Source organism: Aplidium turbinatum, chromosome 6 (genome assembly GCF_918807975.1).
Source record: "Aplidium turbinatum chromosome 6, kaAplTurb1.1, whole genome shotgun sequence".
Lineage (NCBI taxonomy): Eukaryota > Metazoa > Chordata > Ascidiacea > Aplousobranchia > Polyclinidae > Aplidium > Aplidium turbinatum.
Window position 1 is genome coordinate 30,275,741 of NC_137477.1, and position 72,089 is coordinate 30,347,829.

The 72,089-nt window shown below is 38.0% G+C and overlaps 1 protein-coding gene, 1 non-coding gene and 1 pseudogene across 2 annotated transcripts; all 3 read left to right on the forward strand.

Annotated features, from left to right (window-relative positions):
* Window positions 1–8,537: 8,537 nt before the first annotated feature.
* Window positions 8,538–18,633, forward strand: LOC145772138 (ectonucleotide pyrophosphatase/phosphodiesterase family member 5-like). The gene is made up of 6 exons (XM_082583978.1): window positions 8,538–9,196; window positions 10,825–11,010; window positions 12,340–12,519; window positions 13,011–13,150; window positions 14,333–14,429; window positions 17,395–18,633. Exons 1-6 carry the CDS (start codon window positions 8,545–8,547, stop codon window positions 17,526–17,528), a joined length of 1,389 nt encoding a protein of 462 aa, XP_082440104.1. The 5' UTR covers window positions 8,538–8,544; the 3' UTR covers window positions 17,529–18,633.
* Window positions 15,551–15,662, forward strand: LOC145773069 (U6 spliceosomal RNA). Its single transcript, XR_014289484.1, has one exon. It is a non-coding gene; the product is annotated as a U6 spliceosomal RNA (small nuclear RNA).
* Window positions 18,634–66,199: 47,566 nt separating the features above from the next.
* Window positions 66,200–67,529, forward strand: LOC145772130 (WD repeat domain phosphoinositide-interacting protein 2 pseudogene; annotated as a pseudogene).
* Window positions 67,530–72,089: the final 4,560 nt, after the last annotated feature.

Here is a 72,089-nt window from a genome sequence, read left to right on the forward strand (position 1 = left end):
TCAAAAAAATGCATTATTTAATGTGCATGAGTGGCTCATTACTGGACTTAAAACTTAAATTAACTTTTTGCCCTGCAAGATATTCCTTGTGTTTCCATTTTGTGGTTTTTATCTCTTAGATTTGAAGCAATAGTTCATATATATATACTTAATTTTTTTCTTGTTAGAGTGAAATATGACATTAAGGTTTCTAGAGCATAATTCTTAGTTGTTCAAATTAATAAATTGCTAGCCTACTTTATAAAGAACTAATTTAAAAAGCACCCTTGATCAACGTTATTTTTCATAAATGGTTGTTTTCTGTTCATACAGATAAGATTATGTTCTGTGATTTTCTGTAGGTTGTGGTTTTCATTCAAGTGGTGCCAGATAAGGAATTCTGCCCTAATTTGAGAAACGTTCAAAGACAAAAACTTGAGATTTGGAAAAATTTGAAGTTCTGGGAAGAGAAAAATTGTTTAACGTTAACCCCAACGTTAGTCCTACGGTAACTCTGGCAATACCTGATATGAAACAATGCTTTTTGATTGAAAACATGGCAACTAGCATGGAAAAATAGTCACTATGTTTTTTGCATTATTTTTTTGCAAAGATGCATATAATTTTTTATCCTGTTTTTGGGCATTAAAGCTGGTTACTTTGCATGTGAGGTTTCCATATATGACGTCAAGTTAAGAATCTCATATGTACATAAATTGCTGGTCAGAAAAACAGAACAAGCAATATCTACCAGAGCATTTGGATGCATAAGGCTATTTATCAGTGTGAACATTTTATAAAACAATAAAAAATGTTTAAGTTCATGCTAATGGCTACGTGCAGTTTACAACCATGAGGAGCCAATAATATTCGAAAAGGTAAATAAATCTTTCTCTCTAACCATCTGTAAGGCAAAGTCAGATGATATAGAACCCCGATGTGGAACGTCTGATAACTGACTTTCCAAAGATAAAACGAAACTGTTAAATGTGTGAGGTCGAAAATGGCCAATAGACTGTAACATATTGCATAATCAATCTAAGCTTCAATTTGCGTGTTTTGAATAAAGATCAATTACAAACGAAATTGGTGAATCATATCACCTAGTTGTCAGACATTTTGATATGATTTTCCGATTGACACGCTTAACCAATTTAAAAAAATTTTTATTGTAAATGAGTGGTATTGCTGGGAATGTGCTTGTTCTAATTATAGGCTGCAATGTACATTACAATTGATGGAATCCTACCAACTGTTTACAATTCTGGTTAAACTTAAAAGAGTTTATTAGTTCTGTGTTACACAACACAATATTGTCAACCATTATCCCTGAGCATGTACAATCAAAGCATTTTTTTGCAAAAGGTCACAATTGGACTTCTTTTATTTTACCAATCTCTGTGACGCCACAACACAAACTTTGACTGCTGTGTGCTGGCGTTTTTGTTTCTAGCATGCTATTTTTAGCTCTTCAGCTGCTGCATAGTTATACATATGAAACTCCTTCGGACTGGCCTACGAAAATACAAGTGTGGAGGAAAAAGGCATGTTTGTTTTGAGATAGCAAAGGTGTTCTTTTTCAAGTCTTTTGAACTGTCTCGTAAAATATTTAGTTTGCAATGTTTTTCAACTGAACAAAACTGCATAAATGAAATCACACACTGCGTTTCACAACAGTAGTTTTATTCAATAATTCAAAACAATTGTCTTCTCATAAGTCATTTGTAAGGGAAATGAATAACTATAGTTGGGCAGCAGCAATGAAGCGAATTGACCTTCCAAGTGACTCTAGCTGTCTGCAGTCTTAATATTATCACTGAGCAGCTCAACTTGATATTATTTTGACCACTAAAGCAATAACTAGTTTGTCTATAGCAGGGTTCTTTAAATAGTGGGTTGTGACCCAATTTTGGGTCACAAGACCATCCACTCTGGGTGACAAAACAGTTTTAACTTACCGTATTACAAACCTAAGTTGTTTGGCAAAAATAAATACCGGTACAATTATTATTATACTCTTTGATGTGATACGTTTCATACAATTTTGTGCAAGAAAATTTATACTTTCAGTGGTAGTGCAGTAGTCCCTGCTTATTAAGTCCATTTTGGTCCATTCCGAAATTCCTTTATGGAATAAAAGATAATGCCTTTATGGGCTGTAAATGTTGTTGAATTCAATGATTTAATAGCTATGATAGTACCGGTAGTGTTTTTAACAATAGCTGTCATCCTGTTTAATGCATTTAAGTAATACTGCAATGTTCATTGTTCAATATGTATTTGTGAAGTTAAGTCTTTAATCTTACTTTAATTGCCTCGAAACCTTTTTAAGAGTACCTATACAATTTGTTTGTTTGTTATGGCACTGGTACAGTCATCTAACCATGCATGTGAAATGGGAGAGTCGCCTCTCTCAACCCTTCCTTGTTACAAACGGTGTAAGACAGGGAGGGAGAGTTTTGAGTCCTTACCTTTTTGCTTTTTGTTGATGATTTGTCACAAAAATTGAGCACTTCAAAACCTGGTAGCTACGTAGATAATGCATTTTTGAATCACATTGTGTTTGCTGATGACCTGGGTTGCTTTTCTCAAGTCTTGTTTGTTTATGTGAATTTGTTGAAATCTGTAAGGAATTTGATGAAAAACATGACATCACTGTTAATTGTAGAAAGCCATATTATAGAATGTTGTTCAAATCTAAAAGTTTCGACCTATCTGCCACGCCTAAAATCTGCACTGGCCAGAAATCAATCCTCTTTGTTGAAAACATAAGTATTTGATCCCATCTTCAGTTACTAAATGTCCAAGATGGGAAAAAGATTTTACTTTTTGTATATTTTTACTGCCCAATGTCCATATCAACTTTTCTTTATCATAAGTTTCTGGGCAGCCGATTGTAGCATCGAATAGACAGCGATAGACACGTGTTTCGCTCATGAGGCTGGGCTCATCAGTATCGCACCGTATTCTTGCCACTTGGGTAATCGATCGCCTCTTTACCAGTCAGTTTAACTCTTATCTTTGTGGAAAGAACACCCCTTCTTCATATTTTCTTTATCAGATAACAATGACATACTAAGACAAGGTAAATCTCTAAATTGCACAGCAAACAAAGAAATACAGACGTAATAAATGTTTACAAAGAGTAAAAAATGTGTTGTTTCAATCTTATTGCACGTCATTTTAAGTATGTCAACTACAGCACAATTTCCATCGATCTTCGTTCAACAGGATTAGAATTGCCTATAATGACTCGTTTCAAATTTTACACAATATGCCTCATTATGTTGGTGCGCGTGAGTGTCAAGTTATAGGATATGTTACAACTTTTGAAGCTCTCAAGATTGCGAAAATATCTTTATGCCTTTGTTCAACGTTGTTATAAAACTTGGCAATTTTCTACTTGCTTTCTGCTTTTCTATTTCCTATAGCTCAATCCAAGTCGACCAGATGTTAAAGTTGTAGGCGACATAATATCCATTTTCTTTCTCTTCTTTTCAGGAGTTTTCCAGTTGTCACTGTCACTTTCTGTTTCTTCATCTGTACTTAAGTCCAACTTTACTGTTTTCAGATTGTCAGCAACATCCTCTTTCTGTTTCCTTTCGCAAGCTGCGCTGTGTCGTTTTTCTTTAGCTGTCCCGTCTCTTCTACAGAGCATCTCTTCCCAATGCGCAACCTACTTGATCTCGCTGGAGCTGATTTTTCAGATGTTCCAGATCTGTCTCCCAGTCAATGATACCAGAATGCATGAGAATTGACCAAGTAGTCTTACAAATATCCAGATGTTCCTTGAGATTTTCTTCCATATCATGCAACGTTTTTTAAATGAATCACTATTATTCCTCTCACGCCTGGAATCAAGTTCTAGTTGATACCAAGTTTCATACAAATTCTTCAGATGCCGGTCTTTCTCCGCATTTTTAACAATAACCTTACACGATTCCTTCTCTGTTCAGATTGTTTCTCGTTTTGCTTACCAAATCCACGCTAAAATGATGTTTCCATGCCTGGCGAATTTCCTCCCTTGCTATCACGATGGATTGGTTGGTCGTTCTGTGACTTTCGTCTCTGAGGAACAACAGCCTAGCAAGAACGTCGGAGCTTTTAGAAAGCTTAGAAACACCTAGTCTTTTGCTAGTGTTCCCAATGAGGAAGTACTTTCTTTTTGGTCTTTGTGCCAATGATCGGTGTGCTTCACCGGCTGTCTCATTCAGTGGCATAACGGATCTGAATCTTGTAACTTGCGTAGGCTACGATCACTAGCTATACTCTTCGAGTCAATGTAGCTAATGATGATCTTCGTCGTGTAGAAGTACAGCATTTACCCAGTTGGGAGAGTTCACTTCGGGTTTTTCGAACCTTTTGGTCTGCCGTGGGGTACTCTTCTGCCGTCCATTAGTTAGTAAGTAGGTAGGTTAGTAACTAAGTAGGCTAGGCTACAGGCTACTGTGGACTAGTTAGTAGGTTTTCGTCGGATGTGAAGTACATGCTAATTTTCCCCTCATGCTGATTGATATAACCACACCGACTAGAAAAGTTTATGCATACATGCATTTCAAGGTTAAAATGACAATAAGATGTTCTTTTTATGTAAATCTGCAGTCCAAAACAGTGTGGTCACATCTATATGTCAAAACTTACTTTACAAAATTGTTGCCGTAGAGCATTTTTGACTCCAAATTCGTGTTCTGTGACCCCAGAAACCCCATAATCGACATATTATATGATCACATTACGCTAGTTTTAGGCTTTAGATTTTCATAATATCTTATATAGCCGCCATTTTGAAAAAATGGCGGCAGAACCACAGTTTTGGCGGGAAAATTCTGATACTCTACCAAAGTACTTTTTAACAGAAGTGGAAAGCCGTAATACATAGCCGCCAGGGGCGCAACTAGGGGGGCTGTCTAGTCGGCATGACAGCCCCCTTTAAGATTTGCAACTTCAAGAAGAGGGACGACTAACTAGACTGAGACTTACGTACTACTTAACGTGTGTCTGTTCAAGCTACGTCCTATGCATACCAAACTTGTTTCACGCTCAAGTCGCATAAACCGCAATACAAAATATTAAAAGACCGTCATTTATTCACGCAATATGGTGTCATAAAAACAAAATGGCCTGGGAAACCGGCTCAGCTTTACGCTTACAACAGCATGAAAAAGAAGCTTTGCAAAGCCATCATTTTAACAAGTTCTCATTCTCAATCGTTTTCTTCTTCTTGCCTTTGTTCTCTCAAAACAACACACGCGCGCACACACGCGTAAGGGACCTCTGTTAATCACATGCAGAAACGGATTGGCATGCACGACGCACGTGACTTGCAGGCGTTTTGCGGTCGGCGGAGCATTTCTTCAATTTTTTTTTTTTAATTTTTTTCCTTTCTCCGTATTACAGACGAAATCGGTTAATCGTATCACCTATTTGCCAGACGTTTTGATACGATTATACGATTGATTCGTTTAACCAATTTGCTAAAAAAAAAGGTTCGTGGTGAATGGCGTAATTGTTGAGAAGACGTCTATGCTGACTAGGCTGCAACGCACATTACAAACTGATACTTGCTACAACTGTTTACAATTCTGGTTAAACTTTAAAGAGTTTACTAGTTATCTGTTACATAACACTATGCGGTATGTTCCAGCCAGCAAAACTGGTTCTTTTTACATTGATTTATTGTCTGCAGACAATGAATCAATGTAAAAAAGACCAGCTTTGCTGACTGGGAAGAGCTTGTGCGATCAAAGCATTTTTCTGCAAACTGCAGCAATCGGACTTGTTTTCATCTCACCGATCTCTGTGACGTCACAACGCAAACTTTGGCCGTTGAAGTTTTTGATTCAAGCGTGCTATTTTTAGCCTACCAGCTGTGTAGTTTTGAGAACGGAATGTGGCCTACAAAAATAGGGGTATTGTAGAAAAACACAGCTCACACTTATTGTTTGTTTTGAAATCACAAAGATTTTTTTTCAAGTTTTTTGCGCTGTCTGGTAAAATAATTAATCTGCAGTGTTCTTCAACTGAACGAAACTGCACAAATGAAATTACGCACTGCATTTCACAACAGTAGGCTACTTTTATTCAGCAATTTTAAAAAAATTCTCCAAAGTTTTCTGGTTTAAACTTTTGGACATGTTTCCCTCTCAAGCCGAAATAATTCGTCGGCGTCCATTCCTAGGAATGCCAGTCGCCGACGGATGACATCAAAAGCATTTAAACTTCTTTATTAGGAAGTGTGATTATTCCTTTTGTCTGCTCTTCTGTTTTAATGAAACCCAGCTGTGCGAAAATTGGTTGTTTGCAGTGCGATGTCTAGCACATAAGATTATGGCCTGGGATTACAGACACTTGTCTTTGTTTTGATCGCTTGCGTCTGTCACACCTTTGCTTCATTTCGCCTTTGAAAATTACATACAAAAAGAGACATTCTCTTTTTGCTTACGGGTACAATTATACGATTAAATGAATGAAGTATGCAAACGTGAAGCAAATCCTGATGCTTTTATCCGACTTATTCTTTTAAGCGGTATACGCTTAACCGATATTTTTACTTAACATTAGATTGGATTTGGTTTGGGATTTCAGGTTTTGATTCAAATAAACGATTGATACGTTTAAGCAGTATACTATTAACCGATTTCGTCTGTATTTCCGAATCCAATTACCCGATAAAAAGCGGTTTTTAGATTCGATTCTGGATGGATTCGAATCTTAAGGATTTGAAATTCTACTTTGGGCATCCCTACTTAGGATGCAACCTTATTAACCCACAAAACGAAACTGCAGCTGGCTTTAGGCTAGTCTGATTTGTAATTCGTATAGTCGCAACTTCACACATTCTTAAACCAATTTTATAATTTTGGTATCAAAAAGACGGCAATTAAACTTTCTTTACAATCTTGACGTGTATCCAGGCCCTAAGCTTGCGTGGACTACTTTTTAAAATGTGGGCTTGGAGAGCAAACAATTTGCTGTCTACTTTCGAAAGCGCGGGAAACTTTTTTGAGAGAGTAGCAAGCGCGGACAGAGCGAAAACGGTCGCTTCGCACGTCACAGAATTGGATCATTGCGCTGTCAAATTACACTAGGCTAATATTCTAACAATCTAACTGTGATATATCCACTTCTACAAATAATTGTTAGTTTTTTCTCTCGTTGCCGACCCCCTTTGATTTTTTCTAGTTGCGCCGCTGATAGCCGCACAAATTTCTAAAAACTTTTTGCAAAATGGTACACTCTACTGGTACAGTCATCTAACCATGCATGTGAAATGGGAGAGTCGCCTCTCTCAACCCTTCCTTGTTACAAACGGTGTAAGACAGGGAGGGAGAGTTTTGAGTCCTTACCTTTTTGCTTTTTGTTGATGATTTGTCACAAAAATTGAGCACTTCAAAACCTGGTAGCTACGTGGATAATGCATTTTTGAATCACATTGTGTTTGCTGATGACCTGGGTTGCTTTTCTCAAGTCTTGTTTGTTTATGTGAATTTGTTGAAATCTGTAAGGAATTTGATGAAAAACATGACATCACTGTTAATTGTAGAAAGCCATATTATAGAATGTTGTTCAAACCTAAAAGTTTCGACCTATCTGCCACGCCTAAAATCTGCACTGGCCAGAAATCAATCCTCTTTGTTGAAAACATAAGTATTTGATCCCAGCTTCAGTTACTAAATGTCCAAGATGGGAAAAAGATTTTACTTTTTGTATATTTTTACTGCCCAATGTCCATATCAACTTTTCTTTATCAGATAACGATGACATACTAAGACAAGGTAAATCTCTAAATTGCACAGCAAACAAAGAAATACAGACGTAATAAATGTTTACAAAGAGTAAAAAATGTGTTGTTTCAATCTTATTGCACATCATTTTAAGTATGTCAACTACAACACAATTCCCATCGATCTTCGTTCAACAGGATTAGAATTGCCTATAATGACTCGTTTCGAATTTTACACAATATGCCTCATTATGTTGGTGCGCGTGAGTGTCAAGTTATAGGATATGTTACAATTTTTGAAGCTCTCAAGATTGCGAAAATATCTTTATGCCTTTGTTCAACGTTGCTATAAAACTTGGCAACTTTCTACTTGCTTTAATGTCCTCTGACACTTTGTAAAATTGAAAAAGTTTAAACACTACAATGACATGCTCCACGTGCCATCTTTTTGATTTTTTGTTTGTGATTTACTCTAATTGCTTTCCGTATCTGTCAAGTTTTACTGAGCTGACCATAGTCCATTGTATCTTCCAGTGTTTGTGCTGAATTGTCTTCACTCTACTTTTGCGCCGTTGCTGTTTGTGTTAAACTACATGCCATTTATTTTTTGTGTACGGTATCTTTTTTTACTTTGTTAAATCAAATATTACAAATAAATGATAACAATAATATATGTAGGTAATTAATGTATAAATGCCTCATTAGCCTATCTCTCTTTCACAATTGATCTAATCAAAAATAAGCATTTTATGGACCTTTCAAACAAAGTAGTGAGCAAACAGCTGTTCGTATGTGTTCTGCATAAATTAAACTTACCTTAAATTTCAGACAAAAAATTAGAAATGAATTTTTCACTTTTGTGTTTATTGTGTGTTCTCTTCACTGGTTGCTTTGCAGCGGAGCGCCCTCTTGTTCTTTTGATTTCATTTGATGGGTTCAGGTGGAATTACTTGTCAAGAACTCCAACACCCAATTTTGATAGACTAATCAATACCGGTGTAAAGGCTAAATGGTTGCAAGACATATTTGTTACCCAAACCTTTCCAAATCACTACACATTGGCAACTGGCTTATATGAAGAAAGTCATGGAATTGTGTCAAATGTATTTTATGATCCTGTCTTGAAGCAAGAGTTCAACTACCATTCAAGTGCCAGTGTAGGAGATGCGAGATTTTGGGGAGGAGAACCAATTTGGGTCACGAATCAACTGCAAGGTGGTCACACAGGAGTATTTTTTTGGGTTGGAAGTGAGGCACCGATTAAAGGAATAAGACCTACTCAATGGATGCCCTATTCTACGGATTATCCGTGGACGAAACGAGTTGATGCTGTGGTGGATTGGCTAGCTAACAAACCCACTGGAAAAGAACATGAAGCGCTAAACATCACTCTTGCACTTTTGTATTTTCCTCAACCTGACCATTATGGCCACATCTATGGACCAGAGTCCCCCGAAGTCACATCAATGATAGCACAATGTGATAATATTACAGGTAGGTTGTTTTAAGAAACTTTGAAAGAAATTTTGGGAAGATTATGGCAAACCTTGCTGTCAATTTTATTTTACACTTTCAGTAGCTGCTTCGCATCAAATATAATAAAGGTTTTGGCTAAACTAATTAAAATTCTTATTTATGTCAAAAAGTAGTATATTCTTTTCAGACACCGCAGTTAGCACTCACCTCAGTGGACTATTAATTATAGACTTGTTAAAAAAGATTCTTCTTAGGCCGACATATCAGTGTAAAAGTAGATGCTTAATTTTAAGTTTTAGTTGTAGCACTGCCTTGGTAAACTTCGTGTGATAGGCGTCATGTCATGATGTTGGTTTGTTTATGAAATGCTTTGCCTTGCTAGCAAGCTTACTTCCTTCTTGCCACTAATCATGTTAACGGTCAGTGTGTTGGTTTGCTAGGTGTGAAGCTAGAATACAGCTTTCTGTAAAACTTTATCCCAGTGTACATTTTAATGTACAGTATTATGGTTCAGCCACTTTTGTTTGTACGAAATCCATGTGGGTAGGCCTGTTTCTTCTGTATCAGCATATTTCCATCACAAATAAAACACTAAATTTTTTAATAACAATTTCTATTTCCTTAAAAGTATGTTTCATCAAATAATAAGTTAAACTGTATAGGCTATTTTTTGTTTTTATTACGTTCTCATTTTGATAAGACGCTGTAGAAGTAGGTTTTATAAATGTTAAAATCGCCATTCCAAACAACATCTCATAGTTTAGATAAATCTCAAATATTTGTTCTCAAGCATGATTGATGTAACAAAAAAATATTAGTACCGGTAATAAAAAGAATCGCTTACTGAGTAGTATCAAACTATCATCAAATACGAATTCAAACTTACTTCAGCATGCAAACAGCACCAGTTTAACTAGCCTATTGCTAGGCCAACGTTTGCACAACTTGCATTTCTACTACAACCTGCAATCATTTTTTGCCAACAAAATAAAACTAAAAATCTTAGAAATCAAACTTTACCACCACAAAGGTATTTTGGCTGGAAGTGTCGCTCGCCATCAAAATACGTACGCCACGGACATGTTGTATATACATGTGCATTTATGCTAAAATAAATATAACAGGCCAAAATCGTTATGTCTAAAATTAGCTTTTGTGTAACAATGCTATATTCCCTTGCAGTTTACAAAATATGCGTTTTTAACTCGAAGTTTGTGTTTGAAACGAAGCAGTAGAACAACACTAATTGTGTTTCTGTGTTGACTGTACAGCCCACCGAATTTCAAGTTCACTACAAGACTAGGTATTTTTTTGTCAGAAGTGGCTTTGTCTTGTGATTATTTGAGTCTCGAGCGTCATATTCCATCAACATCATGTTTGTTGTGAACTTTGATGCTTGCAAGGCACATTGTTGTTCACGGTCATGGGCATATCTTATAGGATTTTTATCATTTAATTTAGTCTATTTTGCAACGTGAGTTGTCCAAATCAGTCTTGGTTCTGCCTTCGTTTCTTTTGTTGACCAAGATGTATTGTGGTAATCATATAATTGTAAGTTTTTTACGCCAGGTTTGTAAGAGGTGTGTTTACACTTACTAGAAATTTCTGCATGCCGATGATTTGTTACAACATTTGTTTTCTTTCAGGTTACCTTCTTGATAAACTTGCTGACAACAATTTATACGACAAAGTTGACATCATAATCACAAGCGATCACGGGATGGCAACTTTAAGTCAATCACGAACTATTCCTATTTTTCCTCACTTAAACCTAAACCATGTTGACTATCTTTTCAACTATGGCACTGGTGCAGGTGTTTGGCCGAAAGAAGGTAGGATTTTCGTTTGTTATTGATAAAATGTTTTCCCAGTTTATTAGAGGGAGAAGGGGTAGTTTATTGGCCCACTTAGAGGAATCTGGCACTTTCAGGCTTCTTTAAGCTGGTAGGTTTTTAAACGAAGAGACACATTTCACCATTCCCATGCGCAAAAATTGGGTCTGCTACTATTCGGTGAGTCCGATTCGGTGAGAGCCCTACTCGGTGATTTTTTTGAATTTTTTTTTGAAAATTATTGGGTACCGTAGCCTAATTATCATTGCCGCTTTTACATCGTTTTAACGTTGCTAAACGTTGAAATAAGACCCTAACCCTTAACCCCAAACCCTGAACCCCCAAACCCTGAACCCCCAAACCCTTAACCCCCAAACCCTTAAACCCCAAACCCTTAACCCCTAAACCCTTAACCCCCAACCCTTAACCCCCAAACCCTTAACCCCCAACCCTTAACCCCTTAACCCCCAACCCTTAACCCCTAACCCTTAACCCCCAACCCTTAACCCCAAACCTTTAACCCAAAACCCTTAACCCCCAAACCCTTCACCCCCAAACCCTTCACCCCAAACCCTTAACCCCCAAAACCCTTAACCCCCAAACCCTTAACCCCCAAACCCTTAACCCCCAAACCCTTAACCCCCAAACCCTTAACCCCCAAACCATTAACCCCCAACCCTTAACCCCCAAACCCTTCACCCCCAACCCTTAACCCCAAATCCCAACCCTTAACCCCAAACCCTTAACCCCTATCCCTATAACGGCAATGATAATTAGGCTACGGTACCCAATAACTAAAAAAAAAATCACCGAATAGGGCTCTCACCGAAAAAGGCTCTCACCGAATAGGGAACTCACCGAATCGGGCCATTCCGGCAAAAATTACATTATGGCTAAACGTTTAGGCTACACTACTCGCCAAGTTGTACAACTTTCGACTTGTTGGTTATTGTGCTTGACGTTGCGGTATAAACTTGCAAAGATATCTTTCAACTTCGCTGTTTACAGTTTTGATGAATTTTCAAAAATGATAAGAAAAACTTCACATTTTTTTGAACGTACAGCTGAAATCAATTAAAATGTTACCGAAGTTAAAGCAGCGGAAAAGTTCAAAATTAAACAAGTGTTGCTTGTAGCAGTGTAGCACACTTTCTTTACCAGTACCAAGTGTCGTTAAATGGTATCTGTTTTTGAAGTATATATACTTCTCAGGCTCACTGGGTGTTAGACTCAAGAAACAACCTGTTTGTTGTGCTCTTATAGTACCGTAGCTGCTTTCCGTTTCCATGTTACGAAATACATTTAGCTTTTCGTGATTTTTTTTCTAAGGTTTTGTTGATTCTGTCTATGAAAGTCTTTCAAACATTGGACCTCGTGCACAAGTTTGGAAAAGAGAAGATGTTCCAAAAAATTTCCATTACAACGACAACGCTCGCGTTCCTCCTATTGTGATAATGGCCCAGGATGACTGGTTCCTGATCAACGGAACTAAGGACCACATTCATATGAGTAAGCTGCTGAAGTCATCTCATGTGAAGTGGCACCAACTTGTACAGTTTGTGATATGAATACTTTTGTAGTTGAAGTTAACTCTTTCATGAAAAGAAGATTACGGCCCCAGTGATGTAGTTTTATGCAGTACCGCTTTGGTATACCATATACATAGTTCATTGAAAATAATAGAATACTAAAGCCTGTTGGAATCACAAGAGTATTACTAAATTTAATCAGTCCGGAAAGTTCGAAATATAGTTACTTGAGACCTAATTAACTTTCGTTTAATTCAACAACAACAAACAATGGTGATTAGCCTCCAATTAAACTAATTATCAAAGTATTTCTTCAACTCGTGGTTAACTGATTCTCCGCTAGCTATAAATTGTCCTTGGCTAAAACACGCAATCGAAGAAGCAGCAAGACACTTTTAAGTTGGTTATTCTCATGCAAATGTTTTCTGTACGCAAGGTTTTTGCTTCTTTTCTTACATCATTTTGATGCAGATGGAAGTCATGGATACAACAATTCTTTGATGGACATGCATCCATTTTTTATCGCACATGGGCCAAGTTTTCGAGAAAATTACGTCTCGGAACCTTTTAGCAGCGTCAACGTTTACGCTCTAGTGTGCCACCTCATGGGGGTGAGTAAGCCGAAAAAACAAATGTTGTTATTGACATCGCTGCCCCATATGGTGATTTGTGATGCTATTGAATATATGTTTTCTTTACGTGACAGTAAAGATTGCACATCGTTTCGTTGTATGCTAAGTTTCCATGCGAAACTTTAGACAATTCACTAATCCGATGTGTTGGAGTTTGCAATTGAACATTCATAAGTTAAATGAAAGCAGCAAAGTTAAAGTAACAAAATTCTTAAACATTTTACTATAATTAAGTTTTTGCCACCATAGGGCTTAATTAAAGTTATTAAACAGCATTTGAAATGTTAAGTAAAATCTTGCATTCCATATGAGGGAAGGTTTATTCGTATCGTAATCAAATATTTAAGTTACAGAAATTGGCTGCTTCAATTTAAGCGAATTTGTGCATAAAGTTTCAATATTTATCATTACATACCATAGGTTATTAGTCTTGTTAAAATGTTGAGGATGTTTTTGACCAAAATGAAAACAGATAAAGCGCCCTGGCTAAGTGGTATGCCAATTAATGCGATTTGATGATGGAATATTGTCATTGAAGCCACTCTGGGAATGTCTATAACTCTGTGAGTTGAAGGGAAATTGTGTTGGCACCACTGTGCAAGGTTAAAAGTTTGAAAATGCTTTGAACACGCTATCAAAGTTATCAAAAAAGTATATGAAGCACTGAACCGCCAGAAATTTATAATTTGCGATATGCTTATGGGTTTCATGTGAGTGTGGAAACAAACTTATGTTAGATGAAAGAACGCATTAAAAAGTAAAGTGAACATTAACAAAACCAAGGCAATGAATACCGAAACAAAGCCTTTGAAAGAAGGCATCTGTAACCCGTATGGAATATGCGTAAAGTAGTTATGATAAATTTCATTCAGTGTACGAAGTGCAAGTATTGGTGTTTAAAGTTAAAAAGTGTTGAAAGTGTTTGGGTGCCACTGGGATGCCGAAGAGCGGAATGAATTACGGATGTCGAGATGTGATTGTTTGACGGGGGTTTTGGGTGGAAATTTCAATGCTAAAGTTAAAGTTGGATTTGAAAAAAAAGCCGATTAACTCCCCCCTCCCGTATTTATGGTTTGATTATGTGATACGGTAGTAGCCTATCAAGACATGTACAGTATTGCAAAATACGTGTGTAATCATAACCATGCATTACATTACCAGCTTCAACCTGCGCCTAATAATGGCTCCCTGGATGCGGTTCGTCATTTGTTGAGATCCAAAGCTGGCTGGTGTTCAGATTACTTCTGCAGCGTAACTTGTAAGTCAGCCCAGTATTTGTGGTGTTATCAATATGTTATAAACTTTTAAGTGACTAATTTTCATCTCTGACATAAAATTATTCAAGTTTTTTTTTTGCCCTTTAAAAGTACTTTTCATATCGACCACAGATGCTCAGCATGGTTATTGGTTAAGCATAAGCCGTAGAGCAGGGGTCACCAACCTTTTTTGGATGCGGGCCACTTTGGCACTAAGGAGAGCTGTGGCGGGCCGCACTAATAAAATTTTAGGTAGGTTGACTCTTATGTTAGAAAAGAACGCATTTCGTACCCAGTACCCAGCGTTACATGTTGTTCATATGTATGTTTGAATACCGCAGCAACAAAATTAATCGAACAACGCTACTGCCAGGCCAAGCTCCTTTTACAACACTTTTGACTTTTTTAACAATGCCTAATAAACGAGGCCACTTGTTTTGCGCACGTATAGCGAGGCGAGTGGTTTCATCAGAATATTCATCGCCAAGCAAGAGTGGTGTTGTCACTTCGTTTCACAAAAGATATCTTGCAATTAACAATTTCAGTAAACAAGGAAATGTTTGACACATCGCAATACAGGCAACAATAGTGACCTGCAAACATATCAGCGAAAAATAGGCTCCAATAACAGGGAGTTATCCACAAAAATAACTCCAATAACACAGCCCTGGGTTCGATTCCAGGTCGGGTCATACCAAAGACTTTAAAAAGCGTACCGATTGTGTTCTTTCTTGCATAACGCAGTGAGGATAAATCGGGTAATAATCTGGTGATATATCACCCTCTTCCAATCTGCCTTGAGCCAGCATGGAAGCAGTACGGCTCATAAAATCACATGGAACCCTGTCAAGTAACCCATGTTGATGCGCTGCAAGCGGAGATAGCGAATGATTATTAACCGGGAGAAAGAAACCAGGCACCATGAAACAAACGCTTGTGGAAATCACCGAAAAATCGTAATTCTATCGTAATTCATGAACAGTCTTCCTTCTAAAAAAGCAATGAGTTGGGTTTTCATCCTTTTTGTGAGAGTCTATAAAACCGTCTTTCTTTTATTATAGACAACTGTCACTTGCGGTGCTTATCAGCGTGGCAAGAATTTGTTGATTAACAACATTTTGCAGTACTTGCTTCGGCAGTACATGTACTAAAATTGGAACGATACAGAGAAGATTAGCATGGTCCTTGCGCAAGAATGACACGCAAAATCGTGAAGCGTTCCATTCCATATTTCTTTAAAAAAAAAACATTTTGCAGTACTAAGCTGAATATTTTCATAATACAATCAGAAAAAGTCTTTCAATTTATATATAATATTTTGCCAATTTATTATAAATTGAGTTGGCGCACAGACCTTTTTTGCAAACAAAAACTTGCATAAAGAGAACACTGCTCGTGAAACACAATAACGGTGAAACGCACACTAGTGTTTACATGACATTTACAAACTTAAAATAAGCAACCCTATGCTCACAAAAAATCGAAAATAAGAAAATTGAAAAAAAAGAAAATCGAAAAAAAGATCGAACTTAAAATAAGCAACCCTATGCTCACAGACGTTTTAATCAACCACTGGGACAGTGTGGCTGGACATCGCATTGGAATAACTTTAAGCAACCCCCACCTAAAACTATAATCTGATTGGTCGGTCGGTGGAATCGTATGCAAAGCGAAAATATGCTTCTCGGAAAGTATTTTTTGCCTTCATCTTTTTGCCTTCGTGCTCTTTAACTCCTCAAGAAAAGTATTTTTGGTTATACTTGTACGCTGATACCTTCCGCGGACCGCAGCGATACAGCGTGGCGGGCCGCATGCGGCCCGCCAGTTGGTGACCCCTGCCGTAGAGCAATTATCTTAACTTGTCTTGTCTCTTGCTAAGTCATTGGAATGGATAATAGTTTTGTTTTTTCGTAAAATAATTTTTTTTGCAAGTTATTGAAAGTAGTTTCAACTGCTTATCTTTTTCGCTTTCCCTCTAGTTTTAAATTTCTATCATTTTATTCTTTTCATTCACAACTGATCTAGATTCGCATATAACAATTTTCAAGTGGGAGAATTGCAGGTTCTCGCTTTTGCGTCATATTGTTTACGCGTCATATTGTTTACGTCATATTGTTTACTAACGATTTCATTGGCAATTCTAAATTCCAATTTGTTATCTGCAAACCTTGACTTTTATTAAGTAATCTTTCTGGTTGGTTAGCCGCAATTTTGGTTGGTTTTAAATCTTTATCCTCGGACTGACAAAGAGTTGATAGGTTATTCCTAGTAGTTTCGCATACTTGTAGAATGTAGAGGCTTTTGACGCAGGGCCGGTTACCGAGATTGACAGAGTGTAGTTTTCCGATTGTTGAAGTGTTGTTGCCAGGGAATTATTCCATTCATTAGATGCCGGTAAATGGAGAGCAGTCCTTAGAATGCGTTGCTCAATCGCATGCCCCGAGAGTCGAACCAGCGCCGCTTGATCTTGAAGCTTCTTCGTTTACTAAGTCACGCGCTAATCAACTGAGCTATCGGAGCGGAATATTTAAATATTGGCGGCACCAAGGAAGCCAATCTTCGTGTCCACCTTCAGGCATATCTTTAAGTGTCCTGCCAAAGACACAGCCTCATGCTCTTGAGCGGTGTCGAACCGGCGCCCTTTCAATTGCCTTTTCTGGGCCCTCACCACTCGGCTATGCAGCCGACTATTTGATTTGATGATGAAGCATGTTTTAAAAAAGACTGAAGGTTGCAACACAAGGAAGTAATTTGGTTGTGCAGCTGCCAACTTGTCCAGCAAGCACAATTTATCACGCTATATCTGCTTACACGTCAAGTCAAGAATGTGCTGACTGCAAGGATGTAAACATGTGCTAACCTTTTGAAACCACTTCTTTTGAATTGTTTGAACCTATGTAAATCTTAAATCAATGTAAAATTGTGAGATTTTTATGCTGAATATGAGAAAGCTAATTGTTTTTCCAGGGTTGGTTTTGGGAGTTGCTTTATTTTTTCTTCTCGTCCTCATTCTAATAGCGTTGTCGCAACGTACCCCGAGACGTGGAACGGAAAAAATACAAGAAAAGCATCAACCATTGCTTGGTGATTACGAAATCTGAAACTCCAACCGAGCACATTGTTGAAGCTATCACATGATTGCAACATATACAGTATTTCCTGCATCTTATTCACATTTTTGGAAACACCTCAGAGGGATAGCCATGTCGACAACATTATATTCTGCGATGGCCAGTTTCTACAGAATAGGTAGATATAGGTACCTTTGCTATATTTTTTCTTGTGGCTGTATATTAGTGATTAAACAACATGTTCATTCAAAAGATATGCATCTTCCCACTTGGTGTTGATATCGTTGTTATATTTTTAATGCTTTGCTTGTGTAATGCTATTTTGTCCCATCAAACCATCCACCACGCTACGTTATCATTAATAGCTGCATGATTGTTCCATGAGCTATTCATATGATTTTTACCGAGCAATCTTAATATTTTTATATTCTTGTTCGTCTTGTTTTAACACCTGCTTAGCCAAAGTTCCTGTTTTTACATCGTTTCAACATCCGATAATGTTAAAAGGTTGGTTAGCTGTGTGGTCACGGCTAAGCGGTTTGCATTTTTTAAATTGGAGTGGATTGTTTCTTCAGATTTTTTACTTTGTTTATGTGAATTACATTTGATCGAATAAGCTAATAGCAAAAGTGACTTCTTTGATTTTTTTTCAGTGAGACGTTTTAGTTTTATAACATAAATTGGCCTATTTTTATACTACTTAAGGCTTAAAGAAATTGATCGAATCTTTATCCTCGGACTGGGAAAGCTTCTTTCAGAGCTTAATCCTGGCAGTTTCGCATACTTGTAAAGGCTTTGAATCACTGACACAGGCCCGGTCAACGAGATTGACAGCGTGAACTTTCCGATTGTTGAAGTCTTGATGCCGTGGAATTTTTCCATCCATTACATGCCGCTGAATGGAGAGCAGTCCTTAACGTGCGTTGTTCAAGCGCACACCCGAGAGTCGAACCAGCGCCTCTTGATCTTGAAGCTTCTTCGTTCCAGAAGTCACGTGTTAACCAACTGAGCTAGCGAAATTACTGTACGGTATTGTTCATTTGTGTTTATCTTAGCTTTGGACTAAAGTGCAACCAATGCATAAATTATGTTGAGTTATTGCGACCGTGCCAAACTGATTATAATCGTGATAAGCATCGTGTTTTAGTCTCTAGCGCGTTTTATCGCTTCTACCTTTTTCCCATCTCCGTTATGTTTGTTTCTCGGCAGTCGAGTGTAGCAAGAATTGACAGCGATAGACGCGTATTTCGCCCATGAGGCTGAGGCGATACTGATCCCAGCCTCATAGGCGAAACACGTGTTTATCGCTGTCAATTCTTGCTACTGTCGACTGCCGAGAAACACATGTTTTTGGAAAAGTCTTGATGGCTATTGTGGAGGCTACAACGGTATGGTTAGCGAAACACAATGCTCGCTGTTCTATAGTGAGTAGTCAGGTAGTGCTGACGCCAGGAAGAACGATACTCAGACCCTCAACAATTGGTTAATTTACTGCAAAAAAAAAAACGCTTTAAATAATTAATCAAAGTTGGTTATAGATTCTAGTTTTTTTAGCACCACCATTCTAAACTTTTTAAACATCTAAAATTGGGTCAAAGAAAGCAAACATTTTTTTAGAATTTAAGAAACAAAAATTGTGAACACAGTTAAATCATATTTTTTTCATACATCAACATATAGTTCAGGTCCTTAGGGGAATCTTTAGGCTAAACGTGTTACACGTTGTTTTTTTGCATATTTTTGCAGTTGATCAACCCAACTTTGATTTTAGTGGGTGCCGCAACTTTTTGGGTCACGTGATCACCCCCAAATCGGGGATTTCCCCAGAAATCACGTTTCAGCTCTTTTACGTCATTTTTGTGCAATTACATATTCGATTTTTGTATATTTTAACTTAAAAAGCACATACTAATAAGTGAGACAAAATAAACACAAAATAATTTAATTGATGACGTCATTGTGACGTCATCAAATATTTTTTTTTGCTTTTTTAACCTATTTTGGTCGTTTGCTGTTGGTTTTAGTTGGAGTACCGGTTACTAAAACCATTTCACAATTCCTAAAAGTAGTTTCGTCATGATTGCGTCTTTTATGACGTCATCATTACATTATTAAAACTAGACAACTTCAAATTCAGGAACCAAAGGTAAGTTTATTCCGAAAAAAGCGATCAAATACTCTCATTATTAGTTTTGCAAATGCTTAAAATTTTACAATTGCAAGCAATAACAATAATTCCAGTACAGTATGACGCAATAACGACGTCATCAAGGGAATAACCAGAAGAGCAGCTACCAGGGGTGAATTTCCCTTTTGGTCATGCCACTTTAAAATTTAAAATAATTATGTAGCCCTAATTATGATCTACAAATCCAATTAATACACGACCCCAGATGATGCAATGTCAGAGTCTTAACACTGTTAATTCAAGATGAAAAAACTAGCGGTTTTCGATGTTAAATTCCTACCATACGTAATTTGATATTAAAAAAAATCGTGTACGACAAGTTTTTTCAAGTTACAAGATAGAGTTTAGAAAGTCAAAAGCATTTCTTGAATGATGATTGTGGATTGGAGATGAAACGTCAATGTGGATTGAAGATGAAACATCAGAGAGGATTGGATATTTTGTGGTCGAATTGCATGTTTCGTACTCGCATGAACAAAGACTTGTGCATTTTATGGATTTTTTCTTACAGGGACATCGAGAGCCACAAGTAGACTGACAAAACGGAACAAGCTGATTTGCATCATTATGTTTCCAACCCCAAGCTAAAGGAGAAGGTAGTTGCTGAACATTTACGAGGCTTGATTTCCGTATTTCAGCTTGATGTATCGCTCTGCGTGTATGTTGCATCAAAGCAGCTGACGTTGGTGGCAGCTTTTCAATAGTGCAACCATTGGTAAACATCATATAACGGCATTCGTCTACATCCGTGATAGTAGGACTATTGCCATAAAGAGCTATGACATACTTTTGTATGTCATTTATAGAACTAGGTGAGCTTGAGAAATTCAGAGAGTTAAATAAGCCACACATTGCGGTAAGATTAAGCATACAACAATCCCAAGCCTTTTTTTCCGAAGACGAAACAGTATCACAGATTGTGATAGCATAAAACAAAGGTAAAGAAGCGCAAATCATCTGAGATTGAGGTGAAGATGAAACAATATCATGGATTGGAATGAAGCGAGTTTTTTCTCCAACTCCAAATTCAACCCATAGTTTACAGATTTCTAACTTGTCAAAACACGAAATTGCAATAATTACCACATCAGTATCTACTGTTTTGACTATGGCATCGGATTTTCCATGTTTCACATGGAGAAACATACGGGTGTCTGCCTCTTCGTGATCACATGGGGAAACATCAGACATGTCCAATGTTTGATTGTGAAGAGCTGTATCTAATGATGTTACAACAATCGTAAACAAGTTTGGATCGACTGAAGTTATCACAGCTTGTTGAACCAGTTGATATAACGCAGTTTTGTTGCTGTCATTTCCCAAAAACTCAGACCAGTTGAGAGGAAGACGAGTATTACTTGTGACAGCCACGTAACATCCAGACCCTGTTTCTTGCAGAAGATAAGCCTCAGATAGCTACTGCCATCACAGAACATGCCAGCAGTGTGATGTCAGCCGATTATGAAGTAGTGAAAGAATCTGCCTCGAAAACCGATCACTACATTCCTTGATGGAGGGTTCTTGTTGCATCGAGTGCCATGGAAACTGGAGACAGTTATGGGTCTATTGCACAGTCGTATGCAGATTTTACCATTCGTCATTATCGCTTAGCAACGGTGGTCTTTGATGGATATGGTGGTCCGTCTATCAAAGACAATACCCATCAAAGACGCGGCATGAACGTCCACCCGGTTGTTCACTTTACTGTAGACACCCAGTTCATTGGAAAGAAGGAGCAGTTCTTGCCTCGAGCTTCCAACAAGGAAGGATTAATTTCTGCTCAACTGAGGAATAGAAGTTGCAATGTGATGAACGCTCCAGGTGATGCAGATGTTGACATCGTCAAGACGGCAGATGGACAGCCCTCATCGACATAGTACGGCTTTAATTGGTGAAGACACGGACCTTTTAATATTGATACTACGCTATGCTGACACTGACCCAGACATTAAAGACCTCTACTTCCACTCCGAAAAGGCTTACGCAACCAAAATACACGACATCAACAAACTTAAAGCAATCATCGGACCAGACATAATTATGCTTACAGCTCCTCTTCATTCATGCATTCACCGGTTGTGATTCAACGTCAAGGATATTTGGTATCGGGAAGAAGACGCTTTCCAGAAACTAGTGAAAAGTCAACCAATAATCAAAGAATGTGCAAATTGCTTTATTCTCCCAAATCAGACAGACCACATCATTAAGGATCTTGGAAACAAAGCTATGACCGTTATGTTTGGCAACGATGGCAGTAGTAACCTAGAAACACAGCGATACAATACATTGGTCAAGAAAATTAAAACAGCCAAATCCTTTGTTCACCCTGAACGCTTGCCACCTACATCATCCTTTACCAAATTCCACTGCCTCAGAGTTTACTACCAGATTATGGTCAGGATGGGTAGGCTACTGACGATGGTATGGATGCTCTAGACTGGGGATGGAAAGTAGACAATAATCAGATGGTTCCAATCATGACGAACATGAAAGCTGCCCCGGACAACCTACTGAAAGTGATCACTGCAATTGCGAATCGTGTTCACCTCACTGTAGTTGCCGGAGATATGTGCTACCATACCATGCTGGATGTGGACCATGCCAAACTGGTTCATGTGTCCATACAGCAGTCACATAATTACAGACGATGACATCGAGAGTCACAGCGATGAGCATTAGTAATACTTGATCCATTTGCTTTCTTTACGCTGATTACGGTATGTCAAGAGTCTACATGACCACATCGTATGAGCTCTTTATGCCTGCTCAGTTAACCCAAATACATATAGAAATTTACCGGGTTTATTAATAAACAATACATTGTTATTGTACATTTTTAATTGTTTTGGCAGCCATCTTGGATTGCCATATTGAATTTATAGGCTATCAGATAATTTAACAATTCTGAGAATGGTCTCATTGACTTCACAAGGTATAAAAACCTAGATATAGACACCAAAACTACACGTTTTGGTCATATGATAACCTAGTTATGGTCAATTTACTGTCATTTTAATGGTTTGGCAGCCATCTTGGTTTGCCATATTGAATTTATAGGCTATCAGATAATTCAACAATTCTGACAATAGTCTCATTGACTTCACAGGGTATACAAACCTAGATATAGACATCAAAACTACATGTTTTGGTCATATGATGACCTAGTTATGTTCAATTTACTATGTTATTTTAATGGTTTAGCGGCCATCTTGGATTGCCATATTGAATTTATAGGCTATCAGATGAATTAACAATTCTGAGAATGGTTTCATTGACTTTACAGGGTATAAAAACCTAGATATAGACACCAAAACTACATGTTTTGGTCATAGGATGACCTAGTTATGGTCAATTTACTATTATTTTAATGGTTTGGCGGCCATCTTGGATGGCCATATTGAATTTATAGGCTATCAGATAATTCAACAATTCTGAGAATGGTTTCATTGACTTTACAGGGTATAAAAACCTAGATACAGACACCAAAACTACATGTTTTGGTCATATGATGGCCGAGTTATGGTCAATTTACTGTTTTGTTCAATGGTTTAGCGGCCATCTTGAAAATAACCACTTTCCGGAAGTTGGATTCCTTAAGATTTTGAATATGTTAGTACTGACACTCAATACTAATCAAATCAGTTGAAAAACCATTGGTAACTTATTGTAACCAAAAAAGTAACACCAACAACAAACAAGCGACTACAATAAGAAAAAAACAAGCAAAAAATTAATACATGACGTCACAATGACGTCATTAATAACATAATTTTGTGCGATTTTTATCTCGTGTATTTTGTAGTGGCAGTCAGTCCAAATGTAAAAAAATAACGTATCTAATTGCATAAAAATGCCGTGAAAAGAGCTCAAAATTGACTTGGGGGGAATCCCCGATTTGGGGGTGATCACGTGACCCAAAAAGTTGCGGCACCCACTAAAATTGAAGTTAGATTCATCAGCTACAAAAAAATGCAAAAAAACAACGTGTAACACGTTTAGCCTAAAGATGCTCATTTTTGCCCCTAAGGGCCTGAACTAATAAAGTATGTGGAAGTTGACTTAGTTGTCATAACGAACACAGAAAACGTTTTAAACTTTGAAATGGCAGCACTGACTTAAGTTAGATTGAAACTTCAAATCTACTTTTCTTGGACACATATTAACAGTGGCTTAATGTTAGTCATTGCAGCTAATTACTTTGTACAGCACGAGCTCTAAAAGAATACCTTTATCTAGTAAGTAAATTTCAATTATAAAGTGATCTTGATCTTATTGTTCTTCAAAATCACACAAAAAAGATCTTAGATCAAGATCACCAAAATAAAAGTGATCTTGAAAATCAAGATCACTTGTGATCTTCAAGATCATGCCCATCTCTGCATGTTGCGCATCAAATCAGACGTTGCAAAACCTTTATTATTTGATGCTGTAATCTTTAACTTTGCATTGCAAAAGGTATTGTATTGCCTGTATTGTGTGTTTACAATTTTTTCTCCATTTATACTATACTGAAATTACCAGCTACAACAATTTCGATTCACATCATAACTTAAATGAAACCTATTCTACCGACATGCTGAGGAAGTTGTTTTCACCGATCCAACAAAGGTTCTTCAGGTTTCCACACAACAAACAGACAAGAATGCTAACAGGATCATCAGCAAACACGCCGGCACTGTGCAAACACTACGGTACATAGGTGGGATCCCCACACTGTAAATCCAGTATTCAGGACGTCGATTAACTTACCTTGTAAAGGATTGCCCAGTCACCAAACACAATGGTTGTAGCGCCAAAGGCACCACATATGAGCTGTGCAGTGTGCACATCATACGACTCTTCCACAATTTTTTTCTAGACAAAAAATTGAGCAACAATGGCAATTTTGCTGAAAATATAGTCGAGTGATTTTGTTGATTTTCATATTCAAAAAAGTTTATTTCATGTCAATATGTTGTTAAAATCGAAATTCAGGAATTCAATTTCACGCTGAGGAATGTTCAGCTTGAGACTCATGATGCAACGCGTAGCCTAATACAAATCCTGTGCTTGTATTTTTCCTGAAAATTGTATTTGGGGAAGGGGGCTTTTATCGTAAGGTACCCTTCCCTAATAAGGCCCGCCTTTTTGATTTTGTCGCAAATTCATCATGAAATGGAAAAAGCGGGTACCAATATGTGTTTTATTGTGTTTTAGCATCTTTAAACACCTCTTTAGAATAATTTTAATAACATATTGACCACAGTTTTAAAATTATAGTTGATTTGCTAATTACTTCTGAGTGGGCCTTAAAAGGGCACCATTGCCTTAATAAGGCCAGCCATCTAAACTCAATTTTTTGAACCATAAAGTGCGTAAAAAAAAACAATAGCCTACACAACATCAAAACCGCGAAAAATCCCAAAAACAATTTCGTTACCATAGTTTATTACAAAAAGAAATGTTAAACTTCACGTAATGAGTTCAAGTAAGTTCTTTTCCAATCAATCGTAAGTTCGTGCAAACAAGGTTTTTTTCAATCACAAGTTCAAATAAATTTCTTCAAAGAAATTCTTTTTCAACAAAAAAACATTTACATATCACAATCAGGGCATGCGAATTTATCATCATCTTTTGTTAAACCAACGCAGCTTTCATGGTTGCCTACCATATTTTGCAACTTTCACGTTGCCTCATGTCGGAGACTGTATTTTCTAAACATACTGGGCAATTTCCTGCACTTGGACGTCTTTTCATAATTATTGTTTTCCCCTTTCGTTTTGCCTTTTCTCTCCCTTTTCCATACGTGTCAAACAGAGATTTCGATACAGTTGTTGCGCGATAATTAATGCTCCTTTTTCTTTGCCCCCGCTTCTTGCTTAGAGTATTTTCTGACGGTGTAGCCATAATGCTACAACATGGTGTTGATATGGGGGGCTGTGTTGAGATCCCATGACTTGTTGATGGTTGAGGAGAGATCCCATGACTTGTTTATATTTGTGGAGACATCTCATGACTTATTAATGGTTGTTGAGACATCTTATTACTTGTTGATATTTGTGGAGACATCTCATGACTTGTTAACGATTGTGGAGACATCCCATACCTTGTTGATATTTGTGGAGACAACTCATGACTTGTTGACGGTTGAGGAGACATCCCACAACTTGTTGGTGGCTATGAAAACATTTCATGATTCGGTGATGGCAGCTAAGATTGGTCACCGACAGTATGGTCAATGTTGGTGACATCACTTGGAGCAAAGACATGGTCAGCAGTAGCCTTGTTAGCAAATGGAAAAATTCCAAATCCTAATAAAAGCGAAACCCAATTTTCGCAAAACTGGAAACAGGTAAGTTATTTTGTGCCCTAACCACATGGCGGTGGTGTTTTGATCTGAGGTTGTACTTGTTAGCTGCCAGTAAGGGAGTATCAACTGCACTGTCTTTCTCCTAACAGCCCTTACAAGCCCACAATTGAATGCCAGGGGTACCTACCCTAATAAGGCCCATGGCTGATTTTGATGGGCCTTGTTAGGGCAAGTCTTCACAATCAGTTTAACATGAACTACCTAAATACACTATCCAAGAAGGATCAATATGTCAATACATGTTGAAACTTTAGACCCTTTAGAGCAGGGGTTCTTAAACTTTTTTTAACGCGGACCCCTTAAAAACAATTTTGGTTTGCGTGGACCCCCTTTGTGGCCTAGTCCGAGAAACTTTTTTGATCAGCATGAATTGGACATAACGCAATAAAATTTAAATAAATTGGTACCGTAACAAAATTTATGTTTTATTTAATTTAAGAAATAGCGAATGAAGATTGTTTTTCAATATCTTCGATTTAATTTCATTAATGTGAAGAATGCGGCTGTTTGTTTTCAACAAGAACATGAAATTGTGGCTTTCGTCGTTGATTGGGCAACACGCATGTCATCCTTTGCATCCAACCGGTTTCGACTCTTTGTTTTGATAGTTACAAAGGATGAAAATCCTGACTCACATAAATAATATAGTCGCAAAAGAGATTAAAGCAGCCATGGCTCTCTTCACCAAAAGAGGATATATGCTTGCGTCAACGAACTCCAAAAAACGCCAATACTTTTCGAATTGAAGGACATTCTTAATGATTCCATTGCCCTTAGCCTTTCAATGAACTCATCTTTTGCAAGGACCTCATCACTGATAGATTCCAGTTCAACGAAGAGAGGGTAACATATCCATGCTGTATTTTTAATATCCTCTGCGGCTAAGCAGTAACCCCTGAAAGAGTTTGCAATGCTTCCAAATGTATGCACATGTGTGCAGAGAAGATGGTAGAGCATTACAAACTGCAATTCCATTTTAAAGCATCAATTCTTCCAACGTTGAGAAATTAGAATAGTTGTTAGTCTCCAATCTCCTTTTCCACAGAGATAGCTTGTCCTGAAAAGTTTTTCAGAAGCGTTCATAGTTGTAACGGCAGGGCCTTGAATAGAACGATTTAACTCATTCATATGAGTAAAAACATCCGCCAAGTAAGGTAACCCTTGAATAAACTCTTCACTGTTAAACTGCTTTGAGAGTTCAATATTTTTGTCTCTTAGAAAAAAAGAAAAAGCGCTTCAAAACTTGTCCCCTTGACAGCCAGCGAACTTCTGTAGGATTATAGAGGACAATTTCATGTTCCGCTCCCATTTCTTGACATAACCTCTTGAATATTCGATGGTTCAAAGCACAAGCTCTGATAAAATAAACGATTTTCACACTACCAGACAAAATTTGTTGGGAGAGTTTTCGATGCTAATGCATGGCGATGTAAAAAGCAATGAGTAACGATGACCTGAGGAAAATCATCAGCGTTGTTTGGACTTAATCTCTTTTCTTTTGAAAAATTTATTTCATTTTTGGAATTATACAGTAATATTTCCATTGAGCCTCCATGGACCCCCTAAAACTAGTCTGCGGACCCCTTGGGGGTCCACGGACCCCAGTTTAAGAACCCCTGCTTTAGAGTATCCTGAAACTCTAACAAAGGTAGAAAACAAACACCACTTACGAAAAACGCCGATAGATTAAGAACCATGGGCTCTATCCAAGGGGGGGTGAGGGGGGTGATCACCCCCCCACTAATTGGAGTGGGGGGGTGATCAATGCAAAATCACCCCCCCACTCATTTGGCTTTGAAAAGGTTTTGTGATTTTTTATTGATCAAATTTTGAAAAATATATTTTCGCTGTTAGCACATTTTGAATTTTTTATCAATATGAATATACATTTCATTTCAATATGATTTTTTGGTTTGGCAACCCTGAACTACGAGCCAGGCGTTTACGATAGGCACTTTTACATCACCCACTCGTCGAAGAGTGCCTGCTTTTCAATGTGAAATTGCTTTGTGTTTTAGTCACAATTTTCCTTATAAACTCCATTGATTGCAGTCATTAAGATCCTTCTTGCACTCAGTTCAGTTGCAGAAGAAAATATAGTATTAGCAGAGGGTGGGAATCGAACCCACGAAATCGAAATTACTACTCCTCTGCCCTAAGCATTAGGCAACGGTGGTTGTGGTGAAGCATTCAGTTAAATTTCTTTGTATCAAAAATTTTCAATCAGAATATCACGTGTCGAGTCACATGGCTGAAATCAGCTGAATCGCGAATGAACATGTCACGCATGATTGCGTACCTTTTCGACTAGTGGGTAATGTTAAAGTGCCTACCGGCGTTTACACTGTGTTTTAACTTAGTTTGCATGGTAGCCACTTTAACAAGAATAAATTCTGCCACTGCAAATGACTAGAATGACACCGCCAATCAATCAGGACATGTTATATAAGGCTACTGTCCAGTTGTGACCTTTCTCGCACTTAGCCAGAGAGTTAATCTTTGTTTTGAACTTTATTTGGTAATTACAGAAGAAAAAAGAGCAATAGCAGTTGTGAGAATCGAACCCACGCCAATGAAATGACTACTTTCTAACCCTAACCCCTAAAAAGCCAACCAGCTGCCAACTTAGTCGGCAGCAGTGGCCGAGTGGTTAGCGCGTTGGGCTCGCAGTCGAGAGCCTGCATGTTCGACTCCAACCTCCCACACTTGCTGTTGTTTCTCTGGGCAAGAAACTTCACTATGAGTATAATTGCCTCTACTCAGTGATCGATTTCGAGTAATGGGTAGTACCAAATTTAAGTCCTAAGTAGAGTAGACAACCGGAAACGGACATTGCCGTCGGCTGCAGCGTGGGTCAGGTGTACGTCAGAAGGCATACACCGATGCATAGCGTTCAAGTCCGCTTTCTCGCAATGCAGGGTAAAAATATGAAAAACAAATAAACAAACAAACAAACAGCTGATAGAAAATCCAGCACTTGATTTGCTTTGTATCATCTTCTTTTCGCCCTTTTTCACGTCACGGAAAACGTAGTTTATGATTGGTTCGAGTTTTCATTTGCAGTGCCTACCAGTTTGCTTACCCACAAATGCCCTTTCCGAAACATACTTTGTGAAACTACTTGGAAACCCTATGCTTCGATCAGAAAGAAGCTGATGCTGCAATGGGGGGGTCTGGGGGGCGCAGCCCCCCAGAAGTTGAAATGACTATGACGATTTTAGCCCACTGTCCAAAAATCACCCCCCCGAATTCTAAAAGTGGATAGAGCCCCTGTTAAGAACTGAACAAAATTTTACTCCTGCAAGATAGCTTTCAGAAATTTACAACTAACTCTGCAGGCATGTGGTTTCTTCTAGGAAACCAAATTACTTTTCTGTTCATTCACATGATTATCGCAGCCAATTAGATTACAACAGATGTTCCGTGCTTGCTTTGGTTTTCCAGATATGAAAGGGTGGGCCTTATTTGGGCAGGGTACCTTATTATTTCCCGACCATTCTTGATTTCTCTCGAAGGCCATGGATGGAATAATTCCCTGGCAACAACAATCGGAAACTCCACTCTGTCAATCTCGGTATCCAGCCCTACTTCAAAAGCCTCTACAAGTATACGAAACTACCAGGAATAACCTGTCAAGGTCAGTCCGAGGATAAAGATTCAAAACCAACCTAGCGCCTTGCAACGTCTGCAAAGCGACTTTGCTGTGATGACGTCAAACGATCTCCGCGGAAAAACAAGACCAGGCTACATTTTGATGAAGCCGATCGGCATAGTTTACTCTTCAGCAAAAAGAGTCAGACAAGCAATGAATGCCTCCTGAGGCTTAGGCTACGGTAACCACTTTAACAAGGAAAAATTCTGCCACTGCAATTGACTAGAATGCACCGCCAACCAATCATAAGCTACGTTTTTTATGACGTGAAAAAAAGCGCAAAGAAGATAATACAAAGCAAATCAAGTGATGGATTTTTTGTCAGCTGGTTGGCTTAGGGGTTAGGGCTAGAAAGTAGTTATTTTATTGACGCGGGTTCGATTCCCACCACAGCTATTGCTCTTTTTTCTTTTGTAATTACCAAATAAAGTTCAAAACAAGCATTAACTCTCTGGTTGAGTGCTAGAAGGGCCCCAATTGGACAGTAGCCTCTTATAACATGTTCTGATTGGTTGGCGGTTGCATTCTAGTCAATTGCAGTGGCAGAATTTTTACTTGTTAAAGTTGCTACCTAGGCTACAACGGCGTTAAAAAAAACAATGAAACTTTCTACTCAATGTTTCTAAACTCACAGACATTCTTCTTCTGAAGGCGGTGGAATAACACAGAAGCATGTCGCGACACGATAACATAACACTAGGCTACATTATTATCCCAAATACTCAACATAACAAATCGATTGCATGATTTTATTAGCAAATAAATAATAACCAATAGATCTCTCTTTAGAAATAATCGGATGAATTTTGGTAGTACCGGTAGTGTCAATTTCTTTGAATTTTGTTGTATTCTTTACAATAGTGTCCAGTTTGGAGAAATCGGAAGAGTCAAGAATTGCCGTTCCTTTTCTCTTGTCGAATTTACAAACTTCAATGTCCTTGTTTGAAGATAGAGATTTTAGTGCTTTGTGAATGGCCTGATTTCGTTTGGACGCGCACATCTGTTTAGAGTTGTATGTTCATGAATCCACGAGGCTTTGCTAATAAAATCATGCAATCCTCGCCTCAATACGCAGTTGTTTGCAGCAAGTGCTTCCTATCTGCTTAACGTCTTTTCTTAATTCATCTTATGATGCGTTTTTGCCTCTCGGAATGAACCGCCATGTGATGTGCCTTTCTCCCCTGCTTTGCCATTTCATTGTTATGCATTTCGTTTTTCAATTTATTGTGTAGATCAGTTATTCATTTTCAATGTAGATGTAAAATCAGTTATTTTTCATTACTTGAAAAGGGCTAAAATGTGTATGGCCGAAAACGCTCGTAGTTTATAAGCTAGCTTATGTTCAATTTAGTGTATTAGGCTATGTTAAATGCCATGTGGTTGCTTGGCTTTATCTGTCTACGACAAATAAATAGACGAATAGAAATAGCAAGAAACAACTTTGTTAAAATGAAAAAGACATTAACAACACGCAAAATGAAGATCAACACTCGAAAACAAATTATGAAATGCTGTATCTGGACTACCGTAGGCTACGTTACTTTAGGCTACAATGCAGAAACATGAACATTATCATCACAAATGGTAAAACGACTAGAGGCATTGGAAGTATAGGTTTATAGAAGAATGCTTAAAATTTCATGAAAATATAAAATCACAAACGAAACCAACATGGAAATTCTACAAACCATTATAATAGTGCAGGCCCTTAGGGGAATCTTTAGGCTAAACGTGTTACACGTTGTTTTTTTGCATATTTTTGCAGTTGATCCACCCAACTTTGATTTTAGTGGGTGCCGCAACTTTTTGGGTCACGTGATCACCCCCAAATCGGGGATTTCCTCAGAAATCACGTTTCAGCTCTTTTTACGGCATTTTTGTGAAATTACATATTTGATTTTTGTATATTTTAACTTAAAAAGCACATACAAATAAGTGAGACAAAATAAAGACAAAAAAATTGATTGATGACGTCATTATGACGTCATCACATATATGTTTTTGCTTTTTTAACCTATTTTGGTCGTTTTCTGTTGGTTTTAGTTGGAGTACCGGTTACTAAAACCATTTCACAATTCCTAAAAGTAGTTTCGTCATGATTGCATTTTTATGACGTCATCATTACATTATTAAAACTAGACAACATCAAATTCAGAAACCAAAGGTAAGTTTATTCCGAAAAAAGCGATCAAATACTCTCATTATAAGTTTTGCAAATGCTTAAAATTTTACAATTGCAAGCAATAACAATAATTCCAGTAGGCTACGGTATGACGCAATAACGGCGTCATCAAGCGTATAACCAGAAGAGCAGCTACCAGGGGTGAATTTCCCTTTTAGTCATGTCACTTTAAAATAATATGTAATTATGATCATCAAATTAATACACGACCCCAGATGATGCAATGTCAGAGTCTTAACACTGTTAATTCAAGATGAAAAAACTAGCGGTTTTCTATGTTAAATTCCTACCATACGTAATTTGATGTTAAAAAAATTCGTACGACAAGTTTTTTCAAGTTACAACATAGAGTTTAGAAAGTCAAAAACATTTCTTGAATGATCAGTGTGGATTGGAGATAAAACGTCAATTTTTGTTTGTTTGTCGTATCCAGGCTTACACCCAGTGGTTGAAGATTTAGATTAAGTGGACGGGAAGGCAAGGAAGCCAATCTTCGTGTCCACCTTCAGGCATGCCTTTAAGTGTCCTGCCAAAGACAGAGCCGCATGCTCTTTCAATTGTGTCAATGTGGATTGAAGATGAAACATCAGAGAGGATTAGATATTTTGTGGTCGAATTGTGTGCACTTGAAACGTCAATGTGGATTGAAGATGAAACATCAGAGAGGATTGGATATTTTGTGGTCGAATTGCATGTTTCGTACTCACATAAACAAAGACTTGTGCATTTTATGGATTTTTTCTTACAGGAACATCGAGAGCCACAAGTAGACTGACAAAACGGAACAAGATGATTTGCATCATTATGTTTCCAAACCCAAGCTAAAGGAGAAGGTAGTTGATGAACATTTACGAGGCTTGATTTCCGTATTTCAGCTTGATATATCACTCTGCGTGTATGCTGCATCAGAGCAGCTGACGTTGGTGGCAGCTTTTCAATAGTGCAACCATTAATAAACATCATATAACGGTATTCGTCTACATCCGTGATAGTAAGGCCATTGCCATAAAGAGCTATGACATACTTTTGTATGTCATTTATAGAACTAGGAGAGCTTGAGAAATTCAGAGAGTTAAATAAGCCACACATTTCGGTAAGATTAAGCATCCAACAATCCCAAGCCTTTTTTTTCCAAAAACGAAACAGTATCACAGATTGTGATAGCATACAACAAAGGTAAAGAAGCGCAAATCATCTGAGATTGCGGTAAAGATGAAACAATGTCATGGATTGGAATAAAGCGAGTTTTTTCTCCAACTCCAAATTCAACCCATAGTTTACAGACTTCTAACTTGTCAAACCACGAAATCGCAACAATTACCACATCAGTATCTACTATTTTGACTATGGCATCGGATTTTCCATGGAGAAACATACGGGTGTCTGCCTCTGTTACGGCCAATCTCTGTACAAATCAAACGTCATATAAAACCGTTCAAGTCTACTGAATATTACGTCATGAAAGTTGCTAGAAAATGTGCCAAAATTGCACCATCGTTCATAGACTTGTGTCAAACTTGTTTGGACTTGTTTGGGCCTGTTTAAACAGGAAATATTACATCAGCTTTAAACACCTGTTGGAATGACTTCATAATTGTCTTTCATTTATTGCGTCACAGTTACTTTCTACGTGAATTTGAGATATTGATATCTATTCTGGTCATTCGTAAAATGATTGTTTGAAAGTTGGCCGCACATTTAACTGTTGGCTTAGTGCTTGCTAGCTGGACAAAAGTTCCGTCTTTTATCCAAGTAATCTGTTGTGTAGTGACAGTTTAAGTGGTGTAGGCGTTGCACCCCCTCGTTTTCGGTAGCCTCGGGCTAATTTTTACAGAAATACACTTTTTGAAAAGAAGTTCAAGTGTGTGTTTCTTCGGTCATTATATGCAGACGAAAGGATCCGGGAACTTTAAGTTACAATTTTCCCACGAAGAAATTATGGTTTACCGCTGTGACCATAAAAAAATAAAAGACGATTTTCTGGCTAGTGTTTGTACGGAAGCACAGGCAAGAAGCAAAAAATAAAAGACGAAGTTAGTTAGTTGGTAGGCCAAGAAGCACTTAGAAGCAAAGAAATAATAAAAGAAGATCTTGTTGGTTGGTAGTCTAAAGAAGCAAAGAAAATTAAAGACATTTCTTCTCAGTTTGGTACAGAAAAAAAATAACTTTGACATTCATTGGCAAGAAAGAAGATTAAAGGCAATCCATCTGTGCTTGAAGATTCAAGTGGAAGAATCCAAGCAAGTTTTGTGGACGTTTGGACTTCACATACTCGTACAGCTACGGTATCGTGCATTTAAATTCTTTTTTGTATTTTTTACGGTCTTTGCAGTTAAGTTTTTTATAACTACTGTAATTTTGTGTGTTTGTGTAACTTAATTTTTTAATTGTTAAATTTAGCCCTAACATTTAATATGTCTACACTCGGTGGTGACAGGGACTCGACCGCCGTCGACTCGACTGAGTTTAAGCCTGATGATGTTCTTTGCGGTCGGGCAGGCCATTCTGGGGAGGGACCCATTAACGATGAGGCTAAGTCAGTTCGAGAGGCCCGGCATCTTAGACGGGATATTTTGACTCAAATTGGGAAACTTTCTGTAGCCCTAGGTTCTTTGAGTGATAAGCAGGAACTGTTAATTTTTAGATCTAAGTTATCTACTTTAGAAGAGGAATTACGGCATTTCCATGCTCTTTTGAGTAAAATTGTTAACTCTGCAATCTTGGCAGAACTTCGTGATAGGGTAGATCCCGAATTTAACTCGTTAAAAAATAACTTCGAACAAAAAGAAAGTGAGTTCTCAGATAGGTTGGATGCTGACATACATCCTGAGGATAGCGCCTCAAATGTAAGCACTAGGATGTCTGAGAGCTCGTCACGGATAGTTGCACAAATTAACCTACAGTTAAGACGAGAGGAGCTCCAGATCCAAGCTGAGGCCGAAGCAAGAGCTGCTGAGGCCATCGCAAGAGCTGAAGCCATACGAGCTGAGGCTGCCGCGAGAGCTGAGGCCGACGCGAGAGCTGCTGAAGCCATACGAGCTGAGGCTGCCGCGAGAGCTGAGGCCGACGCGAGAGCTGCTGAGGCCGCACGAGCAGAGGCTGCCGCGAGAGCTGAGGCCGAAGCGAGAGCTGCTGAGGCCGCCGCGAGAGCCGAAGCTAGAGCTGCTGAGTTCGCACTCAAAGACGCTCAGTTGAGGGCCGAACAACGTAAAGAGGTAGTTTTAGCTGAATATCGTTCTGAGTTGGGCTCCCGGCGTAGTTCTAGGAAGGGCTCTTCTAGGCATTCCAGAAGTGAACATCAATCACAGTTTAATTTACATAACCTTTTCCAGACGCCTGTTCAATCCGTAAGTGGACCTGTACAATCCACATGTTTTCCAGCTGTTTCAGGAGGTCTCGGGGCCGCGGCTAAGGGTCTTCCGAAGGCTGTGGAGCCAAGGTCTGCAAATTACAACCGAACTCCTCCCCCAGAGCGTACAGGTCACGGGGCCGCCATTAGCAGTATTGCTTTGCCCCCTTCACAGTTTTCAGCGCCGCTAGTTTTTGATCGCCCAGCTACACGTAATTTGGGTGGTTGTGAGAGGCGTATCGCGTCTCCTGATTTTAACGTGTGTGAGGATCGTGATCGGGCTGTGCATGTGACTGAGCCCACTCAGCCCCTTAAGGGATATAGCTTGTCTTCTCCCGCTAAATCGAGTTCTCAACAGCAGGATTGCTTTTTTGAATACCAAAATAGTAGGACGTTCTTCGATAAGGCGGCCTTGATTGGTTACGATGGTAATAATATGCCATTTGTCTTCTTTAAAAATCGTGTTATGGCCTTGATGGCAGCTTCGCCCTTTAAGGGAACTCGTTTGACTTTGTTGCAAGCAGCTTGTGTTAGAACAGCTGCACAAACGATTGCTAATTTGGTTTCCGACACTCCTGGCTTGTCAGAGGAAGACAGGATAGAAATGTCGTTAGCTCGCTTGTCCCAACGTTTTGGAGTTCGTGGAGGTCTTTTCGCAGAACCAGAAATTAGAAAGTATCGCTATGGTAGCAAATTGACTTCTATCTCTTCCAGTGATTTGAAAGAGTTTAAAGATGAATTGTCGCAGTGCTTGCTTTACGCGAAAGCTTATGGTCAGCGTGATAAATTAGAAGGACGTTTTGTTTTGGATTTGGCTAAGCGACTCCCGTTTGACGCTAAGCAGCGTTATCTTGACTTTTTAGGTGATCAGTATGGTAGCACTGAGGAACCTACCTTTCAGAGTTTGTTTGAATTTGTAGTACGAGAGGAAACGCGCAAGTCGACTGATTTTAGCATTATGCTAATGGGCGATTCTGGTGAGTCGCAGCATTTTAAAAAGTTTGGCAAAGGAAAATTGCTTTCATGTCCGGTTAGGCAGACGTCGGTAAAACCCCATGATAATGTGATTTCAGGGAGTTCGCAGTACTCGACTGCTGTTGGCGCACCGCGCGGCGGTGTGGCCAGACATAGTGACATACCGGCGTGTTTTTGTTGTTCGTCACGTGGTCAAGTTGAATATCATTTTTTGTCTAATTGTAAAGAATTTTTGCGCTTGACACCTAAACGTCGGAGAGATGTCATTGTGAAAGCTGGAAAATGCTTGAACTGTTTGCGCCAGCATATGGTTAGAGACTGTAATCATGCAAACAACTGTCGTAAGTGTGGACCTACCAACGATAGGAAACACTATTTTCTTCTGCATGATTTTTATGTGACGTCACGTGATTCTCTGGATTTGGTCGGTAAAGATGATGCTGGTGCCAGAGTTCCTGTGCGTAATGTTAAGATTGGAAATGTTAAAGCAGCCTTTAACCGCGTTACTGCTGCTCGTGTTTTGAATCCAATGACTGGCAAATCGAAGTTGGTGTATTGTCAGCATGATCCTGGTTCGCAGTTGACCTTTGTTTCGAGTGACTTGGTGTGCGAACTTGGTCTTAAACCGTATGATAAAGCGTCGTTTAAAATGGATACTCTGGCTGGTCAGAAACCTACTTGTGCTGAACTTGTTAAACTCAACATTCAGTCGTTAGAGACGAATGAACTGTTTTGTGATATAACTTCGGTGGTTAACCCAGCTTGGGCTGACGATGTTAAGACTTTACCACATAAGCAGAATTTAAGTAGTTTCCGTCATTTTCATGACGTGAATATGTTTCATTTGAATGATTGTAGTACTGTAGATGTACTGATTGGCAACGACAACGCTTATTTGATGTGTGCAAAAGAAGAGCGTGTTGGTGACAATCGTAGTGAACCGCATGCTTTGCTCACTCCTCTCGGTTGGTTGGCTTGTGGTGGTAAGTCACCCTTAGTTGAAAGCGTTGCTAAAGTGTGCAGAGTGCAGACGTCTTCAGAGTCGGATGTCATCTCTGGCTTTCAGCGTAAAATTGAGTCTCGCGATATGGAAATAGCAGACCTGAATAAAGTCATTCAGGATTTGACTTTGCAAAATGAAACCTGTGAATTGTCTCGCAATGATATTTTGGCTAGAGAACTTGCCGAACCGAGTATTGAGTTGAAAGATGGTCGATTTGAGATACCTGTTCCGTTGAAGGAAGATATTGATCTACCTAACAATTTTGTGTTGGCGTCAGATAGAGCTGCTGCTTTAAGAAAGAAGGCTTTAAAACAACCTGAACTTCGTGATTTCCTTACTGACACCATGAAAGATCTTAAATCTAATGGCTATATTGAGCGTGCTGGTGAAGCAGGAAATGTCAAGGGATTTGAATGGTATTTACCATACTTTGTGACGTCACAATTAAAAAAGCGCATTGTTTGCGATGGCGGGTCTGAATTTCGAGGAACTTGTGTTAATGATTTAATGTCTTCTTGTCTTGACTTGTCTGACTTGCTAAACCCTCTGGCAGATGTCTTGGCTAGATTTCGGCTTGAAAGATTTGGTTTCGTGGCCGATATGACCAAATACTTCTTTCACATTTTGGACTCTTCATTACGTAAGCCCAATTTCATTGAACTGCTTACGTACACCAGTAGTGCCGTTCGGATCGTGAACGAACGCCCTTTGGTACCTTTGAGTGACGACCCTAGGGATTTTACTGTCATCACCCCTGCCTCACTTTTGACCCCATACTTAGACCCATACTGTGCTGTTGGGCAACCACATGATCGTGACCAATTAAGAAGGGATTATCGGTTCAATTTGTCACTTTCTCAGCAGTTTTGGAATAAATGGATCGATTTTTACTTGCCAGGTCTTCAGGGCCGGAAAAAATGGCTAAAAATGGCCGAGAATTTGGAGCCTGGTCAACTTGTAGTGGTAGGTTCTCTCCAAGACATTGGTAAACGTGGGAAGTATCAACTTGGGAGGGTGCATGAGGTAGTTCCACAAATTAGGAAAGGGAAGCCTGTGGTTCGTAGAGCCAAAGTTGCCGTCTGCAACTATGATGAGAGTACGGGGAAAGTGAAAGTAGACTACGTGTTGAGGGATATTTCGTGCCTCGCCCCCGTAAAGAACACCTAAGTGTTAGGGTTTGAGCCTGGTTTTGTCTGCGGTGGCCGATACTTGTCTGAGCCCGGAACAGTCGGTTATTATCGCAACTATTGTATATAGCGTCATTTAGCGTGTACCTATGGTACCAATTTCATGTATCGTCGTGTTTATTCTTATTGCTGTTCATTCTTTGCATGCCCTTTGTATTTGCGTATTAACTTAAACGTGAGTGATTCAAAAAATTTGTGTATCGTGTGTTTTATTCATTGGCTCACGATTGTCCTTCAATTCTTTTTTAGTTATGCCATGTTAGACTGTCATAACTAGGGGCCGCTATGTTACGGCCAATCTCTGTACAAATCAAACGTCATATAAAACCGTTCAAGTCTACTGAATATTACGTCATGGAAGTTGCTAGAAAATGTGCCAAAATTGCACCATCGTTCATAGACTTGTGTCAAACTTGTTTGGACTTGTTTGGGCCTGTTTAAACAGGAAATATTACATCAGCTTTAAACACCTGTTGGAATGACTTCATAATTGTCTTTCATTTATTGCGTCACAGTTACTTTCTACGTGAATTTGAGATATTGATATCTATTCTGGTCATTCGTAAAATGATTGTTTGAAAGTTGGCCGCACATTTAACTGTTGGCTTAGTGCTTGCTAGCTGGACAAAAGTTCCGTCTTTTATCCAAGTAATCTGTTGTGTAGTGACAGTTTAAGTGGTGTAGGCGTTGCACCCCCTCGTTTTCGGTAGCCTCGGGCTAATTTTTACAGAAATACACTTTTTGAAAAGAAGTTCAAGTGTGTGTTTCTTCGGTCATTATATGCAGACGAAAGGATCCGGGAACTTTAAGTTACAATTTTCCCACGAAGAAATTATGGTTTACCGCTGTGACCAGCCTCTTCGTGATCACATGGGGAAACCTCAGACATGTCCAATGTTTGATTGGAGCTGTATCTAACGATGTAACAACAATCGTAGACAAGTTTGGATCGACTGAAGTTATCACAATTTGTTGAACCAGTTGATATAACGCAGTTTTGTTGCTGTCATTTCCCAAAAACTCAGACCGGTTGAGAGGAAGACGAGTATTATTTGTGACAGCCACGTAACATCCAGACCCTGTTTCTTGCAGAAGATAAGCCTCAAATAGCTACTGCCATCACAGAACATGCCAGCAGTGTGATGTCAGGCGATTATGAAGTAGTGAAAGAATCTGCCTCGAAAACCGATCACTACGTCCTTGATGGAGGGTTCTTGTTGCATCGAGTGCCATGGAAACTGGAAACAGTTATGGGTCTATTGCACAGTCGTATGCAGATTTTACCATTCGTCATTATCGCTTAGCAACGGTGGTTTTTGATGGATATGGTGGTCCGTCTATCAAAGACAATACCCATCAAAGACGTAGCATGAACGTCCACCTGGTTGTTCACTTTACTGTAGACACCGAGTTCATTGGAAAGAAGGAGCAGTTCTTGTCTTGAGCTTCCAACAAAGAAGGATTAATTTCTCTAATTTCTGCTCAACTGAGGAATAGAAGCTGCAATGTAATCAACGCACCAGGTGATGTAGATGTGGACATCGTCAAGACGGCAGATGGACAGCTCTCATCGACATAGCACGACTTTAATTGGTGAAGACACAGACCTTTTAATATTGTTACTATACACTATGCTGACACTAACCCAGACATTAAAGACCTTTACTTCCGCTTCGACAAAGCTTACGCAACCAAGATACACGACATCAACAAACTTAAAGGGCGGGGAAACCTAAATTAACTTTGCGAGTTTTTTGTTTCAGCGTGATGTCATTGTGAACATGCGTTTTAGCAATAAAAAAATCCAAATTTTGTTGCCCTCGTCTCGCTAAGGCCGCTTTTGTTTGATACCCATTTGCAAGGTCTCGTTGCGCATCAAGCTGTGATGCTGTTCGCTGTGACGTCACAAGGTACATATAGTTGTGGCCAAAAGTTTAAGACCAGACTTGATTTATGACGATTTTTGCATTACTTCTAAATACTGCACCAGATATAAGATGATGCATAAAGATGATGCAACTGAAACAATATCTGATGCATTATTTTGAAGTAGTGCAAAAATGGTTGGAGAACGCAACCGTATAACGTGGATTCAGTTTGCTTTCTCGGTTGCGAACTCCAACAAGAAATCGCTTGCGTTGTTCAACTGCAGATACCAGTAAACTTATGCGTTTGAGGTTAAATGCTGCATCATACAAAACATTCAATTATGACGCGGTATACGCGCACTGGCACGGCAACGCGAAGCGAGCACGCTACAACGTGAGCAGTGAAATTGTTGAGGAGTTAATTCGGGAACGCGCCAGAAAATCAACAAGAGAAATAGATCAGTGTCGCATTTATATCATTTGCCTTGATTTACTTCATTGTTGGAACGATCACACAATCGTAGCAATATCGCCACTGGAAGGAACTCAACAACGGCTTAAGAACAAAATCAGTATCATAAGATCATCACCCGCAATAGTACCAACAACGCATCTACATCGCACAATGACATATATCATCAAATACTTTAAGAACATACAACTTATTATCACAGCAACAGAAACTACACATTGACTGCACAAGACCTTATCTAATACAATTACATCATTAACTGAACAGTATCAAAATCGACTGACTAATATCAAAACCGACTGACTAATATCAAAACCGACTGACTAATATCAAAATCGACTGAATAATATCAAAATCGACTGCCTAATATCAAAATCGACTGAATAATATCAAAACCGACTGAATAATATCAAAACCAACTGCCTAATATCAAAATCGACTGCCTAATATCAAAACCGACTGACTAATATCAAAATCGACTGACTAATATCAAAATCGACTGCCTAATATCAAAATCGACTGAATAATATCAAAATCGACTGAATAATGTCAAAATCGACTGAATAATATCAAAACCGACTGAATAATATCAAAACCAACTGCCTAATATCAAAATCGACTGCCTAATATCAAAACCGACTGATTAATATCAAAATCGACTGCCTAATATCAAAATCGACTGAATAATATCAAAATCGACTGCCTAATATCAAAATCTACTGAATAATATCAAAACCGACTGACTAATATCAAAATCGACTGAATAATATCAAAATCGACTGACTAATATCAAAATCGACTGAATAATATCAAAATCGACTGAATAATGTCAAAATCGACTGAATAATATCAAAACCGACTGAATAATATCAAAACCGACTGAATAATATCAAAATCGACTGACTAATATCAAAATCGACTGCCTACCAACAAAACCGACTGACTAATATCTAAATCGACTGCCTAATATCAAAATCGACTGCCTAATATCAAAATCGACTGAATAATATCAAAACCGACTGCTTAATATCAAAACCGACTGAATAATATCAAAATCGACTGCCTAATATCAAAATCGATCGCTTAATATCAAAACCGACGGATTAATATCAAATATCGACTGAACAATATCAAAATCGACTAGTTGCTTAAAAGATCAAAGTCCCAATTGGTGTACAATAGAAAGTCCAGCCCAAGCTTTTGCTCGCGTTAGGCTAATGCGATAAAGCAATTATCCCTTGCTCCTCCCTGCAGACAATGGAAGAATTGCACTTGTATAGCGGATTAGTAGGCCTACAGTTTTCCTAGAAAACTGTCTGATAACAATAGACTTAATCTACTTTCTCGCTATTGTTTGTTTTCGTTCCAACTTTGGAAAACTAGTCCAGCTGTGATTATTATTTAATGTTGAGGTAGGTGCTGAAAATACCGTATTATATTAAAAGATAATGTATTTGATCAAAATTATTGAAATTATTTTAATATGCTGTAGCTGAATAATATTTAGGAAAAGTCAAGAAATCTCGTAGTCGTAGCTTCAGTGATTTCAAAGATACAACTGTTGATACAAAAAAAGTTGAATTGACATCCCCCCAACCCCATAGCGTAGCCAGCCCAAAATTTTTGGGGGGCCAAATGTTTTGACTTTAAGCGATTAACAATACTTTGTTTAAGGCATCGCCCATCCAAGCACATCACGACAAAAAATGCTTAGTTGGCAAACCAAGTTACCGTAATAATTAAGCTAAGTCGCTATAAATTTCAGCAACATAAAATCCACTTTTCCAAACAATTTTTTTTGATCTAAAACATGACAAATGTTTATGACGCCATAAGCAAACAGCACTATGATCAAACCTCCATTCGTCGCTTTCCGCCAACTAAGCTCGTGACAACTCGATAGTAGGTAGGCTACCTATGGCAATACTCTACCTAATGACACTTTGAACCAGGAGTTTGCAACCTTTTTTCCACCGCGACCCCCTCAGTGCAATCAATGGAGTCTTGCGACCCCCCTTAAAAGTATTCAACAAAAGCATATTTAATGCAAAATTTACCAAATTCGATTCATGCCGACATCCCGTTATGTTTAGTTTTGCTGTTCCAACGTATACTTCCGAAACGAAAAACGTTTTTTTGCGATGTTGTTAGGCCTACGGCTTTTATTATATTTCCTCCGATTGTTATTTCCATTTTCTATCAAGCTTGGATAGATAGATTATAGGGAAAAAATAATGAGAATAATCTACGTTTTCGCACTTTCACCGGTTGAGTTTATTGCAATCTTTTATGGATTTATTTAAATCAATTTCAGTGAGATATACTGTATAACTAGGCTATTAAGTTTGTCAATGCGTGCACATGTTGCTAAAAGAACTTCCAAAATAGCCGACACTAATTTTTTTAATGCCGTTGAAAACGATACTGAGAAATCTATATTTTGCATAGGATTCTACATAATTTTGCTTTTTTACCATAGCGTTGTTAAACGATATAATAACCTCAAGTAGAGGAACGCTCAATTGCGAAAAAACGCAGTTTTTAATCTTTTCTGGCAAAAAAGAATTGAAAACAATACACTGGAATTTCAAGCGCCTCGCAACCCTCCGACAAACGGCTCCCGGTTGAAAAGCCCTGCTCTAAACTCAATTTCGATAAAAGTGGCGCTTACGTGGTATTGGAAATGGGCTCTTCATATGTATTGACTCAACTCAGTCATTCGTTTTTAAGCAAAAACTGTAGGCCTACTGTACTGGATCTGTATCACTACCAGCTTTACAAAAATTTAACCTTAAAAAAATAATTGAGGGCCGAATTTTTCCAGGGCCTAAGGCTATAGCCTTATTAGCCTAATGGTTAATCCGGCCCTGCCTATAGCCTACTCCTATGAATATGATTTTGTTTTTATCGTGTGAAGCTGACAAACAATTCACAGTTCATACGTAAAGTTGCACCAAAAACAAAACGTTTAGTGTTTTTGTGAAACGATTAAGCTTACTTTGATCGCTCTGTATCTCAACAGTTTTGTGTTTAAGTATTCGACACCATTCACACCAGGCACTAAAAGTTTATTGTCATTCCAAAATTTGCTTTTCAACCAGAAAATAAATCTTTTCCGAAGAAATACTGTACTGTTGAAAATTAACTAGGTTTTTCCTCACAATTTTCTTGGGACAATATTGTTTGTTTTGAACAGTATATTGCACAAAATGAACATGTTATCGTACAGTAGGCTATCTATCAACAATCGCCTATTAGCAATTTGTATTGAAAATGTTGCCACTAAAAATTGTGGAGAAAGAATCAAGTTCACTTTGAACAGTAATAACCTATCTCACAAATGGATACATTTGTTGATCTGCTCTAAAATGATTGGTTTTGCTTTCAAAAAGACAACTAGAGAACAGTGGCGTAGCCTACCTAGAGAATCGGGTAAGTTCGGGTAAGTTTGAGAGTATTGCGCTCGGGTCGCTCGGGTAAGTTTGAGAGTTTGCACCCCTCTAATGAAGTCAGCATTGAACAAATTATGTCATTTTGTTGTTCTAAAAATAATGTTCTTGTTTAATCGCTTTTTTCGATCCCAATCGCAGCAAAAGCACAGTACCAACTACACGATACACACAACTCTGGGTTTGAAGGCAGAGCCCCCAGCTGCTGAGAAATGCTTTTAGTGTCATTGATCGATAACCTTTTTTAGCAAAAAATGTCACTTGATAAGGGCCCCCACTTTCAGCTCAGCCCAGGGCCCCATAAACCCTTAATACGGCCTTGAATATAATTATAGGGAAAAAGTGACTGGTAAATAAGACTAAAAACGCTGTTTAGACATTATAAAACGTAAAATTTGTGAAACATTAAAAACTGCCAAACATTTGTTGCAAAAGTTATTGTAAAACTGTTTATAAATCAGACGTAATTAAATACTGAGAAACAATGGAGGCAAACTTATGCTGACTCTAATTTCCTGATTGATCTGAGTAGCCTACATTGTTTCTCAATATTTAATTACGTCTAATTTCTGAACAGTTTTACAATAACTTTTGCAACAAATATTTCGCAGATTTTCAATGTTTACAAATTGTACTTTTTAAATTGTCTAAAAAGTGTTTTTAGCTTGAATTACTCGTCAATTTTTCTGTATAATATTCTTACAATTTCGCGTTATTTATTTACGTGTGCTTTCCAGATACTGAAAAAGTTACCGAAACTGGATGATTTTGTTTACTTTGTACATTCTATCGTTCGGGTCGCTTCCTAGTCTATCGATCCTTGTATAATGTGTAACTCTCCATAACACCGAGAAGCTGGAACAAAAGTCGGGGTACATCAGCCATTACTTTCTTACTATAATGTAACCATTGATAGGCAAATCTTAGAAATTTGGGAGGGCATGGCCCCTTTGCCTCCCTCCCCCCCGGCTACGCCTATGTCCCAACCTTCAAAGTGTCAAGCCACGATTAAAGGAATTTTACGTGCAAAACCAAACATTTACAGGGTGTACAAAATGATCGGATACAGTTGCAGGTTTAATAAAAATGAAATAAAGTAAATAATGAAAAAATTACGTTTCTTTTTCGGATAGTACGTGTCTGCTAGTAGCAACATGAAAAATTAGTTCTTAACGAAACACAAAACAATAAGGTAAGACACAAGTAGCCTATACAACAAAGTAGAAACATTGGAGCAACACAAAAAACAGCGACGAGAGATAGCGAATAAGACCAACCTGAACATCATCATTGTTTTAAAGTCGAATTCACAAAGTCGGATCGCATCTCCTATAACTCGACCTCGGATTGAGCCCACAATTTTGTAGGCTTATTCAGAAATTAGAAGTTAATCACTGATTCGCCACTTCTTTCATTAATGAAAGATTGTTTAAATCTGAGATGAAAGACAAGTAGAATCAATAATCAAAGATTAAATCCGAGTTTGTGAACAGGAAATTGTGGGTTCGATCCAAGATTCGATCCGACTTCACGAATTCGGCCTTTTGCTGAAGCCTAGAATTGGGCGAAACCAATTTCAAAATTGATAGATCGTAAGTGACGCTGGTCTACTGACCCAGTACATTCATTAAACTAATCTAACATGCAAAACAAAACACAAACAACGTTAAAACTATGAAAATATTTTAATTATTTTGGCCACAGTTACACGACATGTCGGACAATGATATCCCAAGTCTACGATCTGTGACGCGCAACTTTCACATGCATTAGCGTGGCCACAGGGATCGAAGCAAAATGTGGCTGAACGAGGCTGAAGGCAAACGACACACTTTTCTTGTGATGGCTGACTTGTCACAACATCCGTTCCAATATTCGAAGCAAGATGAACTGCTTCTAGATCTGCTTCATTGGCTGATATGGACTGGATATATTCCAGAAGGGTAATCTGATTACTTCTAAACTTCTCCTTCAGATCAGTTCTCAAATCGAACAGATCTTGAGTAGCCTGTCTGCGTGGCCGCGAAATTTCCAGCCCATTTGCTAACCGCTGATATTCGTTATCGAAATCAGCTATAACATTGTTAATGTTCTTCATAAAGACCCATACATTGGGCTTGTTTACTTTCACACGCTGCTTTAGTTTGGCGTGAAAGGACTCTGCACCGTTGTTTGTGGCGATGTCAACATCAAATACAGAGAGTTCCATCGCTTGCACCCTATCTAACCAGTATGATTTAACATACTTTTTGAACTTTTCTAATTTCAGCAATCCTGATGGTTGTAAAGTGATGTCGATGTGCTCATTCAATGCATCATATGCAGCATTTATATCTGAGGCGGGTGCGAACGGAAGTGCCATTGCACATTTTATCCAATTTTTCAAGGAGCTGTTTGAAAAGTAACTACTGACTAGACCATGGTGTTGCAAATGGCGCCAAAGTGCTTGTTTGTAATGAAACATACAACCTACAAGGTTGATGTTGGGAAATACTTCCTTAATAGCGCCTCGTGATGCTGCCTCAAAATCAGAGATGGCCCTTGTCGGCTGAAATGAAGGCACCATTGTTTTAATTTCTAAAAATACTGCCTTATAATGTTTCTTCGTTTTTGACACCATAAAACATATCACGGCTGGTAGCGTATGGTTGTTTTTGAAGACAAATATGGTAAACATCTGAAAGAAAAGCTTTGGAACTGTAAAAAAGGTTCCATCAAATTGTATGGTGTGCGAATTTTCAAGTTCACTCTTCATGGTATCGCTGGAGAGAAGGATGGCACACACACTTCCTTCGCACTCAACATTCCGTTGATAGTAGGTGTTAAACCCGCTTTGCATCAAGGAATCAATAAAGTCTTCTATCGTTTTAGGGACTTTGGGCACTGTAGAAGCTCTTCTTTTTGACATCGAGCTTTCCATTTCCTTGAATGAAATACTTGCACCAAAGGGGTTACTTCTCGTTTCGTTATCGAAAAGTTCACGCAAACTTCCTGTTTCATTCTCAGCTTTCCTTTTGAGAGCGCTTTTCAAAGCAACAACTTCAGCTTGATACAATGTCTCATCATGGTTATGAGGTTTCGTAACCAATATACTCAATGACGATGCATCAAAAGTACCCGCACCTTTGCAGTTATTTGATTTGTACAAAGTACATCGCACGTACATCTTTCCATTTCGACTGTAATTTAACAAATATCGAAAGCCTTCGTGTACGTAAATATTGGAACCACGCCTTTGGCCTTCTTCAATTTTAACACTCATTATCAGTAAAGCACACGATTATAATAGCAAGCAAAAAATACTTTCAAAACTAATCTGAAACAAGCAATAACAGTTGAAACAAGCAAATCGATTGAAGCTGAACGTTTCGTACAATATTTTCCGACACACCTAAAATACGACAACCAAAATTAGAGTGATCTAGCCTAAGTCTGCTTTTTTTCGCGGTTACTGGTCGAGCGGTCGTATCTGCATGCTGCTGATATAGGGTTAGGTTAGGCGGATAGTTGCAAAAAACGCTGTTCGAATAACGAATTTATCCAGACATTCGTCTGAAATTCGCAGCTCTTACCAAATCCTTGATTCGTAATACATGAAGAATCACTGCAGTTTAGTCTGTAGGTGCCAAAACGAAATGCTCTCAAATAATTTCTATTAATTTCCAACGTTTCCACTCAAAAAGACAGTACCCTTGCAATAGACAAATTCGAAATAAACTATATCAAATTGAGATTGGTATTTAAAGACAAAGAAAAAGAGAGATTTCGAATAGTTGTGGCAAACACCTACAACGAGCTTAAATCTGAAAGATAGAACTAAACTATTACTGTTTATATTCATGCCATAAATGAAGCTGCACTAAAAGTGCGAATACATGCTATGGCAATGCTCACATCAAGCTACTAAACTGATCAAATAAATTGAAGGATGGATGGAAAGCGCCGTTTGCGCCGTTCACTTTCGACTGCGCTTAGAAAGCAGTGGCCCATATCTTTACTAAATACATAAAAGTTACGTTGAACAACAAAACACAGACATCATAGCGAGAGGGCAAGAAAGTCGCTGTCCCATGATTCCACAGGATTCGTATCGAAAGTTTAAAACAGCGCCACTCTGGCGACAAATGTAGGAGACCTAAACATGACGTTGCCAAGACAAATATTTACGCAATATCTACGTAACATTAAAATCAGAGAGAAAGCATTACAACCTTCCCGAACCGACGATGTGTTTGTAACAACTCCACTGTTGTTTTCTTACTACAATAATTGACGAAAACTAATCGCTTAATTCAGTGGTTCCCAACCTTTTTTAACCGGTGGACCCTTTCAGTCGTTATTCAAATCTAAATTCCCCCCCTATAAATTTAGTTTGTTAAAAACTCGTTTACATTAATATTTTAATCTAAGTCTTGGAAAATAAACTAAACTTTCGCTAGTAATAAGCTTTTTAGCCTGTACGCCTAATATTCCTTTTCATACTAAAATAATTTAATTAATGAAGAACGGTGCTAAAAAGTATTTTATTCAAAGAATACACTCAATCAAAATACAGTATAAGAGTCAGTGCATTTAACAGTCTGTGTGAAGCTTGTGATTTGTTGTTTTGACAACTCATGAATGTGGTGGAAGAATAGTGGAAAGAGCACAACGAATATCATTCTCCACGTCTAATCTGTTTCGCTCTTTTGTTTTCATTTCCAAGAGTTGAAAAACCTGATTCGCATAGATAAGTGAAAGCAAACGGGAGGATATTTCGAATAGCTTTCTCTGCCACTTTGGGATAGAAATTACACATTATTGGCCAAAATCTAGTGATTAATTTTTCTCTGAATAAGTCTTTTGCGCAAGAAACCGTTTTGAGTTGTAAAATTTCATCCTGCAATTTATCTGGAAGGTTTTTCATCAACAATGTGAATGAATTTCCTATTAAATCAAGCTCATCGTCATAAACTTCAGGAAACTATCGAATGAATTCCAGTTCTAATGCTGTGAGATGTTGCAAATCAATTCTTTTTCCAACTCTGGAAGAACTTGTTCTTTGCCGTCAACAACCAGCACCGATGACAATTCTTCAAACATGGTAACATGTTCAATTGTTCATTCTAACTTGAACATGTTACCATGTTTAAAGAATCATCATCGACTTTAAAGAATTGTTCATTCTAACTTTTCTCTTTCAATTATCAAGCTTGCTGGTGAAAACTACCAAAGCATCTTTAAGTGCTGAGCGGTACTGGCATCTGCTTCTTGAAGGGCCACCCAAGCCAGGATGGTCGAAAGGTAGAGGCCAGACAAAACGTAGTCCCCCTCGACCAGGACAGCAGAGCCTTCTAGTATCTTAAGACAACTCCTAATAACAGTGACATTAATCAATCACTCACTTCCAACCTGCCTTGAGCCAGCATGGAAGCAGTAGGCCTACAGCTTGTAAATTCACATGGTAGCCTACCAATATCTCAATGACTCAAAGATACAGATAACCCATGTTGAATTGTTGATGCGCAATCTGCTTTGAACGGAGATGGCGATTGGATATATACCGTATATTGGTGTTTTTCCCTTGCATTTTCAGATTTAGTTAATTCAATGGACCAAACAAATAAGCAAGTAACCTAATCCATTTGTCATCATTCAGCAATGCAACAAATTCCAATTTTATTTAAAGGTCAAAAAATAACTTAAGCTCGTCTATGAGCTCAAACACTCGTTTGGTTACGTTTCCTCTTGAAAGCCATCGAGTATTTGAATGAAAAAGAAGTAGGCCTACGTGATGGCCTGCATCCATGTCAGTGCACAGTTGCTTAAATAATCGGAAGTTAATCTAATAATAATTTCCTCTTTAACACTCTAGTGTAGGCCAACTTACGAGGCTTAAAAAGGTTTACATTTCCTAAAACCAAATTCCCCCCTAAAAATTGCAAAATTCCCCCCCCTAGTGGGGAATTCACCCCCGGTTGGGAACCACTGGCCTAATTACTAGGGCTAGGGCCTATCATATGGCGACAAAACCCTGCGAATAACAAGAGATTAAATGTAGCCTACTTTTGTTTTATATCTGCTAATTTGATTTTGATATTATGCAGTCGGTTTTGATATTAGGCAGTCGGTTTTGATATTAGTCGGTCGGTTTTGATATTAGTCAGTCGATTTTGATATTATTCTGTTGGTTTTGATATTAGGCAGTCGGTTTTGATATTAGTCAGTCGATTTTGATATTACTCAGTTGATTTTGATGTTATGCAGTCAGTTTTGATATTAGGCAGTCAGTTTTGATATTAATCAGTCGGTTTTGATATTGAGCAATCGATTTTGATATTAGGCAGTCGGTTTTGATATTGGTCAGTCGATTTTGATATTAGTCAGTCGGTTTTGATATTAAGCAGTCGATTTTGATATTAGTCAGTCGGTTTTGATATTAAGCAGTCGGTTTTGATATTATTCAGTCGGTTTTGATATTATTCAGTCGATTTTGACATTATTCAGTCGATTTTGATATTAGGCAGTCGATTTTGATATTATTCAGTCGATTTTGATATTAGTCAGTCGGTTTTGTTATTAGTCAGTCGGTTTTGATATTCTTCAGTCGAATTTGATATTATTCAGTCGGTTTTGATATTAGTCAGTCGGTTTTGTTATTAGTCAGTCGGTTTTGATATTCTTCAGTCGATTTTGATATTAGTCCGTCAGTTTTGATATAAGTGAACTGATTATTTCAATCATGTGTTGATATTGGTGATGTGATGGCAACGATGCTGAGATGGTATTCATATTGCGATGATACTGTTGTGGTGGTGATACAACTACTAGGATGGTATTGACACGTGGCTGATATAAGTAACGTTTAGGTTACGTTCCTTCATTGATATTGCTATGGTGTAGCTCCACGGCTGCTTTTGTGATTAATACTACGGATTTGATATTATTCAGTTGCTGTTTTCAGTCTGTTGTTGGTACTAATGGTGGAGTCCGATCAGTGCCGGATTAAGGGGGGGGCGGACTGGGCTGAAGCCCAGGGCCCCCACCTTTGGGGGCCCCCACTTCAATAAAAAAAAATCTACTAATTTTTTTAGTTGCACAACTGGAGATTACTGCTTTAATTCGTATCTCAAACAAGCAAGGGCGGCTCACCCATATGTGCTGCAGTGCTGCAGCACCCCTGCCCAGCCCCAGTTATTCAATTTTTCTTCGTTTTTTTAACAAAAAACATATTTATTTGATACTTTCATATCCGAAAATGGTACGGATTACGGGTCAAAGGTATGATAATGCTGCCAATATGAGTGGCAAGTAGCCTATAATATAATATTTATTTGCATCAGACAAAGCTGTCCATATCCAAAACAACGAAATAATACACAAACTGCAAACATCGAACAACAACAACGAAAAACAACGAATAATACACAAACTGCAAATGCACAAAATCTCACTAAATATGATATCAACTGTTACAAGTTTACAGACAATGGTACGGTAGTGTTACAAGTTAGAAGAACTGAAAGTATCCAGAACGATAAAAACAATCAGATGATATGGCAGCCATCAAAACTAAATAATAGCATACATAGAATTATTATACTGAAGACGGTAATTTGATTTACGATGGCAGTCGGACCTCATCAGGGAGGCAACAATAGAGTTAGACGAAACTTCACATCTTCCAACAAAAGAAAAAACATATTTCCGAAGTAATGCATCAAATGTTATAATGTTGCACAAGACTTGATGTTCACGTACGCTATAGTGTTTAGGCAAATTGTGTATAATTCTAACTGCATTATTGAAGGCAACACGCAGGCGATTAATGTCACGTTGATGATAATTTTCCCACAGATGACATGCATACATTGGAGTACAATATGAACGGAATAGAACATTTTTAATATCACTGGAGCACTTGTAAAATTTTGATTTTAATTTGTTGGCAGAACAGTAGATTGATCGCACTTGTCGATTTATATCTTTGTCGTCACACATTGCTGTGTCAAGAAAAACACCCAAATATTTGACACTGTCTACGAATTTGATCTCACTTCCATTGAGCGTACAATTGGATTCAAATTTAACTTTACGTGATTGGTTTGGAAGTACATAGCAAATGACTTTTTGCAGTTAAAAATGACATCGTTAGAAAGCGCATAATCTTCACACACATTCAAGATACTCTGCAGACCATGTACACTTGGAGAAATACAACAAATATCATCAGCACACATGAGATGATTGACAAGTGTATTACCTATGTAACAGCCTGCCTTGGTTTTGCTTCACACAGTCGATAGATCATCCATATACACGGCAAATAAGTAAGGACTGAGGACACCACCCTGTTTGACACCATTGCTGACAGAAAAAGACTGAATAATGACAACCCCAGCGTATGTACATCCGCTGATGGGTAGCCTATAGCCTACCAATAAACAATTAGACGAACAAGGCATATCGGCACTCCTCGTTGAATTAATTTATTGAATAGGAGGTTGTGGTTTACCCTATCAAATGCTTTCAAAGCATCTAAAAATACAGAGAAAACAAGACTTCCACGTTTTCTGTAGTAAGACACAGCTTGCTTAAGTACAAAAATGCAAATATCTGTGCTATGCTTAGGTTTAAAGCCAAATTGATTATCATTTGTTGTGAGATAGTCATTAATAAAAAAAAGTACAACATGCTCAAATAGTTTAGAAATGAAGTGTAGTAGTGTAGCTCATTATGTCCCTTGCACATCACATTCACTTAATTTAATCGGTAGCCTAAATGTCCTATAGAAACATGTCGTTCTGCCGCTGAGCTTTTTAAATTGTTGCAAAGCCTTTATTCATGGCTCGTCTCGTCTACTCATCGTTGGCAAGTCCATCGAAAATTACTAGATGCTTTGCCTGTTTTGAAGACATTATCTGATACAAGATGGTCAGTTAGATGTGATGCAGTTCTTCTTCTTTTATCGAGTCTTCTAAAGTTCGTTGATAGACCCAGTGCTGTATTCGTAAAAAAAAGCACAGGGTATAGGCCTATACTGTCAGATTTGCCAAAATGATAAATATAATACACAAGTTGCAAAATACTAATCTTTATTCTACCATAACCTGAATTTATCAACATCAAAATTGGACGAGAGGTACAAAATATTTATTTTTGGAAAACCACAGGGCATACTATTAGTTGCTCGAAAAAGCAGAGAATATACTGCGTATACCGCCGTAATCGCCGTATACCCTCGAATACAGCACCGGATACACCACTGATTGACACATTCTTCCGCAACGGAGTTGTACACTGACAGGTCCCATCTACTGCACCGGGTGGCAAGCCGTGGGCAAACAAGAAGGTGATCCGCTGCATAAGCGTAGCCAGGGGGGGGCGAAAGGGGCCATGCCCCCCCAAATTTGGATTCCGAAGTTGAGTCCTTTGTTGAAAATATAATAAAGTTTGTAGAAATTTATATCGTTTTCCAAGACATCTGGCTATTAACACCCCCAAGGACTTGTTTTAGACACACAGAAAGACACCAATAAATTTTGCAAATCGTAAATCGCGCAAAATTTACGCGATTTACGTTTCTTTGAACTAATTTGTGGAAGCAATTTCAGAATGGCTTACTCTGGTGGGTTTTTGTGTAGTTATTGGGTTTTTGTGTAGCTGAGTTTTTAGTGTTCTCTAATTTAGCTGCAGTTTTTGCCCGTTTGTGTGTAAGAGCTATCTTTAATAAGTTAATAGCTGTTTATCTGCTAATAAATTTCATACAAATATTACCCTAAAAGTGTTTCCAGAAAGCGCTATAATCCATTATTTGAGTGCAATTTTTCAAAAATTTTCCGGGGGAGCATGCCCCCGGACCCCCCTAGAATACGCGTGCCTTCGGCACGCTCTAACCCCCCTACCACTTTTATTGCTTCAACCCACCAGGATACGCCACTGCACATCAAGTGGCGATGGTTTTAAATCAAACACTTTGTTGTTCTCTTCAATTCATCAAATATTTGGCCCCCCCCAATTTTTTTTTCTGGCTACGCCACTCGGCCGCTGTTTGGGGCTTGGTGCCACAGATACATGCAACTGGGCCCGTGTCGTAGCCCCACTCCACCATTAATTTTTAGCAAAAAATGTCACTTGATAAGGGCCCCCACTTTCAGCTCAGCCCAGGGCCCCATAAACCCTTAATCCGGCTCTGACTACAATGCAACCGCCAACCAATCAGAACATGTTATAAGAGGCTACCGTCCAATTGTGGCCTTTCTAGCACTCAGCCAGAGAGTGAATGCTTGTTTTGAACTTTATTTGGTAATTACAGAAGAAAAAAGAGCAATAGCAGTGGTGGGAATCGAACCCGCGTCAATGAAATACCTAACTACTTTCTAGCCCTAACCCCTAAGCTCTTTTCTCAGATAAAACACGACAACGTTTCTCAGCGAAACTTAATGTTGTAGCTAGTCAGGAAGTGCAATTTTTTGTATCAGCTACTTGAAAGGAAATATATTCATCAGAAAAAATGACCGAAATAAATAAAAAATGACCGAATTTTTTCAAGTCATTTCCGACAAATGACCGAAAAGTCTCAGCGAAAAAAAAAAACCCAGCCTATAGGTAGATATAAACAATGAGGGCTATTTGGTATTCATCAACTCTGCCGTCCCAAGGTAAAGCAATGTATGTGCAGATTTTTGATTTTCCCACTTTTAATTGTTAAACGCTTTGTGAAGGTTATATTTTTCTTTAACTGCTAAAACTCAACAGCGTAACTGCAGAAGCAGTGTTGTACGTTGACGCCGTCAATTTGTCGGCATCATTTGATGGCGTCAGCATTTTGTTGACGCTGAGGCTAGCGCCGTCAGTTTATTTTTTAGTTGACGGAAGTGATAGCGCCGTCAATTATTTTGCCTATTTTAAGCGTCATGCGCTATGCGTCATTTTTTGTTTTCATAGAAAATCTTGTTTGACAATAAGAGTTTCACAATGTATTCTGGCCTGCGCGACTCATTCGAATTACCCGATTTCGCGTTGGTTGGAATGGCTCCCTGGAAGGGTCCCACGAATTACCCATAAGCCCCATAAGTACCCATAAGCACCATAAGTCGCGTCGAATTACCCATAAGTCGCGTCGAATTACCCATAAGCACCATAAGTCGCGTCGAATTACCCATAAGCCCCATAAGTCGCGTCGAATTACCCATAAGCCCCATAAGTCGCGTCGAATTACCCATAAGCCCCATAAGTCGCGTCGAATTACCCAAATGCCCCATAAGTCGCGTCGAATTACCCATAGGCACCATAAGTAGCATTGAATTACCTAGAAGTAACGTCGAATTACCCATAAGCCTGTAGAGTGTAGTCTATAGCCGTCTAGAAGCCTAGTAGGCCTAGTCGGCTGCATAGCCGATCGAGTGGTGAGGAGCACTGGCTGGGCGTTCCAAAATATAGTTCGACACCGCTCAAGAGCAGGACACTTGAAGGCATGCCTAAAGGTGGACAAGAAGATTGGCTTCGTTGCCTTCCCGTCCGCTTATGTGTAATCTGCAGTTTGCTGCAGCAGATGGAGTGTTTTGTCCGATAAAACACCTTAACATTGGACAATTTTCCCTATGAACCAGGTGACTGCAGCATAGCAATCGTTCTCGCACTCAGCCAGAGACTTAATTCTTGCTTTAAACTTGATAATTAAAGAAAAAAAGAATAATGGCAAGGGTGGGAATCAAACCCGTGTCACCAAATTCAATAGCCCTTTGGCTAAAGCGCTAAACCACTCTGCCACGCAAGCGCTCGTGAAATCTTCGCTTAATTTGGTTTATATGAGTAATGTTTCGAGAACGCTCACAATATTATCAGTTTGGTTTGTTTTTATTTCTGACCATCACAACGAAAAAACAATATACGACAAACTTAGCAGAGGTCTATAAAAGGTAGAATAGACAAAACGCGGACGTTATAACGTGCATGATACCAAAGCAGGACAATCAGTTTAAGTGACACGATCGCAAGTCGCAACAGCGACTTGCAGATTACATATACGCTGACATGAAGGCGTAAGTAATTCCACGTTGCTTATGGGTAATTCGACGCGACTTATGGGTAATTCGACGCGGGTCGAATTACCCATAAGCCCCATAAGTGGCGTCGAATTACCCATAAGCTCCATAAGTTGCGTCGAATTACCCAAATGCCCTATAAGTCGCGTCGAATTACCCATAAGCAACGTGGAATTACTTACGCCTCATGTCAGCGTATATGTAATCTGCAGGTTGCTGTTGCGACCGTGTCATGTTAAACTGATTGTCCTGCTTTGGTATCGTGCACGTTATAACGTCCGCGTTTTGTCGCTTCTAGCTTTTATAGACCTCTGCTAAGTTTGTCGTATATTGTTTTTTCGTTGTGATGGTCAGAAATAAAAACAAACCAAACTGATAATATTGTGAGCGTTCTCGAAACATTACACATATAAACCAAATTAAGCGAAGATCTTACGAGCGCTTGCGTGGCAGAGTGGTTAAGCCACAGGCTATTGAATTTGGTGACACGGGTTTGATTCCCACCCTTGCCATTATTCTTTTTTTTCTTTAATTATCAAGTTTAAAGCGAGAATGAAGTCTCTGGCTGAGTGCGAGAACGATTGCTATGCTGCAGTCACCTGGTACATAGGGAAAATTGTCCAATGTTAAGGTGTTTTATCGGACAGAACACTCCATCTGCTGCAGCAAACTGCAGATTACACATAAGCGGACGGAAAGGCAACGAAGCCAATCTTTGTGTCCACCTTTAGGCATGCCTTCAAGTGTCCTGCTCTTGAGCGGTGTCGAACCAGAGGTCGAACTATATTTTGGAACGCCCAGCCAGTGCTCCTCACCACTCGATCGGCTATGCAGCCGACTACTAGGCTTCTAGACGGCTATAGACTACACTCTACACTATACAGGCTTATGGGTAATTCGACGTTACTTCTAGGTAATTCAATGCTACTTATGGTGCCTATGGGTAATTCGACGCGACTTATGGGGCTTATGGGTAATTCGACGCGACTTACGGGGCTTATGGGTAATTCGACGCGACTTATGGGGCTTATGGGTAATTCGACGCGACTTATGGAGCTTATGGGTAATTCGACGCGACTTATGGTGCTTATGGGTAATTCGACGCGACTTATGGGGCTTATGGGTAATTCGACGCGACTTATGGTGCTTATGGGTAATTCGACGCGACTTATGGGTACTTATGGGTAATTCGACGCGACTTATGGGGCTTATGGGTACTTATGGTGCTTATGGGTACTTATGGGTAATTCGTGGGACCGCCCTGGAATACAAGCGGAAGAAGTTCGCCAAATGGTGATCACTCATATCGAGAATAAGGTATCAGGGAGAAAAAGCAAAAAATCAATGAATGTCATCGCGGTGGTTGAAGGTACTTTATTTCAAGAGCTCTATGCCCTTGAAAAGAGCGATGTTGGTGCAGTGGACCTCGTTGAAAAGAGCGATGTTGGTGCAGTGGACCTCGTTAAAAGATTTAGGTGCTGGTTAAGCATCAGCCGCCTTGGTCGGTCAATACAGTCTCAAAACATAATACCTGCTCTTTATTTATAGCTATTGTTAGCCTAAACTTGGTTGAAGTACTTCCGTTTTGTGAGACCCTGGCTGATTTATTTCATTGACGCGTACAGCCGTACAACCAGTGTTGGGCGCGATAACTCATTTTTCAGTTAAGCGATAACGATAATCGATAAACGAAAAATGCCTAAAGCGATAACGATAAACGATAAATCAAAAAAAAGTTAAGCGATAACGATAAACGATAAATTATCGCCGATAATGTCCGATAACGATAAATTTTTTTTTTCTTGATTAGCGCTGCCCCATCCCATGCAGCACGAACTGTTTTCATCAACATGACGAAAAATTGAACATAATATACTGTAAAGGGACAAAACTTTTTGTAAGTTATGCATAAATAAAATCGCAATAGCGGCAGTGGGTATCGAATCTTCAACCTCTTGATCCAGAATCAAACCACTGAGGTAACCGCTGTGCTTATAATTATACCTTCAGATACCAGTTGGATGCTTTTATCAATTGAGTTACACTGCCGCTTCCGTGCAGTAGGCAAAATAATTAAATCAAATGAAAATACCATAAAAAAATTCCAAACTTTGTATTTTGCTTTCTGCTTAAAGGGCTGTTTACAGCAAAGTCAGCAATAATTGAAAAAATTCCCAAAAACGCAAAATGCTTGAAAATTTATCAGTAATCTTAAGCGTTATTGGTAGTAAAAATGTGCATACTGTGAAATCCATCAAGCTTGTCAAATTAGTCGTGTTTGTTTAAGAACAAAAACATAATTATCGTAATTTAGGCTACTGATAATTTCAGATAATTTTTTTTTGTTTTCTTTGTGAACACCATCATTAAAGCAATGGCGGAACGCTGAGTTGTTGAGATGAAAATTACAATGTAGGCACTGTATTAGTGGGAATAAAAATATTTGATTGAGGTAGGCTGTGTCGCATAGGTAGGCTACAGTAAATGAGAAAGGTTATACTGTATTTAGCATAATTTTACCACGCAACTCGATTTGCCTATTGTCATGCAAAAACTACTACAAGATGCAAAAAATGTGATGTCGGTCTGCATGTTAAATGCTTCAAGCAATATCATATTCCGCAATGACTTGTTTCAGTGATGTTGTGTTACTTTGCTAATTTTCATCTTCATATTTTTTGAACTTTCATTTCAATAAAATGCTCGATGACAATAATGACATGACAAGACATGAACAAGACATTTCCCATTTATCACTTTGAGCGATAAGTAAAATGTAATAACGCTTAAGCATTACGCACAAGAAACTTGTGAAATTTGATAACGGATTTGTCTAGCGTCTTATATATAGGACGACTTTTTTCTCAAAAAGTACAAACACAATTAGGAAAAAAATATTTGTGATATGTTTTTTAGGTCATAACAGGGATTCATAGTATAGGGATCGCCAACGGTAGCCACTTTAACAAGTCGAAATTCTGCCACTGAAATTGACTAGAATGAAACCGCCAACCAATCATAAGCTACGGTTTAAGTGACGTAAAAAATGGCGAAAAGGTGATCATAGAAAGCAAATTAAGTGATGGATTTTTTGTTAGCTGGTTGGCTTAGGGGTTAGGGTTCGGGCTAGAAAGTAGTCAGTTCATTGACGCGTGTTCGATTCTCACCACTGCTATTGCTCTTTTTCTTCTGTACTTACCAAATAAAGTTCAAAACAAGCATTAACTCTCTGGATGAGTGCTAGAAGGGTCACAATTGGACGGTAGCCTCTTATAACACGTTCTGATTGGTTGGCGGTTGCATTGTAGTCAATTTCAGTGGCAGAATTTTGACTTGTTAAAGTGGTTTGTGAAAGTGTCGCAATACGAGGCCGCTTTTACATTGGAAACATGGTCTTTCACGCCACCTCACGATCAACTATTTTATTCTTGTGTTTTCTTTTTTCGTTGGAAGTGTTAGTTTTTACAACAACACAAGGTCGGTTATAACAACAACACAACAACAACAACACAAGGTCGGTTATAGACTGTGAGATCGATTGTTTTCTAGCTTGGCGATATAACTTTAATCTAAAAATAATAACCGAATGCGTAAGTGCCGTTTAACTTAAAAAGTTAACTTATTTGTGCCGCAAGTGAAAGTACTTAAAAAAATTTTCGGAAAATTTAAATATTGCATAATTATGACCCAGGGATTCAGCCTATAGGGATCGCCAACTCGGCTAGAAATCGGAGTGTAATAGTTTTGCCAGATATTTTTTATATTTTTAGAAAAAAATATTATTTTGGCATTTTTAAAGAGTATTGGTCGCCCAAAGCTTGTCCGTTTAACCCTATTTCCTGTGACGTATTTTGGCCAGTTGACTTGCGGAGGGGGGGGTCGGTTCGACACTATCACTTTCAGCTCGTGTAACTCAAAAACCACGCAAAATAGATCAATCAAATTTTCACATGATGCAGATAATTTATCTGACAACATAGCATCGAAAATCTTTTGCAATTTGTTCAACAGAGTAACTTGAAAAATCAAATAATTTGATGGTTGGTCATATTTTTTTATTTGACTTGAGAAATCGTTTCTTAATTACTTTATAATTGAGTGTGACGGGATAATTCAATTGTGTTGGATTTTAATCTCTTACGCGTGGACGTCGTCCACGCTTCAATGAAATCGTAATTGGCGTCTGACTTGCGTTTGCTTGTTGTTTTGCCCGAGGCATTGCAAAAATCTTTCGCTTTGTCTCAACATTTGCAGAGAATGAGACAAAATCACGGCAAAATAAACTGTTTCAAGTCATTTTTGAGCCATATGTTATAGTCTACACATTTTCAAATGTACTGTCATCGCTTGATATTAAAACTAAATCAAGCAATGAGCTTTAGTAAACATTTTATTTGTAACAATTGTGTTCAGTTCAGTTTTCTTTTCACACTCATACTGTCCAATTTGGTTATACATGATCAAGAAACACTTTGCAGTTTACAGCACATCCCAGGGAGCTATTTATTTGTTTTTAACATTGTTTCAACGTCTAGAGACGTTGAATCGATGTAAAAAGTATCTGATTTGCTTTCTAGCTAGCGGTTGATACAGAAAAGTAAGTTAGCCTATTGTTGTCACATGGTGTTTGAACCACAACCTATCCAAAGGTAGTTACTTGCTTCGATAGGAGCTCGTTCCAACTTGGACCTTCATGCACTTCAAAAACAAAAAGTGTCTAGAACTCCTGACTGATAAACTATGTCACGATGCATTACAAAACTGATTTGTTTCCATACTTACCAACAATGATCACTTTGAATGAAATAATTTTGCAACAATTTTGATAAAGTGAAGTGACAATAATCGTTTAGTCAAATCGTGTTGGTAGGCTATAGAAAAGGTCGTTTGTACATTGCCAAAGGGAACTCCCGTTCTGCGTGACAAACTCAAAGTCGTGGCATAACGATAGGAAAAATAAATACATTTAGCAAGATATCAAATCTTGCAAAAAAAATCTTTTTTAGGTTGATTGTTATTATCATACAAAAAAATCACTAAAATTTTGACTTTTTTCTTCGGCAAAATTGAAGGTTTTTGATATTTTGAAAATGCACGTTTGTGTCTAAGCGATTGAAACGGCATTTTTATGTTGTCAACTAGATTTGCAAGATAAGGTTTTCTACATGTTTTTCTAATTTGTTGGACATGCATTTTGTGTCAAGCTATTTCTTACGCATTAGAAAATTTCTTTCTCTTCAAGTTTTGAAATAACATTTTAGATGCAGTTTGCTGTTGACGGCATTACTGCAAAAGCCATCTTTTGTAATTGATACATAACCAAAAACAAAAGGCGCATAAACTACTGCTGGCTGATAGACCACGTAACAATACATCATAATGATGTTTTTCCGAACCAAAGACCCAGAAAACCAATTTTGTTGTATATTAGTTCAGACGTTGAACCAATGACAAAAAGTGATTTGCTGATTTGAAACAAAGTGATTGCTGTTCCCAATGTGCAAACCTTTTGATAAAAGTAATCAAGTTTTGGCCACAGCTTTCTGGCCCACTGAGGCTACTCTGGTCAATCGACTCACGTTGCAAATAACTTATCGACATTATTGGGTAGGCTCACACTGAAGTTGTTTTGTGTAAAGTCTTGCTTGTGAAAAAGTCGAAGTAAAAACACAAAAATAAAGTAAGTTATATTTACAAAGTATTATATTCTTGAATCAACCACAGTTTTAAAAAAAAATAGTTTGAACAGGTTTCATGTAATAGAAACTACAATTGATATCATCGCGAAGGATCAAATAGCTGTGAAAATCACTTCGAACAATTGTTTGTTATGATTTTCATTTTTCATCATGCAAACCAAGGTGAACCTCAATATCATATTTTTATGCCAAACGATAAAAATCGTTTTTATTTTTTTTTAGTTACTTTTAGGAGACAAGGAAAACAATCCGTATAAAACATAATTCAATTCAACATATTTCCCTTATTTTGTCAGATATGTATTTCGTGCAACAATTTTTTAGAAAAATTGCTGAGTATGGTATCGCGTTTTAGATGCAGTCAGAGAATGCAACTTCGCGGTTGATGGCGTTATTACAAAAGCCAATCTTTTGTCACGGAAATGTATTCGAAAACAAAAAGGCTCAAAAGCGGCTGACTGATAGATTACGTTGCGATACGTTACAAAAACAAGGCATTGATTTCAGATTCTTTCAACCAAGCAAACAACTTTGCTCCAAATGACATAAACATCCAAATTTATTGAGAAAATGATATATGCCTACACCTTTTTGAGGTAAGCTTTTGTGAAAATAAGCTTTTGAAGATCAACATTTGAAAACAAAGTTTGAAATTATTGAGTTGGTCCTAATAGTGTTTCTGCTGAGATATATCAAACTTTTCAATTCTCGTAGAGAAAAAATAATTTTGTAATCTCTCAAGCAACTGCAAAATTACCATTTAGGTAAAGATTCATTGCTGACAATACAGTATGTGCAATGTTTGTCAAAGCACAACAATTTCGCTGCGCGTGTTTTTCCACAAAAGCAGAGCAGTTTAGATAGACGATGTCAAGTTCTTTTCAGTATCCTTCAATCTCTCGTTTTTATAAAAACGTTTTAACAACATCCATAAATATTTATGTGAATATAAGTGTACCGGTACATGCAGAAGTTTATTGGCGGGTCAAAAACTCACTCCTTGTTGCTTTCCGACAAGAAATCAACAAAAAACTTCCCACATCAGTTTGTTTGTTTTGTGAGATAGACTGAGTTTTGTCAAGAAATTTTCGTACGGCTTCTTGTTATAAGTTAGAAACAAAATGTATTGGCCATAGAAAACTATGTAAAATTACATCTTTTTCAGCATGGCTTATCGTATACTTACTCTCTGATATAATTTCAAAGAAACCCAGATGTAATTAAAAGATTAATCAAAGCAACTCAAAACTCGAGTTTGCAAACAAAAGGCGGAATCATTACGGTCGAATGCTTTACAACAAAGCCAACTCACGAGATATCTGCGTCGCAGTTCCACGCACGACGGCGCTCAGTAATCCTATTAATCCGTATAATTAGAAAACAAAAGGACTAGCTAGTAGCAGGCTAAAATATCCGAGTATGTTATGAAAATCATGTCATATCTCTAAAACTATACACAATAGCAATGTCATTTAAAGCGGAATAAATACTTGAATAATTTTTAGGAAAAGTCAAAAAATTTCAAAGGTGTGGATTGCGTAGTTCTTTAGTGATATTGCTTTGAAAAGCGCCAAGTCCCACCCGACCCCCCCCCCACAGGACAAAGGGTTAAAACTAACCTGAAGTTTAAAGTCGCACAAGATTGAGTTAAAGTAGTTTGTAGTTGTGTTACTTTGCAATAAGAATGTGCTGAATTTATGTACAAGACTTAAATAAAACTTTGAGGTTTAAAAATATTTATTACTAACCAGTTAAGAACAAAAAAAATTTGAAAAAATTAAAATACACCTCAGGAATAAAAGGCTTCATGTTTCAAGTGTTGAAGCTGGTAATTATTTTTCAAGTAATATGTTTTATGTACAACAGAGGTTAAATTTGCTAAAAATATAATAGTTTGATAAGTGAATAATAAAATTACTTTAGATTAGTTTTAAAATATTTATTTACGGGCAAGTTTTGGGCAACTACTACTTTAAAAATGCCAAAATAATATTTTTTCTAAAAATATAAAAAATATCTGGCAACACTTGTACACTACGATTGTCGGATTTCCAGCCGAGTCGGCGATCCCTATAGGCTGAATCCCTGGGTCATAATTATGCAATATTTAAATTTTCCGAAAATTTTTTTAAGTACTTTCACTTGCGGCACAAATAAGTTAACTTTTTAAGTTAAACGGCACTTACGCATTCGGTTATTATTTTTAGATTAAAGTTATATCGCCAAGCTAGAAAACAATCGATCTCACAGTCTATAACCGACCTTGTGTTGTTGTTGTTGTGTGTGAATTTTGTCTTTTAAACTGAGTTTGTGACGTAACCGCACGTCTCAAGGCAAGTTCTTGCAATTTTAGTTAATCTACTCATCTAAAGATTTCATGCGCTTAAAACAATAAGTTTCATGTTTTGACGAGAGAGATATTTTTTGACGAGAGAGATTTTATTTTTTTACGACAATTACTAAAAACTAACACTTCCAACGAAAAAAGAAAACACAAGAATAAAATAGTTGATCGTGAGGTGGCGTGAAAGACCATGTTTCCAATGTAAAAGCGGCCTCGTATTGCGACACTTTCACAAACCACTTGCCAATTTCTTTCGCTTCGCTTCAAAGGAATCTGTACCGCCTGTGCGCTTACATTTTAATTGTATAACTCACTCGCGATTGCCCATTGCAGCAAAACAACAAGAGACTTGTTGCATGCATTTCATTGCATTGCAATTTGCAACTCTAAAAATTATTGTGTTGTCAGGGCCGTCGCTGCAGGGGGGCGTGCCCCCTCCCTTGATAACGACCTGTGCACACACACTTCAGGCACTGAAGAAGAACTGATTTTAATTTTAGTTTCATTAACTAGGTGGCTAGTAAAAATATGATTTTTCCACTTTTCATGATCTTTCCACTTGTGTGTTGATCCAAAATAAAATTTATCGGCGATTAATTATCGGCGATAATCAAATATTGCTTTTGGCGATAACGATAAACGATAACTGAAAAAATAATTGAGCGATAACGATAAGCGATAAAAATTTATCGCCGATGATTATCGCCGATGAATTATCGCCGATAATGCCCATCACTGCGTACAACCCTGTGCAGAAGTTTGCGAGATACTTTTGGTCAAAACGACGTAACTACATATAAGGATCATATATCCAAAGCCAAAGCGATGTAACTGTCAGTTACGTCGATTTACCATAGAATCTAGAGCAAATAATTGTAGTTACGTCGATTTATAATAGAATTTAGACCAAGTCCGCCCTGATAGCTCAGTTGATTAACACGTGACTTCTGGAACAAAGAAGTTTCAAGATCAAGCGGCGCTGGTTCGACTCTCAAGGTGTGTGCTTGAGCAACGCACGATAAGGACTGCTCTCCATTCAGCGGCATCTAATGAATGGAATAATTCCCCGGCAACAAGACTTCAACAATCGGAAACTTCACTCTGTCAACCTCGGTGACCGGGCCTGCGTCAGTGATTCAAAGCCTAGATACAAGTATGCGAAACTGCCAGGATTAAGCTCTGCAAGAAGTTTTCCCAGTCCGAGGATAAAGATTTAATCAATCAATCAAATCCTCAATGGGATGTCAGTCTCTGCCAAACAACGCCAGCTGTTTTGCTCATGTTAGAAAGACAATTACGCATTAAAAGAATCACCGCATTTTGTAGAAAAAATGTTTTCATTTCAGAAACTAATAAGAATTTTATTTATAAAATGAGGAACTAATCTTTTGTTGCATGTTGACTATGCAGCTTCTACACCCAAACACTCTTCATAAAGTGTCTTGTAGCATCCTTTTAGTGAACAGAACAGAATCAGCAGTTAGCTTTAACGCAGGTACAAGCACTAGTTAAACATGAATAATGGCCAGAAAAATCGACTTGCATAAAGTTGTCGAAACGCTTTACTTTGGAACTGCAGAAATGCTGGCATTTCCACAACTATTTAACTTCTTAGTGTAGTTTATTGAGAATTTATTTTCTAGTCCGATTAACGGTTCCTTATGAAAAGTTTATTTATTATCTTTGATTCTATGTTATTTTAGCTGAACATCTAAGTAATTTTTTACTTGTATTTGAGCTGTATCATTTTTATCTCAATGTCTTCATGAAAGCATTGGAAGAATGAATTTGTGTCACCTTTCTCCAGTCATTTAATCAGAAACATTTTTTTTTTACATGTTAGGCTAGACTAATATTAGATATTGCATGATGATAAATGATGATTTTTTTAGAAATAAAATCATAAAGAATACTTAATAGAAGAATTGGATTTTAACCAAATCAATGAAAGCTTCAATATGAATTTCAATTTTGCAAGCCACGACACAAACTATTCTGACAATGACATTTTATTTGCCAATTTTAATCAAGATCACACTTCTGTGATTGTTGGCTCACGAAATGGATATCTAGTGTACCAGATTAATGCTGTTGAAAACTTGGCTTTAATCTTTCACAAAAATGAGCCAAAGGAAGTGAGCTTGGTTGACAGACTGTTCTCTAGCAGCTTGGTTTCGCTTGTGAGTCTTTCTGCACCAAGAAAATTGATTGTATGTCACTTCAAGAAAGGCACTGAAATTTGCAATTATAGTTATTCCAATACTATATTGGCTGTAAAAATGAATCGGATTCGATTGGTTGTTATGCTGGAAGAAAGCATCTATATTCATAATATTCGGGACATGAAGGTATTACATACGATTCGTGACACGCCAAGCAACCCTAAAGGTTTATGTTGTCTTAGTTTGAATAATGACAGAGCATTCATGGCTTATCCTGGTAGTAGTATTTCTGGTGAAGTTCAGATATTTGATGTTACTACTTTGAAAGCTGTTAGTACCATCAATGCACATAATACTTCACTGGCAGCAATGGTGTTCAATGACTCAGCGACCAAGCTAGCTACAGCTTCCGGCAAAGGAACTGTCATCAGAGTGTTTTCTGTTCCTGATGGCCAAAAATTATTTGAATTTCGTCGTGGTGTGAAACGATGTGTATCCATCAGTGCCCTTTGCTTCAGCCCTGATTCATTATTTTTATGTGCATCAAGCAACACAGAAACTGTCCATATATTTAAATTAGAGCAAGCATCACCTCAGAAAACTCTTGTTTCCGAAGAAGGCACTTGGATGGGATATCTAAGTAAAGCTCTTACAAATTCTGCTAGTTATTTGCCTACACAAGTCACGGAAGTACTTAATCAAGGTCGTGATTTTGCCACTGTCAAGCTGCCATTTTCTGGGATAGGAAATATATGTGCTATTGTTAGCCTTCAAAAATCTCTTAAAGTCTTAGTGATTGGTGGAGATGGATATTTGTACATATATGATTTTGATCCAGTTGAAGGTGGAGAATGTGCTTTATTACGTCAACATAGTTTGATTGCAGCAGGATTTTCTGGTGACATTTTACCTAATGAAGTATCTTCTTCTAATCAAGAAAGCGATTCTCCATTAGAATTCCATCTTGATGAAAACAAATCTGATCTCACAACCTTACAAACAATGACTGGTGATGTAACCCTGTCTGATCAAAACAATGATAAATAGTTTCAAGACACTTTGTCTGGATTGAATGTTTTCGTCATTTTGCTTCTTGCAATCACAAGTACTACTGCATGTGTTTGATATTGTAGACTAAATGCAATGTAGGCTATCGACCATACAAACTTGAACTATGGCTTTAAAATCTCAATTTTTTGATCGAATGTATTTCTCTTCTTTTTGGTGGCAATATGATCCATGCTTTGGTGGTCACTTCTCTTCAACATAAACAACCCCAAGCACAGTTAAAAATGGGTCCAAGTCTTTTAGGTGCAGACAAATAGGTGCGCACACTGTGGCGTCAGGATATTTGGGTGCGGTGCACTGTGGAGCTAGGTCGCTTAGGTGCTATTCCCAGTAAAGTTTATTTCATTAGGTGCTTGATGGTAATACTGCAGATTGTATCAGCTTGGCATGTAGGGCAATGCTTTTCACATAAATGTTATATTGAGCAGAAAAATAGATTGTTTTGTTAATGCGCAATTGTGCGTGTCTGGCAGTTATTTGTTGTTAGTCCAGGCTTGCGTCGGCGAAAGCTTTAGCAATAAATTATTGAAGTTCTGAACATGACTGAGTTCACTTTTAGTTAAGTCAAATAATATCTAAGTAGTAGTGGAAGAAGTAATCCCAAATAGAAGTAATTATTAAAGATAACAGATTGCAAAAAGCTGCGCCTTTAAACCAGCAACCTCTACTCCAGCAGTACATGTCGTGGAGATCAGGTAGCCTACTGCTCTAATTGCCCTACTCTACATATAAGCCGACATTGGCGCATTAACAAAACAATATATTTTTCTGTTCAATATAATATGTTGTGTGAAAAGCATTGCCCTACCTGCCAAGCTGATATAATCTGCAGACTTTATTGGGAATAGCACCTAAATGACCGGGCGCCACAGTGCTCCGCACCTAAATATCCTGACGCCACAGTGTGCGCACCTATTTGACCGGCACCTAATTGTCTGCACCTAAAAGATGTGCTCCCTTAAAAATGAAGTATATATGTTTAATTCCTGTCACTTTTTGGATTCTATTCTTAAAATTTAATTGTTGTCCTCTACCCTGTGATCCTTCCATTATTCCTTGTAATACCAGACATTACAATCCTTTGATACGCAATGCTTGGCCAAGAAAGTTGAACTGTCTTTTTGTGATGGTTAATAGCAATTTCCTTCTTGCTTCTGTGTCATTCTTCATCTGTTACTCTGTTGACAGATATGATTTTGAGCATCCTTTTCAGAAACCCCCAACTTGGCTGCTTCAATGTTTCTCTTCGCTTTCAATTCTGGCGTCATTGTCCATGTGTAGCAACCATATGCCAGTACTCAAAACGCATAACACTTGAGTATGGTAACCATATTTTTGCTTCATTGTCATGTTTCTGTTTGTATAGCATGTCTTGAAACTTTTGTTTTGCAGTACAGGTTTTAACCTCTCTTTTACTACATGGGTGGAGGCATAGAAATATGTGTAGCGGTAAAGTTACAGTTCAGTACTTTATAAGAACTATCATTGGATTTAAGAATGTCGTGAATACAATTCTAAACAATACAGCAATAACATTTTTCAATAACTGCTGTGATTGAACAAATCCCGATTTTTTTTCATTGCAGGGATTTCTAGAAGTCCATGATGTTCAAGTAATTATCATAAAGTTGGGTGCATAAAGTAAAAAGTGGAGGCAGGTTTCAAATTAATTTGAAGTAACTTCTTGTCCACTTGTCAATACGATGGTATAAGTGAATTTAGTTGTGGAACTTCCAATCTGAAAAGGTTTATTCATTTTTACTACAGTATTATAGCACTTCACAGAAGATAAATAATGTTGTTTGTTTCATTGGTCTTGAAATAGAAACAGAAATCTTTATTCAAGCATAAAGAAACTTATTATACGTTACTCTGGAAACACCGTTTTGCTGCTTATTTTACTCTTGCTAATGACTGGGACATCCTGTACCCCTAGAACTAGAAGCCCATGTTTACATGAATGGTTTTTTGGCATGATTAGATTATGTTTTCTTCCAGCAATATTTGCAAACATTTCTTCATGCTAATTGCTTTTGGTAGCTCATATTCATGAATGATAGCAATCAAAAAGCAATGCGCAATTGAGTTTTGATAGAAAAACAGTTTTGTAAGATCTAATTCTAAAGAATATTCTTGGATCGAGCAAGGTAGATCTTTTTGTTTTTTCAAACTTTGATAATTTAATCTTATTAATTTAAGATGTAATGTAATTTCTATGTGTACTACATAAAATTGGGAGCTAAGAATTCAGTTATTGAATAGTTTTGCTGCTAAAATATTGATGTCAAATCTGATGAATTTACATGTCTGTTAATACCATTAGTTATGTGCAATTGAGTATGTTAATTTGCACTGCCTATTTTTGAATTAACATATTAACCACTTTTCACCCAATTCAAATCTTAATGTGTTAGTAGTATAATACATGCTTTTAATTTAGTTTATTTAAATACCTTCTTGGCTGATAAAAGCTGACTTCATTTGGAAAAAGCCTTAAGTATTATATATATATGTGCGGAATGGCCCGTTTCGGTGAGTCCGATTCGGTGAGTCCGATTCGGTGAGTCCGATCCCTTAACGGGGGATTTTTTCAATTTTTTTTAAAAATTATCGGGTACCGTAGCCTAATTATCATTGCCGTGTTAGGGTTAGGGGTTAGAGGTTAGGAACTCACCGAATCAGACTCACCGAATCGGACTCACCGAATCGGACTCACCGAATAGTAGCAGACCCATATATGTGATCAATGTCTTTCACTTCTGTATGATATACATACAGTATAATTATGAAACTCTTGGTTTATTGTATTATGAGTAACCACCCAATATTTTATTTTGGTGGACTGAGCGAGTAAAGGCGTGTAGTGTTTACCCTTTCCTAGAGATGTACCGATATATCGGTATCAGTGATATCGGCCATTTTTTGTGTATCGGTATCGGCAAAATTTGGCCGATACTGTGGCCTATACTAAACACGTAAAAAAAGGCGTTTGCTGCGGATTTTATACAGAAGCAAAGATATAATTTTTTTAAAGTATTATACCGTATTTTACGGACCATAAGGCGCACTTTAAATTCTTTTTTTTCCTCACAAATTGATCGTGCGCCTTATGGTCCGATGCGCCTTATGTATGGATCAAGTGCGGTAGTGCTTTATTGCCTACACTCAAAACCAGTACCGATATGCTATTATATATGGTCCGGTGCGCCTTATAGTCCGGTGCGCCTTATGTATGAACAAAAAACTAATCAAAGCAATTTATTGACAGTGCGCCTTATAGTCCGGTGCGCCTTATGGTCCGTAAAATACGGTAGTAACTAACGTCACATTGATGTAGAAAAATAACAACCTGTTCAAATTTTTGATACCTCACACTCCCATGACTTCTTGCGCGCACGTTTTAACATTGGTTGCTTACAGTGATTCTTTCACTTAAACGAAACGTTTTGTTTCAGCAGTTTTGTGTTGTTCGATTCTTAAGTTGTGTAAGGAGACTCAATTTGTCCAATCATTTGTGTTTCTTTTTTACTCTCAGCAGAGTATAAAACTTGTAAAAGTTTTTCATCCATACAACGTCATGAATTAAATTATATCTCAAATCGGCATAATGACGTGACATCATCTAAACGTAACAGAAATAGCGAAGAGCAAGTATCACTATAAAAAAATACAAAAATGTGATGCAAATCGGCAACATCAAAAGACATATATAGATGTTTTCTTTGACTTGTCAGCAGCAAGTGGTGATAACTGTGGCTGTGGGAGTTCGTTGCGCAAAGCGCAGCCTACTTACTCTGACATTGTTTAAGCTTGATGAGTTTATTACAACAAAAGGTGGAAATTAAATCACAAACTGATAGAACCAGCTTACTAAAAACAACCAAGTTACATGGGTTTTTTAAACATTTAGCAACGTAAAAACGATGCAAAATTATACATTTTTGGTACCTGGGTAGTTTTGGTCTGGTAAAAGCTTCTCAACCAAACGACAAGCGCCCTTAGGGGTAGAAACTTTAACATACTGGTATCCAATTGAACGAACCCAAACCACGAACCATCAGATGTTAGGTTGTCCGTCCAATTGTAACCATTTCAGCATTGAGCCAGAGAGTTGATTATTACTTTAAACTTTTTTTGGTAATTACACAACAAACAAGAGCAATAGCAGTGGTGGGAAGTTGCATGACGTCATGAACAGCGTAGCTTCTGGTTGGTTGATGGTTCGTGGGATATCAGTATGTTAAAGTGCCTTCCACCCTTAGGTTGCACATTACTTGTCGCATAGTTTTTGTACGACTACACAAATGACTTGGTTTACATTTTATATACATCTTATTATCAATTATGATTGCCTATTTGGAGAGTTTGCGCAAACCCTTCATTAATTTTTCAGAAACCCCAATTATAATGTAATGTTTCTTCCCTTATACCCCAGTCCTCAATACCGGTGGCCTTTCATTACTACCTAAAACCTACTATTATGACACAACATTGAGTTGGGATTGGATTCTTGCATCTTCAAGTGCCAAGGGCTTCCAAATCCGTCCATTGTCACTCATAATGATGTAATAATCCCCCCTTTGGCACCTAATGTTGCCCATTTGAAGTTCCCCTTGCT

Coding starts and splice junctions, on each gene's coding strand:
- LOC145772138 (XM_082583978.1), top strand. CDS start 8,545: ATGAATTTTTCACTTTTGTGTTTATTGTGTGTTCTCTTCACTGGTTGC. Junction 13,151..14,332: donor TAGTGTGCCACCTCATGGGG/GTGAGTAAGCCG, acceptor TTACATTACCAG/CTTCAACCTGCGCCTAATAA. Junction 14,430..17,394: donor TTACTTCTGCAGCGTAACTT/GTAAGTCAGCCC, acceptor TTGTTTTTCCAG/GGTTGGTTTTGGGAGTTGCT.